A 67,902-nucleotide genomic window follows, 5' to 3' on the forward strand; every position below is an offset into this window, starting at 1 on the left:
ACAATTTGGTAATTTAAAATACATCATTCAATTAACATTTATTTATTGTTTATCATTTAATTAATCATCTTTTTTCATTGTTGTTTTAGCTATATTCGAAAATTTACTGGAATTTAGACCAGAGCTTTGTGTTGATGCTGGAAAACAGGGACTTTTACAGTGGTTATTGCGTAGATTGAAAGCTAAAATACCATTTGATGCTAATAAATTATATGCCAGTGAATTATTATCAATTTTACTACAACAAACACAAGAAAATAAACTACTTCTTGGTGATATTGATGGCATTGATGTTCTTCTTCAACAATTATCTGTAATATATTTTTTTAATTCTCATGATTTTCATATTTATTTTAATCTAATTCATGTTTATTTTTTTGTAGCATTACAAGAGACATGATCCACAATCAGCTGAAGAACAAGAAATGATGGAAAATCTTTTTAATGTATTGATATCAAGTTTAATTGTACCAGTTAACAGAGAAAAATTTTTAAAAGGAGAAGGCTTGCAGCTCATGAATTTAATGCTTCGTGAAAAAAAAATGTCTAGAAATGGATCACTAAAAGTAAATTAAAAAATAAATAATAAAAATCATTTTATCAAATGATTAATTAATAATATTTTGTTTATTTTATATTTTAGGTATTGGATCATGCTATGAATGGTCCAGATGGAAAAGACAATTGTATGAAATTTGTTGATATTCTTGGCTTGAGAACAATATTCCCTTTGTTCATGAAAACACCATCAAAAAATCGTAAAAAAGTATTTACAACTGATGAACATGAAGAGCATGTTGTGTCAATTGTTGCTAGTATGTTGAGAAATTGTAAAGGTCAACAACGTCAACGTTTATTGAGTAAATTTACTGAAAATGATTATGAAAAAGTTGATAGATTAATGGAGTTACATTTTAAATATCTTGAAAAAGTTGAACAAGTTGAAAGTAATACCAAGGTTTGTTTAAATATAAATGTAAATTGAATCAATGATTATTGTATATTATAATAAATGATTTTTTTTTAACTTTAGGAAGATGAAGAAGAAGAAGAATCATATTTAAAAAGACTTGATGGTGGATTATTTACATTACAATTGGTTGATTTTATTCTTCTTGAAGCTTGTGCTGGTTGTCCACCAGCTGTTAAACAGAGAGTCACCAGGATACTTTCACAAAGAAGAGCTTCATTAAAAACTATTCGTCATATTATGAGAGGTAATAGTCAGCAATAATCGTGTTCAATGATAATAAAATTTTTAACTTTATTTTAAAATTTATCTAAATTTTTTACAGAATACGCTGGTAATTTGGGAGATGCTGGTGATTCAGAATGGCGAGAGGCTGAACAACAACACATACTTCAATTAATTGATAAATTTTAATTAACGATATAGTTTTGAATTTACTTTTTATTTCTTTAAATTAATCATGATTAAATGTTAAATAAAAAATTTTTTTTTTCACACGAAGTGTTTAAAAAAATACATATTATTGACAAAATTATTAACAGCTTCAACAACAATATAATTATTAATAAAATTTAACAAAAAAAATAAAAAAAATTGAATTTTTAAATGAATTTTTTATGTTTTCCCCCTGCAATATTTGCGAACCAATGACAAACAATAGATGCGTTTTTTCATGATTTCTACTTCCACAATTTATCTTTTTTTCGAGTAATTATAACGAGTAAAGAGATTGTAAAAAGAAGATTGCGGAAGTAAGAATTCGACAGAAAATTCGGCAAGAGAAAAAACGCACCTATTATTTCATATAAATTGATATAAAAGTAAAGAAATTGAATAAAAAGGGGCAAATTGCGGAAGTAGGAATCCGAAAAATTATCAATTTTGCGACAAAAGTTATCGAATACCTAAAAATTCCAGTTGACCAAAATGACGAAAACGTTCACCAAAATGAAAGTTAAACCGTGGCTGCTCAGCTACAGTTGAGCTTGCCAACGTTAATTTCGGTGAGCAGTAAAATGAGCAGTACTGACGTCAGTATAGTGTGTGTATGTTAAAAGTGGATGCGATATTTAATCATAATGTCGTGTGAACAGTATTTAAATTTATGTAGATTTTGTTTTACTGGTGACAAAATAACCATCCGAAAAAGACAACGAAGAGGACTCGAAAAAGTTTATTTCCTGTATATTCAATGAAGGAAAATAAATGACAAAAAAATTTTTCGATTAAGGTATTTATTTCCACCTAGAGCTCTATACTGTTTGTCCTTTTTCTTACTTCTTTCCAAATAATACCATTAATTCCATTTATTTATTTTCCATTTTCTTTTGCAAAATTTAATAGATAGTTAGAGATGCCAATTCGTCGGAAATTCTATGCGATGAGTGCGTCACCAAATTAGAATCTTCGCATAGTTTTTACAAGATGGTCTCGGAGAAAAAAGGGCACAAGTGCCGATTTTGTCGTGCACCCGAAGGAGAAGTCGTCGAAGGAAAAACATTTGTTCTGACACCTATATTCAACAAAAAAAATGGAATCTACAACAAAAATCAATCAATTTTCCCAAAATATACATTTTAAAAAATTTTTGCTTTATAATAGTCATAGATAATTATAGTTACAATAAACTTATAGTCTTTTGGAAAAACAGAATGATTGAAAATCATTTCAGAAAAACATGTGTCAAAGAAAGAAGGACGGCAGGTATGTTGTTCACCAATTTACCCAAATTATAACAAAACCTTTGGTTGAAGACAAAAGTTCAATTGCCACTAAATTTGTATATAAACACAACTGTACCCACGCATCATGCCTTCAGCTATCGTCTGACATGGTCATTTTGCGTGGGAAGTTATCTGCTTATTGTCTTCCAAACAATAAAAAAACAAGCGAAACAACAGCTGATTTTATGCAATCAATATTTAGTGATACAGCTGCTTGTCAATTGCAAGGTGCAACTAAAATCACATCAAAAAATGTCTTGCTGATGTTACAATTGAGCTTTGAATTGGAAAAGGATGATATTACAAAAAAATGTCATGAATATATTATCAATTACTTTAACAACATGGAGCGTGAACTTTCCCTGGTAGATAAAATCTGCCAATTTACTTTTAAATCAATTCATAAAAAAAAAATGATTAAATTTCCATTTTCTTCAAATCGTCGATGCTTATAACGATAAAATAACTTTATTTCTTTTTTTTGCAATTGATACATTTATATGCGTACATGCTTGATAATTTCAAATAATTACGATTTATTTATTTATTTCATTTATTTATTTAATTTACAAAAATATGATACAATCATTTACCTTAAATGAAATTTGCACCAAATTTATTTACAATAATTGTGGACAAATTGGTCCACAATTACATTCTTTAATAAATTGGACTAACTGCATTGAGTTATGGGATCTTGCAAATAACAAAGCTGGAATAAAATTGCAAAGACCAAGTAAAAATGACTTCACAAATTTTGATATACCAAAAGGAGAAAGTCTTAAAAAAACATGTCTGAAAATTTGAATAGATCTTGAAATATAATTAAAATATCAAAGATTTAACTACAATTACTGGAAGTATTCTATCTAAGGAAGACATAACTTCAAGTGAAAGAAAATACTTGAGTGATTTCCTCGCGGCAAAGCGATATAGTTATGATGTAATTATTAATAATTTTTAATTATTTTTTATATTATGTTTTATATATTATTTTTTTCAAAAAAATCAGAGTTGCTGTAATTTAGGTGATGCTTATCTAAAAACAAGAACAGTCATACCAATTGGGTAATCTTGTATTTAAAAATGTTACTACATTACTTTTTATTTCTCTAAATAAATCATGATTAAATGTTAAATTGATATTATTTTTTTCATAACGATAAAATAACTAACTTTATTTGAATTTATTCTTTATTTCTTTAAATAAATCCTGATTAAATGTTGAATCAAAATCATTTTTTTGTCACATAAAGTGTTCAAAAAAATACATATTATTGAAAAATTTATTAATAGCTTCAACAACAATATAATAATTATTAATAAATTTAAAAAAAAAATGGAAAATAGTTAAAATTTTTAATAAATTTTTTATAATTTCCCGCTGAGATATTTAAACCAATGATCAGTCAGCTTTATAAAAACATGGTGGATCATTTGAACCAATAGCAAACCATCTCTCCACACCCAGAAAAAAACACAATTATAATATTTATTATTATTATCAACACACAAAAGAATGACAGTGTGTGTCGAAATAAGTCACATCCAGTGTTTTATCTGTTTCTCTGTCGATCGGTTTGTTTAATTATTATTTTTAATTTTAACGTCAAATATTTTATATTTTATTTTTTTATTAATTATAATTTATTATTCAACAAGCACATATTATTTTCGTCTTTTGTGTTGACAAATAATTTCGTGGAAATAGTTAAAAATTGATTAAATAATAAATGATATAACGAGAAAAGGAAAAAAAAAAAAAAAAACTAAACAAATATTGATCAAGACAAAAATGAGTGAATTGGTTTAATTTTTATAAATTTTTTATAGTGTAAATAATGGAGTGAATTGTTTAAAATAAATAAATAAATAAAGTGAATATATTAATAATTAATTTGAGCAAAAAATTAAAGTGAATATTTCAATGGAAAATAAAAAATATAAAAAATAAATTCTACTTGATGCTCGGTAAGACTTCAATTAACTTTGTAATTTATCATTTACACGCTCAATTAAATAACAACCACATTGCTCAGCCTTAAACATAATTAATTTAATATTTTTTATTATGAAATTTAATTCAATGTGGTTAAAATTAATATTAAATAATAATATTGTAACCAGAGTGGAGAGAGAAATATTTACGTCTCGTCTGTAGCATCGATTTTCTCTTTTTCTCTCTTTTTTTTTTTTTTCTCTTTTCTCTCATAGTTACCTCCATTTTTACAAAAAAAAAATAACAAATATCACCATCACCTGGATCATATTCTTCCCTTCAAATATCATTTATTATTTTTTTTAAATAATGTAATTTTGAAAGTTTATTTATTATTAATCTTGGTAAGAAAGTAGGAGAAATTTTTTTGCCGACATTTGGCCAAGGGATTTTGTAAATTCATGAGCTAAAAGATTTGGATATTTGCCAATGAGATAAAATGAATTTTCCAAGAAGAAATACCCGGAAAAACCAATTTTATTTTTTATCCAACTGCAACATGTTACTCCAAAATAAAAATTCTATAAAATAGTAAAAATAGTTTGATGAAAAAAAAAAGGCTCTATCTGATTTATTTTGTCTACGAAAAAAAGGTGAATTAAATTCTAAAAAATTTATTCAATGACAGTTTGATTGTTTATCAAATAAATAATGTATAAATAAAATAAATAGAGCTTATAATGATGATGATGATGATGATGATGATGATGATGACAATAAATAAAAATAGATAAAAATAAATAAAAAATAAAGAGAGCAGATATAATGGTCTCAATGACTATCGATCGATTGATGGATGAGAAGGTGGGTGCGACCCTCGACTTACATTTATTCTTCATCATCATCATTATCATCAAAAGATTTATTATCACGTGTTGAAATTTTTTATTTACAGTGGGCTTGTTTCGAGGTCAATTTTTAAATTTTTATTTCATCAATAATCATAAATTCATATTTGTAAATTAAAAAGTAATAGAAAAAAAATTTTTTTTCTATTTTATCTATTTTGTTGTTAATAGGTTTTTGTATTTTATTTTTAAATTTTTAAATCTTATCTTGATACAAGTGTTTTATTTTTTTTTTTTATCAATAGTATATTTTTTTTTACTTTTCTAGATAATTTTTTTGATTAAATTAATTTTGTTTTGTAGAAAAAAATTAAATTAAAAATGATGATTTATTTGTATTATATTTTTTTAATATTTTTCAAGTAGCTAAGAAAAAAATGAAAATTATAAATATAATATATAAATTCTATATTTAAAGCAGGAAGTTGAAAGAGAAATTTTTATTTTAAAAAAAAGTTGTCATTTCTCGAGAGTCATTATAATATTTTTGATGGGTTTGATGTCGGCAGCTGGGGTGAAGATGATGTGATCGATGATGAACTGAATGATGTTTTTTAAATTGAATGATAATTAATAGATTAATTAATTTATTTACTTTTTATGTGCCATCAGAAAAATTTAACAGCCTCGACCATTGCCAAATATGGCTGCTTGGTGTGTTTTATTCTTAGATCGACGACACGATGCGAGTATAAACGAATCACAGTCGAGGCTCAACCAGAGACGATTATATATTATTATGTATATCTTAATAAATAAAATTTAACACACAATAATATATATATTGTTGATATTCAAAATTTGATAACCAAAAGTACCATCAATGTCAGGAAGAAGAAAAAATTTCATCAAATCGAAACCCACTCACTCATTCACCTTGTTTGTTTTTCAACTAGATTTTTTATTTTTTTTTTCTAATCTAGAATATTAGATCTTGTTAAATTATTAACTAGTTTTTTTTTTTTTTTTTTTTTTTATATTTAAATTTTATTTTTAAATTTTTTTTTCTATTTTTTTTTTTCGTTTTTTTTTTTCAGCTGTATTCTAATTTCTATCATGTTTTTTTTTTTTTTTTTCGATTATAAATTTTGTTATTGATGTATTTACATTTTAATCGAGTTGATGAATTAATTTATAACGGTGAATAAATTTTTTTATTTATTTTATTACGTGCTGATTAGAAAATAAAAGTCACTTTTGATTTTATAAAAATTTTTTTTTTCTTATTTGTCTATTCTTGTAAATCTAGTTTTAATCTAGTTTTTTTTTCTTAAATTCAAGATATATTTTATTGATTTTTTATTATTATTAAATTATGGATTTATTAAACTTAATTAAATTTGTAGAAAAAAAAATATTTCTCTAGTAATTATTTAAAAATTAAAAATTAATTTCGATTTCAATTCTTTTTCGATTTTATAATTTTTTTCTATTAAATCATAACAATAGTCATTATTATTATAAACAATTAACCAATTTACTAAATTAAATTTTTTTCAACCTCAATTTACATTCACTTTCAATAATAAAAAAATTAAATTTCGATTTTTAAATTAACAAAAAATGATTTCTTTTTTTTACTACAAAAATTTTTTCTTCAATTTTAATTTCCATTATTATTTCTATGTCAATAAATTATCATCTGCTAAAATAAATTTATAAATCAATACATTTCCCATCTAATTAAAAAACTAAAATCTAATTTAAATTATTTTTTTTTCTTTTTAATTAAAAAAAAATCGAATATATGCGTAAAAAATTATTATATAAACAAATCATCAAATTAAATTTGTAAATAAATGTTTATTTATTTCATTAACCGTGTTGTTAAAAAGAATGAAATGAAAAAAAAAATAACCCACGTAGAAATAAGACACGTTTCGCAAAAATAAAAAAAAAACTTGTTGCGTTATGGAATTTCAATGAGGCATGTTTAACCATACCTTTTATGACACATTTTCTAGACATACGAGTATGCATACACCCGCCCCCACAATACCTGTCATTTTATTTTGATTTTTATAAATTATTATTTATTTTTTCATATGACCATTCAATAATCAAAGCCCAAACATTTTTCTTTTATTCAGCAAAAAAAAAAATAATTTCTTTTATGTCTTTTTAACATTTTATTCTTTTCTCAATTTTATTATATTTTTTTTATTCTAAATTATTATACAACTACTTTTTTACCTGTTATTTTATGACTTGGTTTAAATGAAAAAAAATAATTTTTTATTAGACCAAAAGACCTTGTATTTATTTCATTTGGCAAACTGTCGTAATTGACAATGATCATTGACATCATCACTGACCATGTTTAGCAATAAAAATAAACAATGACATACAATTCAAAAAAAGAATCAAAAAAATATAAATAAATAAACCTACATCAACATAAAACAACTTGTTTTTTTTTTTTACACACAAATGACAATTTTTAATTTGGCACTTTGTATAAGCTTATTAAAAAAAAAATATTTCCTTATTTTAAAACACACAAAATGACTATTTTTAAACAACTTGGCAAGTGTTTAAAATATTGTATAAACTTAAATGAACTTTTATTTAACAACCACAAAAATAATTAGCATCAAAAAAAAAAAATAAATAAATCCAACAATCAAAATTTTAAAAGTAATTATTTTTTTAAAATGAAAAATAAAAATACTCAATAGACAAGATTATTAATAAAATATTTGAATTTTATTTTTAGATAAAGATAAATATTTTTCTTTAACTTGTTTTTACACCATAACAATCTTCCTATAAATAAAATTTAAATAAAAAAAAATAAAAAAACACGTTTAAAACGACAACTCGTAATATTTTCAAGTAGTATAAAAATAACACAAAGTAATTTTTATTTTATCTCTTTCAGATCCTGCAATGCGGAAATGAAACGTGAATTTCACTGCGACATAGATGTCTAAGCATATAATAATAATAATATAAATAATAAATAATTTTAAAGAATGATTGTTGGATCATTATTACTGATAAAATCATCGAGTGACTGGCCGTGTCAGCCAGTTACTCGAAACCAGTCCAACTGATTTTTAATAACAACCCAAAAAAGCATCATTAAAAATAAATAAATTAAAAATCAAGATCAATGAAGAAATGGCAGCAACAGCAAAACATGAAATGCGTCAAAAATTTACTGATGATAACACGGGTGAGGAGGATATTGCTGCAATTGCTAAACAAATAAGTGATCATGCTGAGGCAATATATCAAACATGGAAAAGTCGTGGTTTAGCACCAACTGAAATATTAAATTGTCACAGTAATGATACAGCTGTTGATAAATTTGGTAGTGCATTAACACCAACAATTCAATTGACAAAACAACAACAACAACAAAATTTTAATAATAATAGCAATATTATTGAACCACTTGAATGTTTATTAAATAATAATAATAATGGTGATGAAGATGATGATGATGATGTAGATGAAAAAAATGATTTATTAAATGATGATAAAAATAAACTTGTAAAATTTGTTAATAATTTTGTTGTTGAAGATCGTGCTAGACAACAAAAATCATCATATTTAAATAAAAATTTACCCTCGTCAATTCAATTTGCCCTTGAAAAATTTGAAAAAAATACTGATATTATTAAATCACAAATTAAAATAAGACCAAAAATAAAAAAATCACAATCGACATTATCAAATTTGAGTGATAAAATTGATGATATATTTATTGACAAGCCAAAAAGGCCAATGAGTGTATTGGTTGGTTCACCAACCAAAATTATTACAGTGGATAATATAAATAATAATGGTGGTCAGTCCTCTGGACTAACAACATGGCCATTAAAAAATAAATTATTAAATGATACATCAACAACAACATCATCATCATCATTATCAATAACATCAGAAGCATCAAAATCAACAAGTCGTACAACACAAATAGCAGCATCATATTTAGATGAAGTTGCACGTGAAGAAGAAAGATTAATAAATGCATTAAAAACTGGTTCAATTATAAGTGAAGATACAACATTACCAATTGATAATATTATTATTAAAAAACAAAAACCAGAAATTAAAAAACAAAAACCAATATTAATTGGTACAAATGGTTTAATAAGTGAACAAGCTGTTAATTTTTTTAATAAAAAAAAACAACTTGAAGATAAAAAAAATAATCAAACAACAACAACAATTGATCAAGTTGATAATATACAAAAAATTGATACTACACAATTACCAACAACAACGACAACAACAAAATGGGGACCGAGAATTAATTCACCACGTACAAGATTAGAACAAGTACCACATCCTGAATTAACAAATCAACAAAAACAACATATTAGAGCTGCAGCAGCAGCAGCAGCTGCAAATGACACGACAAATTCATCATCAACAAATATTAATAATCCAGTAAGACCATTTTTAACACGTGGATCTGTTGCTGAAAGAGTACTTATATTTGAAAAATGTCCAAGTGATTTATTACTAGATAAACGTGGACCAAGACAATCATCAATTGGTACAAATAGATTAAATAATAATACTAATACAAATAATGATGTAAATAATACACAAAAATCACAGGTAAGTTATTTGGTTTAATTTATAATTAATTGATTAGTTTGATTGTTATTTATTTTATTTTTTGTAGTCTTATGTACGTGAGAGAATACTGCAGCAACAATCAAGAGCCCTGCCACCTCATACAACTCTTCAGAGACATGTTAAAGCCAATAAAAATGTTCGAATACCAAGGTAATAATAAAAAATATATAATAATAATAATAATTGATAAATAATAATTGTATTTAATTATTGTGTAGATTTTATTATCCGGGTGGTAAACCAACATCACTGTCACAACTTGAAGCAACAATATGTAAAATAACAAAAGCATTTGAAAGTTTACCAGGTTGTCGTTCAACAAAATCACAATTTAATATTATAACAAAAGCTTGTGATTTACCATTATACTGGAAGATACCATTATTTATGGCATGTGGTGGTGATAAAAATTCAACAATTGAATTAACAAATTTTTTGGATTATTGGAAAGAATTAAATAAAAATTCACATGATAAAGCTAGTAAATTTATAAATATAAATACACGTGGTAAAAGTGATAAATTATTACCAGAAGATCTTGTATGTTTAGTGCAAGATGTTGTTGAAACACATCCTGGTTTAACATTTTTAAAAGAAGCAACTGAATTTCATTCACGTTATGTACACACTGTTATTGCTAGAATTTTTTATTGTGTTAATCGTTGTTGGTCTGGTAAAATAAGTATAACTGAAATACGTAAATCAAATATACTTGATATTATTGATTTACTTGAACATGAAGAAGACATTAATCAAGTAACATCATACTTTAGTTATGAACATTTTTATGTTATTTATTGTAAATTTTGGGAACTTGATCGTGATCATGATTTATTAATTGATAAAATGGATTTAACACGTCATAATGATCATGCATTATCAACACGTTTAATTGAACGTGTATTTAGTGGTGCTGTAACACGTGGTGGTATTAATGGTGCACAACAACATTCAGATAAAATGAGTTATACTGAATTTGTATGGTTTTTATTATCTGAAGAAGATAAAAATCATCCAACAGCAATTGAATATTGGTTTAGATGTATGGATCTTGATGGTGATGGTTATTTATCAATGTATGAATTGGAATATTTTTATGAAGAGCAATTGGATCGTATGGAAGCAATTGGTATGGAAACATTACCATTTGAAGATTGTTTATGTCAAATGCTTGATATGATACATCCATCAATACCAAGAAAAATATCATTGAGTGATTTAAAAAAATGTAAAATGACATCAATATTTTTCGATACATTTTTTAATCTTGAAAAATATCTAGATCATGAACAAAGAGATCCATTTGCTTCAACAAGAGATCATGATGCTGATGGTCATGAGGTAATTAATTGAATGTAATTTATATTACTTAATTGTTTTTTTTATTCAAAATTTTATTTTGTTTATTTTTCATAGCTTTCTGATTGGGATCGTTTTGCTGCTGATGAGTATGAACTTCTAGTAGCTGAAGAAAGTGGAAATGATCAGAATGATCAAATGTATGTATTTATAAATTAAATTATTCTATTTATTTTTTATTTATAAATTTATTTTCTTATCTTGAAGGCTTTATGATCCCGGTATTGAAGATGATACATATCCACAAAATTTAGATGCCATTAAAAGTGACAAAGAAGCCAGCAAAACACGACAATGTTTTGCCAAAGATTATCCAGAAGATGGACGTCATGATAAATCACTAAACTTTGACAGTGGTGATAGTGATGATTACGCTGAAAGTGACAACTAATTTTCATTAAGATTAATAATCAACAAATAAGATATATCAACGTTAAACATTTAAAAAAATAATATTATTTTTTTTCTCATTTTGTTTATCCAAAGTATTAGTGTAGTGTAAATATATATATATATTTTCATTTTTTTCAATCAGTTTATTGGCATAATAAATGCCAAGTAAAAAAAAAGCTATTCTAAATTTGAAATTTTTCTCAAATCGTAACTATTAATTAAACAAAATTTAATTATTTATAACGAGTTAATTTGTTGGTTTTTTTTTTTTTTAAATTTATTTAGTTTTATGAATTTTTTATTACAACATTTTTTCTACATTTTTTCAATAATATCATACCTTTTTTTTTTCGTAATAAATAATATGTAAAACTCAATTCTAGTCCGGCAATAAATGCGCACGCTAAATCGACTTTTTTTTTTCTTTTTATATTGACGAAAAATAATAATAAGAAAAGAAAAAATTATCAGCGAGAAAATAAAATACGTGATTGTCGAATTAATAATGATATATTTAAAAAAATATATATATTTAATATAACATTAATAATTAATATAGAAAAAAGAAAAAAAAAAGAAAAAAAAAATTGAATATATTTGGAGGATCGTTGTGACAAACCACGGTAGCCGTAAATATATATCTATTATTAATTATAAATAATTATATTCGCAGTTTATTGTCTTTCCAAAGATGTAATTTTAATGGTAATTAATTATTATTACGTAATTAATTAATTATATAAACAAATGCTTGTTAATTAATTTGTTTTTTTAAGTAAACATGACAACGAGTTTAGTCTCTTTTGTTAATCAAAAATTAAAGTAATAATTTAATAATCACAATTATAGTAAAATAATTTATATAATTGTGATAATATTTTGTTGCATTTGATAATTTTTATTATTCATTAAAATTGTTATTTCATATTTATCAATTTATTATATATATTTCGATAGATTTATCAAATGTTCCCGAGTATCAATTTAAAAAAGGTGCTCAATATTTAATTTTTTTATTTCATTTCAATTTTAAAGTTTAAAAAAATTATATATCTATCAAAAGGCAATTAAACAGTTTAATATTTAACAAAAAAAAACATAAAATTCCTCCATAAATTTAAAAAAATAACAACATAATAAAAAAAGAAAATTTTTTATTTTTAAAATTTAAAATTTCTATCAAATTGAGGTTTAAATATTTCGAAAATTAAATGTTCAACTTTAAAATTTGTACTTTTTATTTAATTGTATATTTTTAGAATATACTTTAAACAATAATAATAATAATATTGATAAATTTCGAAGAGAAAAAAAAGAGTAAACACAAATAATTATTAAAAAAAATTCAGTGTATTTTGTTCGTACATAAAAAATTGTCAAATAATAATTTTGAAGGTCAAGTATGTATGTTTTTTTCATGCAAAACTGTGTTCGAACTAATTTAAGCTAGTCATACATAATATCTATGTCAGTGAAATTATTACAAACGATATATAATAATAATCTGAGAAAAAAAAAAAACCACATAATACGTTTCACGAATAAATTTGTTTAGATCATTCCTCGTCGTAAATTAACATGTTTTTCAAAAGAAAAAAAAAATATACAAATATATTATTAATTATAAAAAAGTACACTTAAAATTATGTGTCATTGACATTTGATATTTATAATAATTAATAAATATATTTAATAATAATTATTATAAAAACAATTTGAATACAATAGTAAACATTGGCTTTATTTTATCGTCGATTAATTTACCTTAATTAGCATTAATATTAATCAGAATTATTTTTTTAATATCAATCAACTATCAATACAATCATCTAGACAAAAAAAAAATTTCTCCTAAACATATCACTTTAATATTTATTTAATTATTTGAACAAAAAAATTATTCGAAAAAAAATTTCGATTTTTTTTCGAAATGATAATTTTTCATGCTTTTTTTTTTGAGAAAAAATTTAAAAAAATAAAATGATATTCAAGTTGTAAGGTGAATGATCTCTCTTTTGCAAAAGTTAACGGTTAATTTGAATTAAATGTATAAAATTAATTTAAAATTTTCGAAATGATAATTAAATTTTGCTAAAAAAATTTATTATTTTGATAATTATTCATTATTATCTAAGAATGATGGTTGATTTTTATAATGAAGATGATGACGATGAAGATGAAGATGATGGGTGTGGTCGAGAAAAAAAAAAACATCATCTTGGTTTTTATAATTCAGGTCCGGTTTGTAAATAAAACTAAACAGGGCAATATAAAATATCAGCAAAAAAATAAGTGGTGTTACCAGCTCTACCACATTTAAAAAAAAAAAAAAAGGAAATATTATTTATTCATATTTTCCACATCATTATAATATTCATTTTTTTTCATTTTTAAATTGTTATTTTGTTTTTTATAAATAAAATATCATCGTATTGCTTTGATACTTTTTTTTTTTTTTTTGTTCATTCATCGATCACTGATATTATCTTCACCGTTATTATTTATTCATGCTTGCTAACACAAATAATTTCGTGAGAAATTTGCCAGAAGAAATAATAGCATATTCTTTAGGTCAACAACCAGACATTTATCATTGATGAATGATGAGTTGATGACACAAAAAAGACGAGCATATTAATCATTTTTCTGAGTAAAAAAAATTATTAAAACACACACACAAAAAGTTCACTGGCTTGTTTGGAATGTTTTTAATTATTTAAAAAAATTATATCAACTAATTTTTGTTGTTTTTAATATTTATTATTGTTTAAATAATTTATTTTTTTAATTAATTTAGTTATTTTTTTAATTAATTTCATGAAAGATTTGGGACTAGGGGAGTTTCCGGTGAATTATTTGATGAGGGTGATGAATTTTTTGGTTTACAAACACAACCACTTTCAACTAGTACATAGTCTTGACCAGTTAGTGTTACTGGACCAAGTGGTATTACCAAAAATAAATAAGGCACATATGTTTGTGTACATTCACCACGTATCACATCACACGATTTGGATCTGCAAACAAATCAATTAAAAAAAAATTGTTAATTCAACTATTTTTAGGAAGAAATTATCTACAAAAAAAAACGAGACTTTGTGAATGATCATTTAAATAAATCCAGTTTGTTATTTTAATTTAAAGTTTGAAAATTATTTTTAAAAAAGAGAAGGTAAAATATTTAAAAGGTGGATTTTTCTTTTTTTTTCATTTTAAATTTCTACGTCAATTTTTTAAAGCTTTAAATAAATTAATATTTGCAACAAATGTTAAACAATTTAGGTAATTTATTGACTTAATTAATTTATCATTTTTTAAACTAAAAATTTTCAAAATATTTAATTTTAAAATTCAAGCTAAATGATAAAAATTTCTTTCAGCTAACAATGTCTATTCACCTTTTAAATTTCAACAAAATAATATAAAAATAATGTCAATTGATGCTATTAAATAATAATAAAAACAACAACATACTCGCAAACTTCAAAGACAACTTGTTGCAGTAGGTCAGGAAACTTTTGAACAATTGTTACTGGTTGTCCGCTAGTCAAGCTGACCCCATACATTGGTGCTGTTGTGTTGTAGCGGGTTTTGCAAAGTCGAGCTGGTGATCCGCATGTCTCCTTTGAACTGTAACTACGACCTAAAAAAAAAAATTAAAAAAAAATAATAAATAATAACATGTACTCAATGTCATTACTCATTAGTTATTCACTCAATGAGACAGCAACAGTTAGTTTTCAATTTTCAACATAATAAATTATAAATTTTTTAAAATATATTTAACAACTACTTCAACTTTAACAACAACTGTACCATTCAATTATTATTTATTATTTTTAAAACAATTATTGGCATGTGTATATTTTAAAATAATATCAATCTTTTCTTATTTATATTTTTTTTCATTTACAAATCAACAATACCGTTATAAAATGTATATATATATTTTTTATGTTCAAGTTGTTAGTGTAAGATAATAACTGTATTACTAGCTTCTATCATGGATCCAACAATTTAACAAGAATTTACAACAATATTTATTATTTGGCAATACCGTTATGTTTTTAAAATTTAATAATAATATATTATTTTTAAAATAATTATTACAATTTAAAACTTACTGTTTCTTGTATTTGATATTGTAACTTCGCCTTTTGATATTTGGTAGTTATGAAGAAGTGTTTTTCTCGTTGATTCTGGATCATTTATTCTTTGATTATTATGAGAACGTGCTGTTCTACTATTACCTCCCCATAAATTTTTAAAACTTCTCGTAATAGCTGCTCTAAAAAATTTAAAAACCATCAAACATTTATTAATTTTTTCAATGTATTTTTTAATTTATGCAAATGTGGTGGGTATTATTTAAACTTACGATGGATATTGCATGTTATTGGGTCCAATGCAATCAGGTGAATCTGTCATAGCATCACCCCATACATATTTAAGATCCAAACCATTACCCGCACATTTTTTACTACCAACTGTTGTTTGTGTTAATACAAAAATAATTATAATAATACCAAGAAGTATTGTTGTCGAATGACTCTGCATCTAGAAAAAAAAATAATTAAAAATATAGTTTTAATAAACATCCTGGGATAGTTGGAGTCTTGGAGATCATTGAAGATTAAAAATTATTTTAGATGATTACATTAACTGTTATGCTTGATTACAAAATACTGGCTTGATTTTTTTTTTTTTTTGAATAATTTATATGGGATTTAGCTTGGTGATGTCACGTGTGTATTAATCCATGTATATTATTTTATAAAAATATATGTAGGTTTTAAAGTAAAACGACTAACGGTACGACCTTCGGTTCGTCATCTTGACTCAAAGGCAACGGGTCATTCGTTTCCTCCTAACGGTATGTCGACAAAATTCATCATCAAAAATTCTTTTTAATATTTTTTAAATAAATTATAAATTGTATCAATTTTATTAATTGTTTAAAAATTTTTTTAAACTTTATTTTTAAATGATTATTATTAATATTATAAACTTGCAAAATTATAAGATCGAAATTTTTTTTTTTTTTCTATTTTAAATACTAGTCGAAAAAAAAAAATTAAATCGAAATTTATTTCATTTATATTTATTGCTTTTCGATATAGTAATTCAATTGCAAAAAAATTTTTTAAAAATACATTTTTTTTTGCTCATTTTAAGCATATAAATTTGTGGTGGAAAAAAAATTATTCAAATAATTTCGATCGAAATATTTTCGAAATGAAATTTAAATTTTCTTAAATTTCAAGAAAAAAAAATATAAAATTACATAAATTTTTATTTTCTAATATTTAAAAATTGAAATAGATATTTTTTTCTCAAAATTAATTATCAAATTATGGAAATTTCTAAGGGTTTTTTTCCTTTTTTGTTCGAATTATTATTATTGACAGAGGATGCAGGTGCAAAAGATGCGTTTGAAAAGATAAAATATATATTTTTCATTTCTCCATATAAAAAGGGTCCAGTGAGTTTATATTTTTTTTTTTTTAATCTTGAAACGTCTACCTATATTTCATTCATTGCCCCGCATTCCAAGAACCCCAAAATCATGTCTGCATCTCAAAAAATAGGGTTTTATATAAATCCTCTCAAATGAAAAAAAGCAAAATAAAAAAAAATCTAAATTACTAGTAAAATAAATTTCTAATTTTTTAAAATAAATTTGTAATAAATTACTTACCCTTTTTTGTTGCATTTTATTCATCTTGTTTGTAAAAATAAATACCAGATAAATTTAAAAATAAAAAAACCAGCTTTTTTTTTCTTTCTTAAATAAAATAAAAAGTTTTTACAATTACAAATTCAAAAATTAAACAATATAAATACTGTAGCAATAAATTAAAAATATTTAAAATAAAAAAAAAAAAAGTTTAATTAATTAAAATAATAAATAAATAAATAAAATAAATTCACAAAAGTGGGTACATGACACTGAGATGATATTAAATATTTGTTTGAGGTCGAGCACCTCCGTCCGCACAGATGGATGCTCAGAGGTTGACTACTGTGGAAACTTGGTGTGTTTGTAAGAAAGAGGGATACTACACTCTTTTTCTGGTTTCATTATTGTGGCTAACGAGGTGGAAACAGAGGACAGGATAGCAAGCAATCCAAACGAATAAAAATGGAATAAAACAGAGCAAATAAAATAAATAAAATACTCAAGAAAACAAGCTATAAAATTATTCCAACTCAACAAAAAACTATTTAAAATAAATAGACAATAAATAAACAAATTGTTATTATTTTGTAATAATTATATTTTTATTGTTATATTTCATTCATTCTTTTTTTTTTTTTTTTCTAAATCATTTTCGTGCAAAAAAAAATGCACCAGGATGTTCACAAATCATACTTATTACAATAGTCACAGTAATAATAATTATAAAAATTATTAATTCGTCAAATTTCTTTTTTGTTTTTTTTTTTTTTCAATTAAGGACAATTATTATTAATAGATAATTTACAAAATTAAAAATTAAAAAAAAAAAAAAAAACAAATTAACGTGTAAATCAAGTCAAAATTATATAATTTGTTTTTTTTTTTCTTTCTTTTCTCTCATACAATTGATTTTAGTTGTGATAAAATCAAACATGTAATTAGTTGTAAAACAAAAAAAAAAAAAAATGTTTTTTTTTGTTTTTTGTAAATGAGGTGTTGATTGGTAATGTACAGTTATAAATTAGTCGCAAAATTTAATAGAATTAACAGATACTGAATCAATTTGTCCACCTTTATAACTACCACGTTTTTTTTTAGTTTTTTCATGTCTAAATGATTTACCTCTGGTGTGTTTTAAATCCAAATTTGCTCTTTCACCCCAAGAACCTCTAGCTCCTCTCTGTATTATAATTAAACAATTAAAAAATATAATTATTATTAAATATATTTAAAATTATAACATTGAAATACTAATAGTGATGAAAATGTTGGTTTCAAATCCAGAGGTGTTTTTCTTATAGAGAAAGACATTTAACCAACAATTATTTATTTTCAAAAATGAACAAAAAAAAAAAAGAAAAAAAAAAAAGATCCTATGATTAATTAATTAATTAATTGATTGATAATTTTGTCTATTCGTCAAATGTAATTTTTTTGTTTTGTGGTGCTGCATCAATTGAGCCAATTGAATTTCTATTTCCATTGAATGAATTTCTGTTGTTAAAATTTCCACCTCCACGTTTGTCATTACCACCGAATGAACTTCTGTTATTATCAAATCCACCACGTCCACGTCCTCCACGTCCGCCACGGAAGCCACCACGATCACCACCACCACCACCACCATTGCGATCGCCAAAGCTTCCACGATCACCACCACCACCTCTACCACCAAATCCACCTCTTCCTCCACGTCCTCTACCACCAAAACCTCCACGATCACCACCTCCTCTACCACCAAAACCACCTCTTCCTCCACGTGAATTACCTCCACGTCCTCTCCTATTTCCACCATCATGTTTTTGAAAACAGTTTTCATCATCTTTAGCAGGCTGTAACAAAAATAACAGGTCAAAATACGCTTTAGTACAATCATGGAAGCTGATTATTATTTAACAATTATAAATAGGCAAAAGTATTTTTATTTATTATTAATTATTTGGTATTCATAACACCTTCAACAATATAATGCTATTATAAAAACAACATGGAATTAATATTTTCAACTTCCACTATGACCTGCGAATGACCTGCCATTTTTGAAACTGTAAATTTTAATTATTTATTTTTACCTTAGCTTCAAATGAATTATTACACAACTCAGCTTTTATTGGCTCGATCTCTTCATCCCTTACTCGTCGAAATGGCGAATTTTTTGGTGTTGACTATGAAAATATTTTTTTATGATTTTAATTTTGAATTTAAATAAATAAATACTTTTGCCTATTTTTTTTTTTTTTTCTTATAATTAAGGATTTGCCATAATTGATAAAAAAATAAAAAATGTTAAATAAAGATGGAGCATGATTTAGCTTACCTTGTCACCATTGAAGCCACCTTTTACAAAATTGTCATAATTATTTTTAGCAACTTTGTTTGGTGTTGCTTCAGCTGCAATTTCATCTGCATCCTCTTCACGTTTTCTTTTTTCAGCTGGTTTTGGTTTGGCTGGTTCTTCATCTTCATCGTCATCATCATCATCTGATGATGATGATTCTTCAGTTTTTTTAGCAACAGCAGCTTTAACTGGTGTTTTGGCTTTTGGTTTTTCTTCTTCATCACTATCATCAGATGAATCTTCACTTGATTCTTCTTTTTAGCTGCTACATTATTTGTTTTGCAACTGGTTTTTTAGCTGGTTTTTCTTCTTCATCAGATGAATCTTCACTTGATGATGAATCAGCTTTTTTAGCTGCTGGAGCAGCTGCTTTAGCTTTTTGTGGTGGTTTTGTAACATCTTCATCTTCTGAGTCACTTGAATCACTTGAGCTATCTTTTTTCTTGGCTGGTACAGCAGCTGGTTTTTTTTCTTCTTCATCAGATGAATCTTCACTTGATGATGATTCAGCTTTTTTAGCAACTGGTGCTTTTTTGGCTGGTGTAGCAGCTGGTTTTTTTGCTTCTTCTTCATCAGATGAATCTTCACTTGATGATTCAGCTTTTTTAGCAACTGGTGCTTTTTTAGCTGGTGTAGCAGCTGGTTTTTTAGCTTCTTCTTCATCAGATGAATCTTCACTTGATGATGATTCAGCTTTTTTAGCTGCTGGTGCAGCAGCAACTACTTTTTTAGCAGCTGGTTTTTTTTCTTCCTCTTCATCAGATGAATCTTCACTTGATGATGAATCTGCTTTTTTAGCAACAACTGCTGCTTTTTTAGCTGGTGCTGCAACTGCTTTTTGCTGCTGTGCAACTGGTTTTTTTTCTTCTTCTTCATCAGATGAATCTTCACTTGATGATTCAGCTTTTTTAGCAACAACTGGTGCTTTTTTGGCTGGAGCAGCAGCAACTACTTTTTTAGCAACTGGTTTTTTTGCTTCTTCTTCATCAGATGAATCGTCACTTGATGATGATTCAGCTTTTTTTGTTGGAACAACTTTAGCTGGTGTTGGTGCAGCTTTTGTTTTTTGTGCTGGTTTTTCATCTTCACTGCTATCATCAGAACTTGAATCTGACTTTTTACCATTTGCTTTAATTAATAACTTTTTTGGTGTTGTTTTTTGCCATTGTTGAAATATTTCTAATAATGTTGGTGAACCTTTTGGCAATGCTGGCTGTAATTAAAATAATCGAGCAATTAATTTTCAACTTGTTTAACAAAATAAAGTTTGGTTAGGATGACCACGAACACGTGAAGTATAAACAAAATTAAAATTAATTTTAATTAAATTATAAACATTATCAAACACATGATTTTATATTAATTAAATTGATAATTATTATTGTTGATAAAATTAACATGGTATTGCAGGTGTAAATGAGTATAAATGTAAATTATTAAACAATGAGTAAATATAATTTACACACGTGGGCAATGGCGATGCACCGGTGTTCATTTTTCATCGGTGATAATTTAATTAATTAAATATTGGTACTTACGGATTTTGTTTTAGTTTGAAATACTTTTGCTAATGAAGCATCAACTTTTAATAAACTATTGTGAATAAGTGCAGCAACTGTTAATTCGTCGGTGGATGCCATGATCAACGCGGGTAATTAAACTTATTTTTTTTTCTTTTTTTCACTTTTTTTTATTTTTGGAGCTCCGCGTGTGCTCGTGTGTGTGAATGGATGCTTGGTGATGTTTTTTTTTCTCTCTTTTTTTCTCCCTGCCGGGCGATGGTAGCGCACATAATTGTGAACCAAAATTGTCGGTAAAAAAGAATTCATTCTTGGTGATGACAAATGGCCGCTGTTTGAATTTGAATTTAATATTTTTTTACTTTTTCTTTGTGTGAATTAATTTATTTCTGTGTATATATATAGCTCCTGAGATTTTTTTATTCTAAATTGTTTAAAATTTTTTTCTTTATTACTGAGTAAATTTTCGAGACAATTTTTCTTTGCATTTATTAACTGAAAAAAAAAAAATTAAATTGAAATCGTGGAAATGACTATATATAGTGTTAATTGTCTTGTTAAATTTATAATTTTGGAAAAAAATATATTTCCCGTAATTTTGTGTGCGCAAATTATTGAGGAACTGTCCTTCTATTATCCTGTAAATTTTTAAATCAATTCTTCGAACTGTTTATTTTCTAGAAAATAAATAAGATTGGGATCGTGAAAATGACACAGTGCATACTTGGCTTATTAAATTTATATCTTCACAAAAAAAATATATTTCTCGAAACTTTTTATACCTAAATTATTTAAAATTTTTCTCTCTATTATCTTGTAAATTTTTAGAACAATTCTTCGAACCGTTTAATTACCAGAAAAAAAATAACATTGAAATCGAGAAAATATCATAATGCATAAAGTGGATTTGAATTGTTTAATTTTTAATTTTCAAAAAAATTATTCCACCCAGGATATTTTGTGCTTGAATTATTGAGAAACCTTCCCTCTATGATTTTGTAAATTTTTAAGACAATTCTTCGAACCGTTTAATTACTGGAAAAAAAATAACATCGAAATTCTTCGAAATAAATATCTAGCAAATGCGTCAGAAAAAAAACGAAAAAAAAAAAAATATGTCATGTTTTTAATTTAAATTCACCTTTCTAGATTAAATCGTAGAGCATAGAAATATTTTTTAGCATGAACTCTTATCTAAGAATATGATAATTAAATTATTTTTTTGTAGCTTATTGACATAATAATAAAAATATTATTTATTTTTCTGTTCAACAAGGGTACTCACTAGAATCATAGATCTATGTTTACAATTTGCAATATTTATTTTTTTTTACTGCTTCCAGGAATAATTTGGCTATTGATTTTATATATTTCAAGTGTACCACTGTTTTTATCGCTAGTCAAATCTAGAATCAATAGAAAAAATAATAAAACTATGTTAGCAATAAGTGCAGTTGCAATATTTTAAATAAATTAAATTAAATAATATATTCAATACTTATACGTATCTGCATGCAGGACAGAAACAAAGTCGTCACCAAGGATATTGTCAGTTGTCGGTCAAAGCTGAAAAAGAGAACATCTTGTGAAAATGAAATTAAAAGTTCGAATAAAATTATTTGTATTTATTATTTTTGTGTCATTGATTTCTGCAAATTTCATTAGTGATCATTTAAAAAATTTAACTAATGTAAATGGTCGAGTCGATGCAGCTATTGATACAATTAAATTTTGTTTTTCAAATGAGGCAAAACATGGAACAGTCTTTGTTGGTAGCGTTGAAAATTTTAACATTGATTTACTCATGAATTATGGACCAGTTATTATTTTTGACAATAAATCAATAACAGCTGATGATAAATTATTGAATAAAAATTACAAATTAAATATTTTCATTGTAACACTTGAGCCTGATTTTGAAATGAATATTCGACAATTGAAGAAATCACCATGGTGGAATCACGAAGGATTTTTTATCATCATTAACAATGGCTTATCTGCAAATACAACAAAGTGCAAGGGTGCTAGAAATATTTTACAAAAAGCTTGGAAAATGGATGTTTTACGAGGAATATTTATTTGTACTGGTGGTGAAAATAATCGTGTTAATTTTTACACATTTAATCCATTTACAAATAGAGCTGCACCTTTGTTTTGGAAAAAATCAAGATATGTTAAAAAAAAAAGTACAGAAGATGATTGGACTCTTTATCGCCGAGAATACAATCCAAGTAAGTAATAAATATAATTAATATATTTAATTGATAATTTTATACATACACTGTTTTTTTATTTTTAGAAATATTAAACTGCAAGTCTCTTGATTACGACAAAACTCGTCATTTGGATGGTTATCAAGGAATAAAAGCGGGTTTTCGTGGTATTTATGCACATGAAAAACACAAAGCATTAATTACATTTTTATATCAACAACTAAATGTAACATTATCATATATAAAAATGGACGATTTTTTAAATATCAATAGTCAAGGAATAGCAAACAGTGATATTGGAAATTTATTAGTCAACGGGTCAATTGATATGAGTTTTCGGATTCTACCAAGTGTCTACACGAGAGATTTTGTAATTTCCAGTATAATTTATTCGGCTGGTTATACTTTTATAAGTCAAGATCGAGGTAAAAAAAGTATGTTTGTTCAAATTTACGAATTATTTGGCTGGCGATTGATTTTGATTATGTTATTTTTTTCGGCTACAACTGTTTTTATGTTTAAAATTTGTATGAAAATGGATATTGATCTTGGAATTTTAGAAATAATTAGAATGTGGGGAAATGCAGGTTTTTTTAAACAACCAACTGATTCACCATCGAGAATTTATTTATTTGGTATTTTCCTTTTAGCTCTAATTTTATGTTCAGTTTTTCAAGGTAAAATTCTCGGTTTTCAATTAAATCCAAATTCAGAGAAAAATATTGATACCATGGACGATTTAATTGTACAATTTAAAAATTACAAAATTTATGGAATAAAAATCTCACTTAATTTTTTGGGATGAAAAGTTGACTGACCGATTTATATTAGTAAAAAATGTTGATTCTTGTGTTGAACACGTTATTAATGATTATCATCAAGTGTTTGTGTGTATGGAATGTTATTGTTGAGAGATAAAGCCTTACAATATCCACAATTGTATTTGACAAAAGAGCCATTTATTAAACTCTATGGAGTTTTGGCAATGCGAAAAAATTGGCCTCTCACAAAGCGTTTTAATAAAATTTTAAATAAAAATATTGAGCATGAAATAATGAAATATAAATTATTGCTCGTAAATAAAACACGAAATAATAATGGTACATCTGATGAACCAAGACCACTAAAACGTCAACATATATATTTTGCACTTAAATTTTTAGCAACAGGATTGACTGCTGGATTTTTTATTTTTATTGTTGAACTATTTTGGCATGACAGAACAAGATCAATCATTTCACAAATGTCAATTCGTCATTTTATTAGAAACATGAAAAGAAAGCTCAGAATTTATAAAGGCTCGCTTTAATTACTGTTTTGAATTATTATAATAAATATTATGAGTGACTTAATTAATATATTAATGCGTATTTAATTTTAGTGTGTATTAAAAAATTGTACATTCAATGTAATAATTAATTCACATATTAATTAATCATTTTGTTTATTAAAAGCACAAAAAAGAAAAAATAAATTGTGATTCTTTGTAGAATTGAATATCAGTAAAAAGTATTTTCATATAGTGATAACTTTTTTTCCTCTTGAAATATTTCTAATGAAAAAATTCACAATTCTTCTTTGTGTTCCTCTTCTAGAAAAAAAAATATAGGATTAAAATTGTAAAAATCACAAACCACAGCAACCTTTTGAGGGATAAAAAAAAAAAATATACCTATCATTTTTTCAATTAAAATTTATTTTTCACATTAAATCATAGACAGTAAATATTCCATTTTTTAGTATGATGTCTTATCTATTATAAGAAGATGATAATTAGATTTTTTTTTGTTTGTAAGTTATTGACATATAATAATAAAAATGATACTTATTTTTCTATTCAACAAGAGTTCTCACTAGAATCATAGATTTATGTTTATTATAAAGTAAAAATAATAAACAATTTGCAGTATTTATTTTTTTCCACTGGTTGTAGAAATAATTTCATTATTGATTTTATTTCAAGTGTTTTTATCACAAGTTGAATCTATGAAATAAATCTATGCTATAGCATAAGTATATAATAAAACTATTTCACTAAGTGCATTGGTAATTTTTTATATTAAAAATTAAATATTTAATAATTATACGTGTGCATGCAAGGCATAATGCAAATAAAGCCATTAGTAAAGACATTATTGTCAGTTGTCGGTCCAAGCTAAACATAAAAACACACAGTGAAAATGAAATTAAAAGTTCGAATAAAATTATTTGTATTTATTATTTTTGTGTCATTGATTTCTGCAAATTTCATTAGTGATCATTTAAAAAATTTAACTAATGTAAATGCTCGAGTTGATGCTGCAGCTATTGATACAATTAAATTTTGTTTTTCAAATGAGGCAAGATATGGAACAGTCTTTGTTGGTAGTGTTGAAAATTTTAACATTGATTTACTCATGAATTATGGACCAGTTATTGTTTTTGACAATGAATCAATGACAGCTGATAATGGATTATTGAATGAAAATTACAAATTAAATATTTTTATCGTGACACTTGAGCCTGATTTTGAAATTAATATTCGGCGATTGAAGAAATCAACATGGTGGAATCACGAAGGATTTTTTATCATCATTGACAATGGCCAGCTATCAAATACAACAAAGTGCAAGGATGCTGGAAATATTTTACAAAAAGCTTGGAAGGCGGATATTCTACGAGTAATATTTATTTGTACTGGTGGCGAAAATGATGGTGTTAATTTTTACACATTTAATCCATTCACAAATAGAGCTGCACCGTCTTTTTGGAATAAATCAAGATTATATGTACAAAATCAAACTGCAGAAGATCAATGGACTCTTTATCATCGACAATATAATCCAAGTGAGTTATTAATTATAATTAATTAATTAATTAATATATTTAATTGATAATTTTATACATATACACTGTTTTTTTATTTTTAGAATTATTAAACTGCAAGTCTCTTGATTACGACCGAACTCGTCATTTGGATGGTTATCGAGGAATAAGAGTGGGTTTTCGTGGCACTTATGATAATGAAGAACATAAAGCATTTATTGCATTTTTGTATGAAAAACTAAATGTAACAGTATCATATCTAAAAATGGACGAGCATTTAGATATCGATGGTCAAGGAGTAACAAACACCAAATTAGGAAATTTATTAGTCAACGGTTCAATTGATATAAGGCTACAATTACTACCAAGAGTTTACATGAGAGATATTGTAGCATCCGATATAATTTATTACACTGGTTTAAGTTTTATAAGTCAAGATCGAGGTAAAAAAAGTATGTTTGATCAAATTTACGAATTGTTTGGCTGGCGATTAATTTTGATTATGTTATTTTTTTCTGCAACAACTATTTTAATGTTTAAAATTTCTATGAAAATGAATGTTGATCTTGGAATGTTAGAAATTATTAGAATGTGGGGAAATGCAGGTTTTTTGAAACCTCCAACTGATTTACCATCTAGAATTTATTTATTTGGCATTTTTTTTCTAGCTCTAATTTTGTGCTCAGTTTTTCAAGGTAAAATTCTCGGTTTCCAATTAAATCCAAATTCAGAAAAAAATGTTGATACCATGGAAGATTTAATTGTAAAATTCAAGAATTACAAAATTTATGGAACAAAATTAATGCTCAATTTTTTGGATGAAAAATTGATTAACCGGTTTATACCGGTAAACAATTTTGACTCGTGTGTAGAACACGTTCTTAATGATTCATCATGTGTTTGTGTACATGCAATGTTAGTATTAAGATATAAAGCCTTACAATATCCACAATTGTATTTGGCAAAAGAGCCATTTGTTAAAATGTATGGAGTTTTAGCAATGCGAAAAAATTGGCCTCTAAAAAAGCGTGTTAATGATATTGTAAAAAAATATTTTGAGCATGAACTAATGAAATATAAATTATTGCTTGTGAATAAAATACGAAATAATAATGGTACATCTGATGAACCAAGACCACTAAAACGTGAACATATAAATTTTGCACTTAAATTTTTAGCAACAGGCTTGACTGTTGGATTTTTTATTTTTATTATTGAACTATTTTGGCATGACACAACAAGATCAATTATTTCACAAATGTCAATTCGTCATATTATCAAAAACATGAAAAGAAAGCTAAGAATATAAAAACATGCTTTATATGATATTAGCAATTATTATAATAAATATATACGCATGCGAGTGACTTAATCAATAGATCAATGCGTATTTAATTTTAGGGTGGATTTAAAATTGTATATTCAATGTAATAATTGATAAAAAGTATCACAGTAATAATTTTTTTTTTTTCTCTTTACATAAACTAATAAATGATATAAAAAATATTTATTTGTGTATTTGAAATCACTTATTTGTTTTTGCATGTTACTAAAAAAAATTAAATTATTTCATTCTGTTTTAAATATAAAATAGTTGCCAAGATATTTTGTCGTTGTATTTTCATTATTATTTATTTTATTATTATTAATGATTCATTAATTAAAAAATTGTAAATAGAAATTTGAAAAAAAAACAAACATCCCATTAAATAAACCAATTAGAATGTTTTAACAAATTTGTATATTTAAAAAATTTTTTTTATAATTATTATATTAAGTATGCTACATTTATTATTTACCCAAATAATTTTTTTTTTTTATTTTCATTCTTGTTGTTTGTTTGTTGGTTTTAATAATTACAAATTTCGTTGATCAGCATTATTTGAATTAGCATTATATCTTGTCCTTTATTTAATTCAGAAATACATGTCCATTGTCCTTCTGAATTTTCACGCCACAATGATACTTTATTATCACCACCACTAACTGCTAAAATTCCACCAGTCAATGACCAGCTTACATTCCATATAACATCATCAAATAATTGAAAATTTTTGAATAAAATAACACTTATCAAATTATTTCAAAAATGGTAATATAATAATTGTAAAAAAAAAAAAAAAAAAAAAGTATACCCAAATAATATTATATACTAAATAATTATTAATAATATTAATAATAAAAAAAAAAACATAACTTTATATTTAATAATATTTATAACTTCTTGAAGATCTCAAAATAAAATATAAGTATATAATAATTCTCTTTTTTTTTTTTTGTTCTTTTGGATGTATCTTCAGTTCTTCCATGGTGAAAATATTTCTCCGCGTTTTCTCCTGAATTTCTACGCAATTACTCCGCGATTACTCCGAATTTCTCCCAAATTGACCCATGCGGAGAAATGGGTGGAAAAATTGTCTCCTCATTGTTGATTTCGGAAGAATTTCTCTGCGATCAAATTATTTTTTAAATAATTAGCAAAAATCCAGCATTGATCTCATGTCAGAGTAATTTCTCCGGCATTGATCTTATACTCTTAGATTCCTATAAATATTGTTGATTCAGTTTATGAATATATAATGATGATCATGTTGAACCACTCATCACTGAGACAAATGACAATGAATCAGTAACACCATCAATTGATCCAAATAAACGTGTTGATCCAGATATTGATCAAGCTGAAGATTCGAATGATATTGATCGTCCAACTACAAATCCAACTAAAAAACCACCTCAAAAAAAAGAATTATTTGATAATGAATATTCATCAGCAAATGCTGACCGCAGGCTGAAAAAAACTACGCAACGTCAAAAAGAGTTGATACCAACAAAATTAAAATTGTAGATGATTGGAGAACTACAGCTGTTATAACAGTGTGTTATCTAAAAAATGCGCTTTAGATAATTCATAGCATGTATTGATATGCGGCATGCGACAAGAAAAATATTCAACTACAATGATGCTAAAGAGTTCCAATATACACTGGAAATATAAACAAATGATAACATCCCTGGTGAAAATAATTGTCCGAATAGATATGGTGAGATCCGTACAGATCTGCCGAGGTCTGAGAAATTTTGCTATAGTTCGGTTAGTACGCGTAGACCCAAAGAGACCTGTCTAGATACTTTTAGATCATGCAGTGTCGGGGATCTATAGCCTGATCTGGCAAAACAGATCAAACAAAATTTTTTCCGGGGGGACCTCGGTCCTTTTGGCCATAATCAGGTGGATCCATAAAATTAAAAATCTTCTCGGAATCCTAAAAGAACCATTCTCCTGTAAAATCTTTTTTCACATTTCTATGTATGTATTGTTATTGTTGTGGATGTGGTTGAGTTACGAAAAATATTTTGATGTGTTTTGAAGCATTAATTTGAAAAAATACAATTTTCAGGCTAAATAATTCATATAACAAAAATATACACTTACTATTTTAATTGACAATTTGTTTTGATGCCATTATTTTTTCTTTGTAATATGTTAATTATATTTTGGTGTTTACGTTTGTTTATGTTTGTTTACGTTTTTGTCACGTTTTTGTAATACATAGCAGTGCTGACATTACAATGAAATTCAATTCACTATGGTAAACCATACTATTTTTTGATAAACAATTGTAATTCTATTGAACGCACCCCAAATAGACCCCAAAAATTTTTTGTAAATTTATAGAATTTCTAAATGATTACTAAATTTATTAAAATTAACCCATAAAAATAAATTTAGTGGAAAAAATTTTCTAATAATAATTAATTGGAAAAATTTCTAAGAAGTAAAATTATTTTTTTCACATATGTGTTTTTCTCGCGGAAAAATATTTCCGAAAGTTCCTTAATCAATTGATTCGAGAAACGACAGAAAAATTTTCCTCGTGTTGATTTTATATATATATATAAAAACTCTGACACTTATTCTTAATTTTTATATCCAAAAGAAACTTATTTTTTTTCCTATTTAATAAACAAAATATGTGAAATAAAAAATATGAATAAAAAAAATTATGTGGTTATATCTTATGATAGTTTGTAAATTTGATTTTGTAATTTTGAAAGGTGGGTAGCATGTGCTAAGTTTTAAATTAAATTTATATACAATCAATGATGTACCATTTTGTCTTGATAAACAATTGAAATTTAAAATAAAAATAACTCACACGTATGAAAATAGGCTATCGTATTTTATTAGAAAACTTATAGCTTTTTTATCAGTGGCTATGTATACATATTTTATTCAAAGTGAATAGCGATTTGGCTCAATCGTGTATAGAATTCGTATAGAATTTGAGAGCTGTAACTTGCGCTAGTAGCAGTATGATCGCAGAGATGGCGCCATTGATAAATCTTGGTAGGAAAAAAAGGAAAAAATTTTTGGCCCTCTCCTTTTCAATAATATTAATTTTAAAATGAAAAAAAAAAAAAAAAGATTAAAAATTCATTCACAGAAAAAAAAGAGAGAGCGAGAAAGAGAGAAAAAAAAATTAGTTTAATTCCAATTTCAAACGCATTAGAAAAAATAAAAGAAATATGCGTCATTATGAAAACTGAAAACTAAAATTGATAGACATATAAAATCATATAAAATATAGGATATAATATAAAAATTGGATAATGGGATTGGTTGTGTTGGAAAGCATACTGTACAATTTATTCATCATTGAGTTGTTTTTTTTTAAAAAAAAATATTATTTTTTTTTCAAATTTATTTCACTAGCATAAATGAATTATGGAAATAATAATATAACTATTAAATAATTAAAAGTCAAAATGCAATAATTGGCCACACGCTCAAAGTCTAAAAAAAAAAAAACCCTTGCCTTTCTTGTGAAATTTCAATAGAAATTTTGATTGCTGATTATAAGAAAACAATATTATCGTATAAAGAATAAAAATATACCGACATTTTCTTGTATACTTTTTTTTTTAATTATCACGTTTTAATATATGAAAAATAAAAAACAAAATTTTCAAAGACATAATTTTTTTTTTTTTTTTTAATTGATGCCAGAAAAATCATTTTCAGAGAAAATACACAATCAACTTTTTTGAGACCGAGTGCGTGGCTAGTTATTGCATATAGATCGTTATTTTTTTGTTTGTACAAAAAAAAAATATAAATTTCACAAAATTGACCAAGATACTGAAATTGATTAACATTTTATACGTAATGCACAAAAATAAAAATATTTTTTTTTTTTTTAAATTAAAAATTTCGTTTTTGAAAATTATTAACAAACTTTCACGACTTTAAGCTCGTGACTATTCGAGACTGAATGATCCATGCACGCCGGAGACTAGAGTGGACTAAAGTTGTCTTACAGCACAGTGACTACTTTTTACCCCTCCCGCTGTCCAAAATGTATCTGTATAGACGACTGTGCATGTATTGAGAAAAAACAGGATCGTCCGACTAAAAAAAAAATGTAGGGTGCTACGTAGAATTTTATATAAATTTTTATCTGTGATGCAGGTGCCCCGGACGCATCCTCCTTGTATAAAATATTTGCCTGAACTCCCTTTAAGACTAAAGACAATAACCAAAAAAAAATTACTTCTGTTGATTAAATTATTGTTATAATTTATATATTCTAATCCTTACAACTTGACCCATTTAAAATTAATAATTATTACATTTACCTATAAAAATACAACAAGTGTTTTAAAAATAAAATCATAAAAATCATAGAATTTTTTTGATCTTTCTTATTTATCTTTTTAATCATATAAAAATTTTCATAATCAATTTATGCAATGAATAATTCACGAAAATACAGATATATATTTGCCAACAGAATTAATTTTTAATGGGGGAAAAATAAATTGTCTTAACAGCATGATATTTACAACCCCAGAGTACGAAAATCATATTTAACAAAAAATAAGAAAGTTGATGCTCATTGTTTGAAAATATTTTTCCCAAATTCAAGACAATTTGCACGCCTTCACTTTGACATGCAACTCAACTTTTCAATTTTATGGCTTTAAGAGTATTTGTTTTCCTCGAAAAAAATATACAAGGCTTCAACTTTACAGTCAAAAGCAAGCATATTGAAAAAATAAAAAAAAATAAAATAAATGCTGAGGTTCAAATGACCAAAGGACGATAGCAATAAAACTAAAATATATAGGCAACACTGTACAACAAAAAAAATTCAATGGAAAACATCTTAATTTTTGTTACAACATGTTTTCCATTTCGTTAGATGACCCTGGTATAACAAAAAAAATTGTTTAAAATATTTTTTTTTTTTTTTTTACTTTTGAAACACGTTTTGTACCGACCTGAAAATTTTAAATTTTATTTTATAATTTACTTCCAAGTAAATATTGCAAAATGAATATATTTTCAAGACTAAATAATAATATAATAAAAATTAATATAATAAAAAATTAAAAATTAATTGTTTAAAATAAATTATTATATTTCTAATATTTTGGTTTGAATGTTTTTACCTTACGTATTTTCGCCTCAGACATGGCAAAAGTACAAAGCCATAAGGTAACGGTAAAAAAGGCAGAGAATGGTCAAGAAAATCTTTGTAGCTGCAGCACTGTAGAGTGTATAGTTCTATTTGCCAATAGAATTAATTTTTAATGGGGGAAAAACATGTTGTTTTAACAGCAGGATATTTACAGCCTCAGAGTACAAAAAACATTTTGAAAAAAGATAAGACAGTCGATGCTCATTGTTTGAAAATATTTGTCGGTGGCTTAAGACAATTTGCACGCCTTCACTTCGGCATGCAACTCAACTTTTCAATTTTATGGCTTTAAGAGTATTTGTTATTCCTCGAAAAAAATATACAAGGCTTCAACTTTACAAGCATATTGAAAAAATAAAAAAAAATAAAATAAATGCTGAGGTTCAAATGACCAAAGGACGATAGCAATAAAACTAAAATATATAGGCAACACTGTACAACAAAAAAAAATTCAATGGAAAACATTTTAATTTTTGTTACAACATGTTTTCCATTTCGTTAGATGACCCTGGTATAACAAAAAAAATTGTTTAAAATATTTTCTTTTTTTTTTTTTACTTTTGAAACACGTTTTGTACCAACACGATAATTGTAAATTTTATTTTATAATTTACTTCCAAGTAAATATTGCAAAACGAAAATATTTTCAAGACTAAATAATAATTTAATAAATATTAATATAATAAAAAATTAAAAATTAATTGTTTAAAATAAATTATTATATTTTAAATATTTTAGTTTGAATGTTTTTACCTTACGTATTTTCACCTCAGACATGGCAAAAGTACCAATAGCCAAAAGGTAACGGTAAAAAAGGCAGAGAATGGTCAAGAAAATCTTTGTAGCTGCAGCACTGTAGAGTGTATTTGCCAACAGAATTAATTTTCAATAGGGGAAAAACTTGTTCTTTTAACAGCAGGATATTCACAAAAATCATATTGAAAAAAGATTAGACAGTCGATGCTCATTGTTTGAAAATATTTTTCCCAAATTTAAGACAATTTGCATGCCTTCACTTTGACATGCAACTCAACTTTTCAATTTTATGGCTTTCAGAGTATTTGTTATTCCTCGAAAAAAATATACAAGGATTCAACTTTACAAGCATATTGAAAAAATAAAAAAAATAAAATAAATGCTGAAGTTCAAATGACCAAAGGACGATAGCAATGAAACTAAAATATATAGGCAACACTGTACAACAAAAAAATTCAATGGAAAACATTTTAATTTTTGTTACAACATGTTTTCCATTTCGTTAGATGACCCTGGTATAACAAAAAAAATTGTTGAATTTTTTTTTTTTTTTCCCCTTTTGAAACACGTTTTGTACCAACACGATAATTGTAAATCTTATTTTATAATTTACTTCCAAGTAAATATCACAAAATGAAAATATTTTCAAGACTAAATAAAGAATAAAATATTAATATAACAAAAAATAAAAAAAAAATTATTTAAAATAAATTTTTATATTTTAAATATTTTAGTCCGAATTCTTGGTTGTGTACTTAGACGTTTTATTTTAAAATTACTTTTACATAAATTTGTGACTGTCTTTTTTATGATTACACTTGTTAAAATTTTAGTCTGCTTTTTAAATCGGTTTCTATACTTGCTATTAATTATTACAATAACGAGCTTTTTCCAGGAAAATTCATTTTTTCTTTAAATGTTTTTTTCTATTATTCTAATACCGTTGACAATACGTTGATAATAGTTTTTTTGGTGTCAGTGTATTTTATCTTTCTCTCATGTATAGACCTACACTGCAGTGTACAGCCGTGATTTTATATTCTCAGACTAGGATGAGAGAATACATAGAAGTGTACGATACAAAAGAGAAGGATACGATATTTACTAGACACTAAATCTCCGCTACCCCGAAATTTTTCATTCGCATTCGAGAGTCGACGTCGTTTTCACGTACGTGTTAGCAAAATAGAGCATTAATATTTGCGAGCTTAAATTCCATTTCATAAAATATGGATAATCGTGAGCGACCCTTAAATCGACTTGGTACGAGAAGACCACGAAGACCAAGAGGGCCAAGAGGACCATACAAAAAATATTTAGAACCTGGGAGTCAATTTTCTATTCCAAAATCTACTTTACGGAACTGGAAACTTAAACAAAATGCCTCTTACAGTGAAGACGACGAAGAACAGGATGAGGTAGGTTCTGAAATTAAATTTATTCGATTGACTTCTTTTAAATTCTCATATTTGATATATATATTCGAAATATATTAAAACTAATATAATATATTTGGGATGTACATATATATTTACGATTTATACAGTAGATAAAATAAATAATTAAATAATTATTAGATAATACTATTAAATAATAGATAAAATATATATATATATATATATGAATAAACTAGCAGAATGTGCTGAATAAATATTATTTTGATTGTAATTTTTAAGGTTGGAGAGAATCAACATACAATGGACTATTCTACATCCTGTTCTTCAAGTACAGAAAACTCTGATGAGTCTGAAAATGGGTTTATCAATGACAGAGATACAAATTGGGATATTGATGATATGTTTGCGTATGTAGAAAACGCTCCAATAGCTGATGTGAGAGACAATGTCAGCCTGCAGTCGGATGAAGAATTATCGAGTGAAGACGCTGCTAGTGTAGACGAAATCGATTTAGAGTCTGCAGAAGAAAACACCGACATTTACGGTGAAGACAGATTAGATGACGATGAATTCAATAATTCTGTAGATGAGGTAACAATGTAAAAATTATAATTTTTTTCAAACATCACTATATAATGTTTTTATTACAATTACTTATAATTATTATAATTTTTATCAAATGCTTTAGCCAGAATTTGTATATAATTTTCTTAGATTTATTTTAATTCCTATTGCTCAAATTATTCTTGGTGAGAAAAATATAAAACTTGAAAGGAAAAACGTTATATCTAAATATGATCATCAAAAAAAAATTTAGTTTTCTGGTCCACCGTGAGGCATTGAGTATTTTAATATTGTTTTAATTTTATTTCTTTCGGAGTGGATAATGTTTTCGAAAAACCATAAAGTTAAACATCGAAAAATAATAAATTTTATTATTTTTTATATTTTAAAGTAACCCAGAGAATAACGCAAGATATTTGAGATTTTTTAAATGTATATTATTTATATTTTGAGTACTAAATTTATACGTATACATATATTTTTTTTTTTTTCAAGTAACATATTGTCACCCAGTCAAAGTAATATAAACTAAACGCATAGTAAATTTTTATATTTTTTTTTGTAGTGATATATAGTCACTAATACAACGTAAGCTGAGTAGTTCGTTTCACACAAACAAAAACAAACTAACACAAGTGTAAACTGTGTGTCCTATTCTCATTTATTGTAGCAAATAGTTGAGTCCCCTTTTTGGCATTGAGTTACTCTCGACATGGTTAATTCTCAGTCATAAAATGTTTCTTAGAATTTTAGATTTAAAAAAATAAAAGACAAATAATAAAATAAATAACTCCATTATTTCTTATTTTTCATATCAAATACTTAATTAACTCGGTATAAAAATATTTTTTTAATTTTCAATTTTTTTACTATGCAACGAATTAATTATACTTTCAGGATCACTCGATATTTTTAAAGCTCGATAAACATCAGAGTGCCTGCTTTTTAATGGCATACGCTATGAGTTATCGACTTTCCGATTCTGCACTCGATGGGCTGATCGGACTACTAGATGGCCATTTTTCTACACCAATCTATGAATCAAAATATAAGTTTTTAAAAAATTTTCCAACACCCGAAATTGAAAAAATTTACTTTTGTTTACCCTGTGAATCTATTTTGGCATTTGGAGAAAATGAAAATATTATTTGTACTGGCAATAGTCCAGACTGTAAAAGAGAGTACGATAAAAAAACATTGAATGATAATGGATCGTATTTTGTGCACTTAAAACTTGAACCGCAGCTGAAAGAATTAATCCAAAGTCCTGATTACGAACACATGCGTTGGATAGCACTCGATGAATCTGATGTTATCAGTGGCTCTCATTACCGTTCGCTGCAAGACAGAAATATAATGAAAAAGCATGATATAAGCATTCAATTTAATACCGATGGAGTCTCGATTAGTAATACGTCAAAACGATCAATTTGGCCGATTCAAGTTCAAGTCAACGAGCTTCCGTATCACATACGACGAAAAAATATATTTTTATGTGGACTATGGTGTCACGAAAAGAAACCACCTATGAATATGTTTTTGCGTCTATTCGTAGATGAGTTAAACAAACTTGGAACAGTAGGACTTGATGCAACATTAAAAATATGTAATAAAAACGTATTGGTTAATATCAAAGTCCATACTATTCTGGCATCAGTGGACTCTGTTTGTCGTCCAACAATACAAAATATGAAGCAATATAACGGTAAATAAATTTTTTAAATATATTATTCACTACCACAGTAAAAAAATTCAGCAAAAAAATTTATTAAAATACAGTGATATACAAAATAGCGCGTACAATGACACTGGTCAGGACCTAGGTAAATTCAGATTCATGGCCTCCCATGGTTATCCCTATCAGTCACGTATTATTCTGTCAAGCTATATTATATAACGCGAATAATTTTTCTAATAATCAACGGTCTAATCTAACGTTCTAATAATCCTTGTATTATGAGCATACGATAGTTGATTTATTTTATAATATGACGAAAAAAAAATTTTTTAAATCGATGCATTTTTGAATGGTGGGGCTATTTGTTAAGATCCTTTTTTTTTAACAATTGCTTTTGTTGTTATTCCGAGCCGACCACGCGAGAATTGAGAGAAATGATTGAAATCGAATTTAAAAGTTCATGTCACCAATACTTTTACGGAGCGTGTAAATACAACAGCTGTGTGTGCGTGTGTGCGTCTACAGTCGGGTAGCGTTGGGTAACGTCGGGTCAAAATAAAACTATCTCTCTTTTTTATATATCTATCGCGGTTGCGCAGCAGAGTTTTGAGTGGGGACTCGTGAGAGGAAACGCGTTAATAAAAAAATATAAAACTTTAAAAACTAATTACGTGAAAACGGATGGTTAAAAAAAAAAAAATTATTAGACTTCCCCCCCCTAAAATAATATTCTCTACAACTTTTATATGGAACATTTTTATCTAATTCTAACAGGGATCGCAGAATCAATTATTTTATTTTTAATTAATTTTTTTTAACCCTTTTTCGGGGGGATAGAATTTTTTAAATATTTTTATCGAAATCGGGAGGTCGAAATACCCTTAAAATAATTTTGTCGTCAAAATCGGGTAAAATTTTTTAAAATGCCTATTTAAAACAGAAATGGCCTGGATCAAGACTATAAAATTGTATTTCAAATAAAATAAAAGAATTTCCAAGTTTGATGACTGACATTTTATTTTAAATAAATTTTGATATTTGAACTTATTTATACATTATATATACATTCATAGTTTACCATTTGATTGTTACTAATAATTATAAATATATTTTCTCTTTCATTAGGTAAATACGGATGTTCTCTATGTTTACATCCTGGAGAAATTGTAGAAGGCACAATAAATAATCGAATATATCCTGGAGGATTACGCGAATTAAGAAATCACTATTATCATTTGGCATGTGTAAAAGCCCTAACGAATTTAAGAGAAAAGATTATGAGAGGCGAAATAAATGATTTTCCAACTAATTCTCCGTTATCATTGAGAGGAGTTAAAGGACGTTCTATACTCATGGACCTGAAAAATTTTTCAATACCGGAAGACTGTCCACCTGATTACTTACATGCTGTTTTGGAAGGTGTAGTAAAACTAGTAGCTTTTCTTTGGTTTTGTCAAGAAAATTCTAGAGCAGCGTGGTATTTAGGACGTCATATCAAGGAAGTTAATAAGCGGTTGACATTAATACGACCGTGCTGCGAAATCCGTCGACACACAAGACCAATGAAAGAAAATTTAAAACATCTGACTGCTGCTGAATGGAAGTACTTTTTGTTGTATTATTCTTTACCGTGCGTTAAAGGGTTACTAATAGAAAAATATTATAAGCATTGGTTTTTGCTAGTCCTAAGCATCAATATTTTTTCTCTGAAGTATATATCTAATGAAAATTATGAGTTAGCCAGCAAAGCATTGGTTAAGTTTGTATTGGACTTCGAAGGTTTATACGGCAAAGAAAATATGCGGTACAATGTCCACCTTCTTCTACATTTACCAGCTAGTATAAAACGTCATGGAGCTGTTTGGAGTTGGAGTAATTTTCCTTATGAAACCTACAATGGTACTTTGGCTTCTTTATTTCATGGGACGCAAGCGATCCCTGATCAAATCGTAAAAATGTATTATAGATTACGATGCTTGAAGCGCAACGGTAATGTTTTTGCAAACTTTGATGGAAATGAAATGGCAAAAAAAAAATACTCTCAATTTTTAGAGCGTATCAATTATAAAGAAGATGACCTTTATGGAGAATGTTTAAAAGTTGATAAGCCTATCGAGAGATTTTTGACTGACACAGAAAAAAATATTTTAAACGATCTTTTTAGGGAGGATATCTTGAGTAGACGTATTAAATCGTATAAACGTTTCACTTATAAAAAAATATTATACCATGCATATGGATATCGCAGATCCATAAGAAGAATAAACTATATAGTACAGACAAAGCAAGGGTGTATTTTGAAAATTATGGATCTGTTATATATTCATGGTCAATATACTGTACTTGGAATCGAAATGCAGCGCTTGCAGAACGACCGTCTTTGCAAATATAATTCTTTGACATCTGATAAACTTTGCACTGTGGTAGTTGAAACAATGTTTCTAGCGAGGTGTTCGTTAGATGATATAATCCATAAATGCGTTTTAATCCCATACTTTCAAGATAACGATGAGAATAAATATTATGTTTTCCCATTGGTAAACCAAATTGAACGAGACTAAAAATATATAACAGCTCATATTTGACTATAAAAATTACTATTGTTTAGTGTCATCAAAATGTATGTATACACATTCAAAAATTAAACTAAAATACAGCTATTATTTTCTTTATAAAAGGACAATATATATCTATCTACATATAAATATATGTAGAGGAACTGCAAGCTGTAAAGCTGTAGCTGTCGAATATGTATATCTATATTTCTTTTTTTTGCTGTCCTTCGTAATTCAAACGAAACTCAATAATAATAACTAAAATAAAATTGTATTTAATTAAAATGAAACAATTTGCAAGTTTGAAAACTCTACTTTACTATACAATTGGAAAAAAAACGAAATTTTTTAATAATTACTAGACGATTATATTCAACTATAAATATATTGTTAAAATAATATTTTTAATATTCCAATGGGAAATTTTTTTTTTCATCAAATAAAATGTTGTCTAAAAAATAATATTTTTAAAAACTATATTTTTATTGCCACCAAAATATTGTAAAATATTAATTTGTTGAATTGAAGGATTTTCGTTTTTCCAAATAAATTTTTAAATATACTAAGATACGCATGCAGGGGTCTGGGGAAAGAGTATATGAACGTCCCGTATAATCTGTACGGGCAAGCGGGGGGGATGGTGGAAGAATACACGGACGAGCATTTACTTTTAAATGTACAAGTTTGTGAGAAAATTTTTTTCTTCTCTCCGATGATCACTTTCTGTTCTATTCCTAAACAAGGATAAGGATATAAAAGCAGTCAGACATAATATCACTTCGTAAGAGAGTGATGCCTATATTTTAGGCATTGTAGGACTATACATGAGAGAGAGAGATAAAATCTACTGGCACCAAAAAAAACTGCAATGTTCTCAGTATTTTGAATTTTATTTCCATATTTATTTAAATAAAAAAATAAAAATTTCAATTGTTGATAAATTAAAAACTTTGGATTTTCTTGAAAGTGGCATCTTTTTTTCAATCAATAATAAAGATTAAAAAAGTTTTTAAAAGTAGACTAGTATATTAGAAAATGGGTTCGTTTACCTTTTGCAGAGATCGATTTCTATTCGATTCATAAAGAAGGATAAGTATAATACGACACAGAATGGGATGGAAAGAGATAAAATTTTCCTTTTCTAAGAGTTTCCCCTATCCTTTTTTAATATATCATTGTACTTTGCAGTATACATATACGTGTCAGCTTCATGGTTCATTATAAGTATACGAGCAAGGATCTTTAGCCATACAATTGTAAAAGAGTACACAGTGAAAGTCTATAGGTGAGAAAATACACTTGCATCAGAAAATATTATGATCTACATGGCGCTGAAATTGGCGTCTAAGCTAGCGTCCAGAAATTTAAAGTACAGGGAACATAGGGGTTTTCTTGGGCCCAGCCCTTAACTTTTATAATAAATTATTAATAAAAATAGAGCTATCCTCGTCATTTTTTTTTAAATCATTTTTCTAGGATCTAAGGTAGTTTAGGAAAAAAAATGGGAATTTTTGAAATGGTCAAAAGGGGGTAGGGGGTGGATTTTAACTATTTTTAATTTTTTTAACTATGATAGAGTTGAGGTTGGGTCATTATTTTTTTTTTATTAAATTGTCTAGGATCTAAGCTAGTTTAGGAAAAAAAATGGGAATTTTTGAAATGGTCAAAAAGGGGTAGGGGGTGGATTCTAATTATTTTTATTTTTTTTAACTATGATAGAGTTGAGGTTGGGTCGTAATTTTTTTTTTATTAAATTGTCTAGGATCTAAGCTAGTCTAGGAAAAAAAAGTAACGACCCAACCTCAACTCTATCATAGTTAAAAAAAATAAAAACAATTGAAATCCACCCCCTACCCCCTTTTGACCGTTTCAAAAATTCCCATTTTTTTTTCTAAACTGGCTTAGATCCTAGACAATTCAATAAAAAAAAAATAACGGCCCAACCTCAACTCTATCATAGTTAAAAAAATTATTTAGCCAAAAACCCCTGAATTTGTTCTCTTTAAATACGATATAACTTATTCCAGAGGGTTGTTTTGTTATATTTGTGACTTCTTTGGGATATTTTAATACTTAATTAATAATTTCTAATTAATTTTATTAAATTTTATATCATTTTTAATGATTTATTCAAGTTGAGGCCTTGGAACCCGAATCATCCCTGGATCAGAAGATTCGAGATGCTAGCTTAGACGCCAATTTCAGCGCCATATGATCTACGTATTTTAAATTTTATTTTGACATTTTTTATTTGAAAAATAAACAAAAAAAAAATGAATTTACAGAAATAATAAATAAATTTTTATTAAAAGTATCATATTAAAAACGCGAATAAAAAAATAAAAAAAAAATTAATACTCACAGACGTTTATATTCTTTAACTCGACAAGATAGCATATTAATTACCATTTAAAAGAAATAGATTAAAATCGTAGCAGGTGAATTGGCATATGTCAAAAAAATATAAATATTTATATTATATATTCATCAATTTTCTTGTAGCTTTTTTAAAAAAATTTTTTTTTAATTTTTAATATTTACTTGTAAGCACATATTAATCATATATTAAGTTTTTTTAAATTAGATTTTTATTACAAATTAGAAGGAAAATAGTACGTTGACTCGATAGATTTGTCATCGGAGAATTATACTTTATATATATATATATAAATACATTGTAAAAAAAATAAAAAAACACTTCTCTTATTCACAACTGGTACTCGGTCTCTATTACTCGGGTTAACGCACTAGTCAATAATAATTTATTCAAATTGATGATTTTTTTTTCAAATAATCATTTGATAATTATTAACATTTGATGGCTTTTACTGTTTATAGATAAAAAAATATTTATTTACAAATATTTTATGGATTATTAAATATTTGTTTTAAAAAATTTTCAATTTTTATGCATTTTTTTTTCTTTTCACAATATCAAAAAAAATATAATTTTTTGTATTTTGTTATTAATTTAGTATAAAGTAAAATAATTTTTTTTAATTAAAAAAAAATTATATCAAAATTGGAAACGCATTTATTAGAATGAAAAAAAATTTCTAAGATAAAAAAAAAAATAATTGTTGTGATTGAAAATTTAAATACATACTCGTTAATTATATTTTCAACTAATCGGAAAATACTATTGTCATACATCGATTCATATTTTTCCCTTGTGTGTTCGATTTTGCCCCACTTTCCCCTATACTTTTAAATATACACATATACTTCCACACATATACCTTTGAAATTTTCTACAAAGGAAGGGCATGAAAATAGAAGAAAATTTATTGTATAAGAGAACCACTCATGGACACAGCTATTCAGTCTAAAGTGGTCTTCAGCGGTCTTCAGTCAAGAGCCTTAAGCAGTAATCCTCCGCTCTTTGTTGTGTTACTTTTTTTTTTAAAACAATTAAATAAATATTACTGAAATATAAGGAAATATTTGACATTTTTTGTGAAACTGTTTTTTTTATTAATTTGACAACATGAGTAAAGATGAAATAGTGTATGTCTTAGTCCAAGACTATGGTGAAGAAACAGTTACTGTAGTTGATAAAAGGTTGATTATCGGAAACCCATCAATAGAAACATGCAAAGAATTTATAGATAATCAAACCCAACAAGTATTACGTTGGCCGACGAGTGAAAGTGAAAAAGATTTGGCCCAACTTGCTATCAATTACTTAGAAGTTGATCATACAAAATGTTACGTAATATTGTTAGGTGTAGGTACTAAAAAAGAAATGATAAAAAAAGAACATAAATATCTAACGAGCGAAGTTTCAGATAAAAATGAAAGAAAAGAGGTTTGTAAAAAGAATTTTGATGGTGACGATAGTGATAATGAGTGTCTTGACAATGGAAGTAAAGGTAAGAAAAGAAAAGGAGATCATTTAAAAGTGAGTGATATTGCTGGTTTCGAAAATAATGATAATCCACCGAAGAAAAATACAAAAGAAAAATTAAAGAAATCCAAAATGACATTCGATGATGCTGTGAGTGATGATACTATGAGCAACATGGGATTGCAGGAACAGATGGAAAAAATTGCAGTTGCCGTTGAAAAAAATGCCGATTTACTTGAAAAAATCATGCAAAAATTAAACGATCAAGAAGTTGAAAAAAAATCCGTTTTACTTGAAAAAATCATGCAAAAATTAAACGACCTAGAAGTTTCCATTCAACCACTGAGATCGAATAAAAGCTGTAACAAAATTTTTCCTACCACTACGATACCAACAACAACTAAAAACATTCAACAACTGGGATCAACTGAAAGCTGCAGCGAAAGTTTATCTACTACTACGAAAGCAACAACGGTTGACAAGATAATTGAGCCTTCTGTCAAGAGGCGAAAATTTTCGGTAATCATTTTTATGTCATTTATTAATATGTAATGAAGTACATCACAAAAGTTATAAATTTCCATTATCATAGTTTTAATATATATTTTTAATGAATACGTCTATAACGAATATATTATATAATAAAAATCGAATGCTTTTCCCGATAGAGAACCAAAGACAGTAATTGACCCATGCGGTGTGTACGAGTTACAAAGTAAGTTGCTTCGTTTTTATTAACAATTATACGTAAGACCCAGGGCATGACCTTTATTTCTTTTGCTTTCAGCTTTCATGTTCTCTACTTATCCATTCGATAAAAATTTCGTGCTAAAAGAGTTTGAGAAAGGAATACAACAGGCTTGTTCAAATGCAAACAAGAAAAACGCACCGAGTGCTGTGAAAGAGCAAGACCCCAAAAATCCAGACGAGTGAAATTTTAATAACCTTGAAAAAATAAAAAATATTTTGTAAGTTCAAAATATTGAATTTCCTATAAATTTAGAAAAATAAAAAACCATTTTTTAACAATGAAATAAAATAGTGAGTAAAATATTTAAAATATAGTAAATTATTTGAAATTATTTATTATTTTTTTTTTTTTAATATTAATATTTATTTTTTATTTAGTCTTGATAATATTTTTATTTTTTGATATTTACTTGCAAGTAAATTATAAAATAAAATTTACAATTATCGTGTTGGTACAAAACGTGTTTCAAAAGTGAAAAAAAAAAAAAAAAATTCAACAATTTTTTTTGTTATACCAGGGTCATCTAACGAAATGGAAAACATGTTGTAACAAAAATTAAAATGTTTTCCATTGAATTTTTTTTTGTTGTACAGTGTTGCCTATATATTTTAGTTTTATTGCTATCGTCCTTTGGTCATTTGAACCTCAGCATTTATTTTATTTTTTTTTATTTTTTCAATATGCTTGTAAAGTTGAAGCCTTGTATATTTTTTTCGAGGAATAACAAATACTCTTAAAGCCATAAAATTGAAAAGTTGAGTTGCATGCCGAAGTGAAGGCGTGCAAATTGTCTTAAGCCACCGACAAATATTTTCAAACAATGAGCATCGACTGTCTTATCTTTTTTCAAAATGTTTTTTGTACTCTGAGGCTGTAAATATCCTGCTGTTAAAACAACATGTTTTTCCCCCATTAAAAATTAATTCTATTGGCAAATACACTCTACAGTGCTGCAGCTACAAAGATTTTTCTTGACCATTCTCTGCCTTTTTTACCGTTACCTTATGGCTTTGTACTTTTGCCATGTCTGAGGCGAAAATACGTAAGGTAAAAACATTCAAACTAAAATATTAGAAATATAATAATTTATTTTAAACAATTAATTTTTAATTTTTTATTATATTAATTTTTATTATATTATTATTTAGTCTTGAAAATATATTCATTTTGCAATATTTACTTGGAAGTAAATTATAAAATAAAATTTAAAATTTTCAGGTCGGTACAAAACGTGTTTCAAAAGTAAAAAAAAAAAAAAAAATATTTTAAACAATTTTTTTTGTTATACCAGGGTCATCTAACGAAATGGAAAACATGTTGTAACAAAAATTAAGATGTTTTCCATTGAATTTTTTTTGTTGTACAGTGTTGCCTATATATTTTAGTTTTATTGCTATCGTCCTTTGGTCATTTGAACCTCAGCATTTATTTTATTTTTTTTTATTTTTTCAATATGCTTGCTTTTGACTGTAAAGTTGAAGCCTTGTATATTTTTTTCGAGGAAAACAAATACTTTTAAAGCCATAAAATTGAAAAGTTGAGTTGCATGTCAAAGTGAAGGCGTGCAAATTGTCTTGAATTTGGGAAAAATATTTTCAAACAATGAGCATCAACTTTCTTATTTTTTGTTAAATATGATTTTCGTACTCTGGGGTTGTAAATATCATGCTGTTAAGACAATTTATTTTTCCCCCATTAAAAATTAATTCTGTTGGCAAATATATATCTGTATTTTCGTGAATTATTCATTGCATAAATTGATTATGAAAATTTTTATATGATTAAAAAGATAAATAAGAAAGATCAAAAAAATTCTATGATTTTTATGATTTTATTTTTAAAACACTTGTTGTATTTTTATAGGTAAATGTAATAATTATTAATTTTAAATGGGTCAAGTTGTAAGGATTAGAATATATAAATTATAACAATAATTTAATCAACAGAAGTAATTTTTTTTTGGTTATTGTCTTTAGTCTTAAAGGGAGTTCAGGCAAATATTTTATACAAGGAGGATGCGTCCGGGGCACCTGCATCACAGATAAAAATTTATATAAAATTCTACGTAGCACCCTACATTTTTTTTTTAGTCGGACGATCCTGTTTTTTCTCAATACATGCACAGTCGTCTATACAGATACATTTTGGACAGCGGGAGGGGTAAAAAGTAGTCCTTGTGCTGTAAGACAACTTTAGTCCACTCTAGTCTCCGGCGTGCATGGATCTTTCAGTCTCGAATAGTCACGAGCTTAAAGTCGTGAAAGTTTGTTAATAATTTTCAAAAACGAAATTTTTAATTTAAAAAAAAAAAAAATATTTTTATTTTTGTGCATTACGTATAAAATGTTAATCAATTTCAGTATCTTGGTCAATTTTGTGAAATTTATATTTTTTTTTTGTACAAACAAAAAACTAACGATCTAAATGCAATAACTAGCCACGCACTCGGTCTCAAAAAAGTTGATTGTGTATTTTCTCTGAAAATGATTTTTCTGGCATCAATTAAAAAAAAAAAAAAAAATTATGTCTTTGAAAATTTTGTTTTTTATTTTTCATATATTAAAACGTGATAATTAAAAAAAAAAGTATACAAGAAAATGTCGGTATATTTTTATTCTCTATACGATAATATTGTTTTCTTATAATCAGCAATCAAAATTTCTATTGATATTTCACAAGAAAGGCAAGGGTTTTTTTTTTTTTAGACTTTGAGCGTGTGGCCAATTATTGCATTTCGACTTTTAATTATTTAATAGTTATATTATTATTTCCATAATTCATTTATGCTAGTGAAATAAATTTGAAAAAAAAATAATATTTTTTTTTAAAAAAAAACAACTCAATGATGAATAAATTGTACAGTATGCTTTCCAACACAACCAATCCCATTATCCAATTTTTATATTATATCCTATATTTTATATGATTTTATATGTCTATCAATTTTAGTTTTCAGTTTTCATAATGACGCATATTTCTTTTATTTTTTCTAATGCGTTTGAAATTGGAATTAAACTAATTTTTTTTTCTCTCTTTCTCGCTCTCTCTTTTTTTTCTGTGCATGAATTTTTAATCTTTTTTTTTTTTTTTTCATTTTAAAATTAATATTATTGAAAAGGAGAGGGCCAAAAATTTTTTCCTTTTTTTCCTACCAAGATTTATCAATGGCGCCATCTCTGCGATCATACTGCTACTAGCGCAAGTTACAGCTCTCAAATTCTATACGAATTCTATACACGATTGAGCCAAATCGCTATTCACTTTGAATAAAATATGTATACATAGCCACTGATAAAAAAGCTATAAGTTTTCTAATAAAATACGATAGCCTATTTTCATACGTGGTACAGCAGGGAAAAAAATATTAATTTTATGAACTTTATGATCATTTACGTAAGCTCCTGTTGAAATGTTGCACCCGATTCTCAATGTATTCATTTTTAAAATAGTAATGGTGATTTTGATTTCTTAACCTTAAAATGTGCTATGCAACTCGTAATTGTTACTATATACAAAATGGTAGAAGTTATTAGGTCTGTAGTTAGTTTCACTATGCTAGCATGAAAGAAGAAGGGAATAAAAGAGAATAAATATATATAGACATTTTCGATTCTTCTACTGTTTTATACCTGAATGGCAATTTGGGTAAACGATCGGAGTTCAAATCCAGAAACCTGGGTTCGAATTCCGAGTTAGGTCAAGAAATAGCCAAGTTACGAAACATGTATAAGCATAATAATAATTATTATAAATAATTTAAAGTTATTTTTTAAATAAACAAATAATTCTGTTTTTTTTTATCGAAAATACAAATAGAATATAATGAAATGTACTATTGAACATCGTAAATCTTACCATGCAACATAGTAGATTTAACGAACGCTAGACTTGACTATGCAACATAGTACTTCTTAACAAGATACATCGTATCTTCTCCAATTGGAACATTGTAAACTATACTAGGATAAAAAATTTTACTATGTGCATAGTACATGTTATTATTTTTTTGAAAACGTCCCCGAGTACCAGAAAAAATAGTAAAAATAATTCTTTTTTTATAGTAAAACTAATTATTTTTTGATGTGTAAACATCTTTAGGCGCGGGTTGGGTATGGAGTAAAAAGAAAAAAATTGAGTTTAGACGTCAGATCCGGTAACGGATCTGGGCAGGACTCCATTCTCTGTCAGTCTACATTGCGCAATGCAGCGCCATCGGTCGGTAACCGTTACCATCAGGCGTTCTGTAGTATAGATGAATTTAAATGCGAGTATTTATATATTTATTTATTTATTGATATATATATTTCGTTGTTTATATTAATATACAAGTATTTTATTTGTTTATTGGTTATGCCCCATTTGTTAGGCGAAGTAAAGTTCATATTGTACATATATATGTATACATGCATATGCAAGTATTTTACATTTACATTAATTTACAAGATTAATATTGTAAGATTAGTATATTAATATACTATTGTTTATATAAAATAATATTTCCTAAACTTGAAACAAAATATTGAATTATTATGCAATAATGACTAATTTCATGTTTTAAAAAAACAGAAATAGACATTGATGTGTTAGTTTGAAAAAGAAAATTATTATTGTAATTGTATAATAATTTTACAATATAATTTATTTGTACTTTTTTAATCGGAGTAAAGAAAAAATTGTATACTTGATATATATATATATATATATTTATAATTATTAAGTTTATTATAGTGAATTAAAAAAAGGTACTTTTTAGTTTAAATATAATTTTTCATTTAAACTAAAAAGTACCTTTTGAAGTGAAACTTCTTTAGAATGGGTAGTTAAAAAAAAAAACAAAAGATGGGTGCAACGAAAGTAACGCAATGAAGGTAGTCACTTATAATTAATTTTATTATTTTATTATTTCCTTAACTACGATAGATTGAATTATCTGATTGAACATCAGACAAATATACAGGTAAGCAATACTTCTCTTTTAATGTCAATTATTTCAATTGAAACATTATAGATTCAATTAAAAATAATTATTCATCACAATTAATGAGAGATAAATTGAAACCATCAAAAAAAAATTAATCAATAAGTTAAATATAATGAGAAAACAATGTCCACAAACACAAGAATATACTGGACCATTTCCATCACCAATATCATTAGCAATACCAAAAAAACTAAATGCTTTACATCAAAAATATTGTGCAGCATTAGAAAAATACATTAGCTGGTTATTGACTATCAGATCCATATTGATCGCCAAGATTACGTGAATTGATTGAAAAACTTATGGGTTCATTTCGTGAACTAAGTTTACAATTTCTTGAGCTACAAAAAGTTATATTAACAATACCTAGTAGTATTCCAATATCAGTTGAAAAAAAATACGTAAATTATTAACACTTTATGAAAGAAAGTGTTCACAAAATAAAAATGAGCTAATATTACGTAGTATTAGACGTGTTACATTCACTGCATTACAAAAACGTCAATTTCGAAAATACTTTACATTTCGTCGAAAAAATGGTTTTATTGAGGATAAAATATATCGTCATTTAGAACCAGGCTGTGCATTTTAACCTAAATTAAATCGTATGAAAGGATATGATCTTGAAGCATTACCAACGTCTTGATGTATCTGAAAATGATATATGTATAGGGAAAATATCGACACTTTCATCCTGATAAAAATCTTGATGATCCTCAAGTGACTGAGAGGACACAATATTCTTTAAATATTTATCAAAGTTTATAGCAATATTTCTCAAATGGTAATTTTTTTTTTTTTAATAACAACAAATTAATAACAATTAATAACAAATTTTATAATATAAATGTTATATTGATTTTCGATATCAGTTGAAGAACAAAAACAGCAACAACAGCAGCAGCAATAACAATAACAACAACAACAACAATGACGACGACAATATCATGATTTATATGACCCATTATAGATGTTTGCGCCAGGATGTCGACTGTATAAAGGGATGAAATAAATGTGACAGGATAAATTGTGGTTAAATAACAGTGTTTATTTAATAGGAAAAAATATATACAAAAGGGTGATATTACTCAATAAATATACTCTGCAAAAGGTTGTATACCTTTTGCCCAACGTGAAAAACAACTCAAAAGTATTATACTCGGTGTGTATCACTGGGTAGAAATGGATGAAAAAATATGGTGTGTATTGTAGAATAACCAAAACGCAAGTGACTCCAGACCGCTGCTTGGAGGCTTGCTTGATGTTGAACTCGAAGTTGGCCGGAGATCCTCGATGATGAACGAGAGACTCGAATAGTTACGGCAACGTACGGTGTAAGCCGAGCGTTGTTGTGACGACATGAGAGTTTCTCTAGTGTGCGCTGATTGGCCAGTGAATAACAGAGATGCGCAGTGGTTACTGGTCATTTCTGTGACGACACACATTAGAGGAGCTCGCGTGAGCAATAGACGATGATTCCGATGTTAACATAACTTATGATACTTTTCATCAACAACGACAAGAACAATAACAACAGCAAAACCATGATTTGTATGATTCTTTCGAGTCTGATGTCGAAATTATTTATTATTCATTTCATTATCATAAACAACAACAATAAAAACGATGACAATTTAATATTAGAATTAATTCAAATTATTAGTTTTTTATGGTTATTCTCCATTTAATATTATATTTCCAAGTTATGTTAATGAAAAAACAGGTTGTGTTCAATTGAAAAAAAAAAAAATGGTCTATTACTATAATCATGTTTTGTTAATATAAATATTTACAAAAGAATATTATGCTGTTTCATTTATAATGTATTAATTAAACTTTTTTCCAGATATTTTTCAAAATGTTTTTACGTCAATAGTTTAATTGAAGTTAATCAAAAAATTCTAATTTTTTTTAGTCGATTGTTTTTTTATTTACCCTGGTTACGATGCAAAAATCGAAATAGTTTTCCAGATATTTTTCGAGATTCATAATTAATGAAGAATAAATAAACGAATTAGTTAACTCGAAAGGAAATCAAAAAAGATTGCTAGTTTAAAATATAATAATGCAACGAGGAATTCTTCAATCACTCTTTGTTGAAATTACTAAAGAAGTTTCACTTTCCTGTGCGTACAATAACACACACACACATTTTTTTTTTTTAATAAGTATAATATATTACGTATAAAAAAACACAGTGATATTTAAAGTTTCAATATCGATATTATGAGGATCTAACTATGTATTATATTTCATCTGTCGATATTTATTAATTTCCAATTATTCAAGTTCGTTTAACATACTAAATGTGAAATAGTGTTTGTAGAATATAATTTGGGAACTGAACTATCGAGGTGCTGTAATGTATAGGTACACGGCGTATAAAAGTGACGACGTATTAATATAAAAAAAAATCGAAAAATATTAATGAAACAAATACAAATCTATTAAATCGACACTTTCAGAGGATATTATCATATTCCAGACAACATGTTTTTTTATTCAGTTTTTATAAAAAATTAGAGAAAAATACGGAAAAAATTCCTACACATGCGCAAAGTCGTTAAAAATTGAGTTGAAGTATGTAAAGAAACGGTTATTTATCGGTTATACATCGTATAGTTATTAAAATAACGATTAATTATAAAATTTATTAATATCGATCAATAAAGCTCGTCAAGGAGAAAAAGATGTTTCGATAAAAATTTAGATAATAATTTATAAATTTCAATATATATATTTCTTTTGCAAATATAATAATGGCAGTCGATAAAACTCGTTGACTAAAAAAGAAAGTCACAATAAAAATTTCGATATATTAATTTTTTTTTTTTTTTTTAAACCGCTAGATTTTTAACTGAGCCACTAGATTTTTTACTTAGCCGCTAGACTTTTTACTTAGTCTCCGTTATAGCCAAATATATTTTTATCAGCTTAATTTTCCCCTCAGCTACATCTTTTCCTTAGCTAGATTTTTTACTTAGCCACTTAATCTTTTTTTTAGTCCCAATTATAACTAAACACACAATATTCACATAATTTTACCAGCTTAATTATACCCTTAGCTACATCTTTTCCTTAGCTAAATTTTCCCTTAGCTATATTTTTTACTTAGTCTCAATTACAGCCAAACAAACAATACCTACATATTTTTACCAGCCGTTCGGAATATATTAAAAAATTTTATTTGAACTTTTTTTTCTACTTCATGTACAATCAATCGTTATTATAAAATTAGGAACAAAAAATCGATATATCGAAATCCTAGAATCATTGATTATTGAAAATTACTGAACAACAATAATTGTATGAAAATGGAAAAAAATGAAATAAAAACAAACAATATTTTTATAAATGAATGAAAAAAATTTGTTTAAATGTGTACTTATTATTATTGTATTCAATTACAACAACACGCCGAAGATGTTTACACATAATAAACCCGCGAGTCTAGATGACTCACAAAATTTTTTTTTACAGTGTAGGCTTGTCGTAAGGCAATGTAGTGAGTGTGAGTCCACCTTCAGAAAAAATAATCCATATAGAGTCAATTATACCTACTGGGATATCTTTGGCTTTATCAATTGATGATTATAATTTTCCACAGCATCTAGACAAGATTAAAATATATTACTGTTAGTATGCACTCATGAAAGAATGGTAGTTAAGGAAAGGATGTGGCCGCATGTTAATTTATAAGAAATTAATTTAGCCAAATAAATTAACACGTAGGCAAAACCTTTTCCTAAGCTTATATTTTCCCTATAGCTTTTTATTAATTTAATAAAATAAAAAGCTATAGAAAAAAAAGTAGCTAAAGAAAGGATAAGGTTACAAGTTAATTTATAAAGAATTGTTTTCGCTAAATAAATTAACACGTAGGCAACATCTTTTTTTTAGCTGTTTTTTCCATAGTCTTTTAATTATTTTAATAGACAAAATGCTATGGGAAAAATAGTAGCTAAGGAAAGGATGTAGCCACATGTTAATTTTTCTAAGCATAATAAATTAACAAATTAATAATTAAAAAATAAAAGTAAAAAATTAAATTTTATTCTGATAATTTATTTTTTTATTTTAGTCATGATTATTTTTTTCCAAAACACCGGGTGACAGCAGAAAGACACTACAAACGAGGGACGTCGTCTCTCTTTTGTTCCGACTTTCTTACTTGTAACCCGCTGCTCCGGAAAAGAATAATCATAACTAAAATACTATTATAATATCATATCCAGTCCAATTTAAAGTTATATGTTTTTCGATGATTTTCGAATACTTTTTAATCTAGGTATTGTCAACTCTTTCAGTTTCCGTAACGTTCTTGTTCTTTACTCTATTTCTAGGTTCTATAAATTAATTATTAACGGTCAGACAAAATTCTTTTATTAATTCTGAAAAACCTTCAAGGAGCGAAATAACCTACAAAAATTGTTGAACAGAACCACAAAAAAGTAGCAAGATGTAAGTCCAATAAAATATGATGTGGACATTATCAAAATTTGTTTTACCAACTCCCAATTTTTGTGGTTCCTTGGACACAAAAATTACGGTTCTGTACAACAAAATCTATATTGGGCACGTAATAAAATCTATATAACTTCTTATAAAAATTCTGATAAAACAAACAAAATTTTTTTGAATAAAAATTGTTGTACAGTACTAATAAAACTTAGTTGATTTCAAATACAAATTCTTGTGAATCAAACATAATTACTTGTTTTTTTAATAAAATTTATCGTACAGTAACAATTAAATCTATTTAACTTTCAATGAAAATTTTTACGAAATAAACGAAATTTGTTTTATACCTATGTAATGTCCTGCGGTAAGCGCCGAACTTTTTTTATTTTGAGATAAATTGTATTTTATAAAATTATGTATTCAGGGTCCAATTAGATACCCCTAGCTCCATCTTATGAATTATAAGAGTAACTTAGTTCAATAATTAATGCACACACATTAATATCAAATTGATAGATTTAAATACGCAGGATTTATTGTCCTTTAATAACAATTAACGCGCATACATCAATAACAAATCAATGGTTTCAAATATTGGGAAATTATTTTAAATTTCTAGTAATTAGCACGCAGTCACTAATACTGAAAGACTTGGAATTTATTTAATTTCTTTACAGTAAAAATAAAAGCCATTAATTCAAACATCCAAATTTTTTTTACGTTGTCAAGTACGCATACATTAATGACAAATTATTTGGTTTAAATATTTAAGATTTAATTCCCTTATACAACGAATTTAACCATATATGGATAATAGCCAATCAAAATTAATCTTAAGAATTCATCCCCCCTTTTCAATAATTACTATACACACATTAACAATAAGTTAATTAATAAAAAAAAAAAAAAACAATTTATTCAACTTAAATATTTGAGGGATTAAAATTCCTTTGCGACAATAATTGTTATAAATAAATAATAATTTAATTTATTTAAATATTTGGGAATTAAAAGTCCTTTGTCAACAATAATTAGTACAAATTAATAATAATTTAATTAATTAAATATTTAGGGTAACGAAATAGACACAGGTAAAATTTAACCTTTTGAAATTTTAAATTATTTACAAAAAAAAAAACTTTTGTTTTTATTGGGATTCGAACCCACGTCTGAGTTGAAATTATTTCCTTTGCATTTAATAAGATACTTAAATCATCTATTGATACAAAATTAACATTGTTCTTACAAATTTTGAATTTAAATTTGATTAATTAAAATTTAACCTTTTGAAATTTTAAATTATTTAAAAAAAAAAAAAAAAAAAAAAAAAACTTTTGTTTTTATTGGGATTCGAACCCACGTCTGAGTTGAAATTATTTCCTTTGCATTTAATAAGATACTTAAATCATCTATTGATACAAAATTAATATTGTCCTTACAAATTTTAAATTTAAATTTGATTAATTAAAATTTAACCTTTTGAAATTTTGAATTATTTACAAAAAAAAAAAACTTTTGTTTTTAATGGGTTTCAAACCCACGTCTGAGTTGAAATTATTTCCTTTGCATTTAATAAGATCATCTATTGATACAAAATTAATATTGTTCTTACAAATTTTAAATTTAAATTTGATTAATTAAAATTTAACCTTTTGAAATTTTAAATTATTTACAAAAAAAAAAAAAAAACTTTTGTTTTTATTGGGATTCGAACCCACGTCTGAGTTGAAATTATTTCCTTTGCATTCAATAAGATACTTGAATCATCTATTGATACAAAATTAATATTGTCCTTACAAATTTTAAATTTAAATTTGATTAGTTAAAATTTAACCTTTTGAAATTTTAAATTATTTACAAAAAAAAAAACTTTTGTTTTTATTGGGATTCGAACCCACGTCTGAGTTGAAATTATTCCCTTTGCATTTGATAAGATCATCTATTGATACAAAATTAATATTGTTCTTACAAATTTTAAATTTAAATTTGATTAATTAAAATTTAACCTTTTGAAATTTTAAATTATTTACAAAAAAAAAAAAAACTTTTGTTTTTATTGGGATTCGAACCCACGTCTGAGTTGAAATTATTTCCTTTGCATTTAATAAGATCATCTATTGATACAAAATTAATATTGTTCTTACAAATTTTAAATTTAAATTTGATTAATTAAAATTTAACCTTTCAAAATTTTAAATTGTTTACAAAAAAAAAAAAAAAAAACTTTTGTTTTCATTGGGATTCGAACCCACGTCTGAGTCAAAATTATTTCCTTTGTATTTAATAAGATATTCAAATCGTCTATGGATACAGAATTAATATCATTCTTACAAATGTTTATTTTAAATTTAATTAATTAAAATTAAACCTTTTTGAATTTTTATTTATTTACAAAAAAAAAAATTTTTTTTTTGATTCTACTGAGATTCGAACTTACGCCTCAGTTGAAATTATTTCCTTTACAGTTAATAAGATATTCAAATCATCTATTGTTACAGAATGAATATTATTTCTTATAAATTTTAAATACAAACTTTAACCTTTTTAACTTTTTACCTATTTACAAAAGAATTTTTTTTCTTATTTTTGGATTTGAACATCCACATGAGGTTAATAATGTGAATTTGCCTCCTTTTGTATAAAAATTAATAAATTACCTATATCTTTCATGGACATAACATCAGTATTATTATTATAAACTATTGAAAATCAATTGTTCCAAATTTTGAATTCACTTACAAAGGAAAATAGATAAAGTTTTCCCTACTTGAATTTGAACGCTGGCATGCGTATAATAGTTTCAATATATCTACTTTTTATATAAAAAATTAATAAACTACTCATATCAGGCATTGATATAACATGAGTATTATTTTTATAAATCATTAAATTAAAATTTAACCTTTTCAAATGTTCTTTAAATGCATTTACAAAATTTTTTCTTTTCCCATACTTGATTTGAACGCTCGCACGCGTATAATAATTGAAATTGTTCCCTTTTTTATAAAATTTAATGAACTTCTCATTTTATTCATTGATATAAAATTAGTATTATTCCTATAAATTATTAAAGTGAAAGTTAACCTTTTCAAAAGTTTTCTAAATTTATTCACAAAAAAAAAAAGAAGTTTTCTTTTCCCATACTTTGATTTGATCGCAGGTACGCGTACAATAATTTGAATTTGTTTCCATTTCAATAAAATTTGACAGACTATTTTATATTAGTCTTTGATATAATATTAACATTATTTTGAATAAATTATTGAGTAAAATTTGTAATTTTTTTTTTTTTTACCAAAATTTTTTTTTCCCATACTTAGATTTGAGTCCACAAATGCATAAAATCAAATCGAACAAATTTATAATGTAACAATTAATTAAAATATGTATAAACAAAAAAGTTTTATTTAAAAAAATTAATTAAAAAAAAAAACTAAATTAAAAGAAGAAGCTCCTTGAGTAATTTAAATAAGAAATTTTGTTCTTTAAACTTATTTATATATATTTGGATTTAAACGTGCGACCGCACGAAAGGAAAATTAATTTAAACCGATAAATTGTAAAACGTGGAGATTCTTAACTTTCATTCTATAGTTGTGTTTTAAATATTGAAACATGACTGAAACTATTGTTTCACAAACGGCTTATATAGCTGATTTAGCCCATAAACTGTCAATTATTAATCAGGTAACTAGCCATATAAAAATATATACCGGAAACAATCATGAGTTTGATAGATTTCGGGGAGATTGCGAAGATGCACGTACTGCTATACCGGAAAGTTTGGAATCAGATTTAACGAAAGCTATTATGCGGAATAAAGTCGCTTGGAACGTCAAATCCCAATTTTTGCGTAGAAATTTCGACAAACTAGATGAACTCATCTTAGCTATTCAAAAGTTAAGCAAAATAACGAAAACAGAAGCTACCCTATTTGAAGAGCTACGTAATATGTGTCAGGGAAAGAACGAACCTGCTCAAAAGTTTATTAGAAGAATTGACTATAAAATCTCAGAAATAATTGACTCACATACTAGGCGAGAAGACAAGAATTTTAAACTTGAATGGTTTGTAAATGACGATATCAAGAGGATAACGTTAAAAGAAGGTTTAGCAGGTAGAATATCGGACTTTATCGATTGGAAACAAGACCTCGAATATATTAAGCGAGCAGTATTACTTAGGGAAGACGAACTCATGAGACGCGAGGTAACCCAAAAGTTTAACAATGATAATACCGAAAATGTTGATAGTAACAGAATTGTCCCAAAAAAAGAAGAAAAATTAAAACTCTTTTCACAAATTAAATCTCAATTCCGCCAATATACAGGGCATATAACAAAAAATTGTAATAAAAAACTTGAAGACAATTGGAGGTGGAAACAAAGGGATGAGTCCAACGAGTTTTGTCAAAACAAGTTTCATGAATCGGAAACCATTAATAAACAAATAAGTAAGAAAACCCTTGACGAAAGCGAAGAATTAAGTACGCTCACGAGGGCAAAAAGAGAAACAAGGTTTCATAAATTACTCAAAAATAACAAAACTTTAAATCATAGTATGTTTCAGGATAAATATTCCTCCATTACTTATGGACTAAATAAAGGTCATAAGGACGCTGATTATCCAAAACCTAACATCACTCCTACTTATGTGAATTTTTATAGACCAAATAAGGGTCACAAGGAGGCTGATTATTCGAAATCAGTTATCACTCCTACTTACCCAAATTATTATGGACCAAATAAGGGTCACAAGGATGTTGATTATTCAAGATCGGACCTTACTTCTAATTATTCAATTTTGAATAAAACGGAAAATGGCCACGACGATTTAGATGATCTGAAATCAGACATCATTAGTAATTATTTAAAATTTGATGTTCCACAAAACAGTCACACAAAATTTGACTATTTTAAACTGGACACCACAAATAATTATGCAAATTCGTATAAAAGTAGAAGTAATTTTATAAGAGTATAAACGTGTCGCTTGGCGTAAGGCTTTGCCTCCTTCAAGCTCACGCTTACTGTGGGGGGGAAGGTTTGCGATGATGGTCGATCTCAAAATTTATACTTCTTCTTACACTAGCCATCCAGTAGATAAAAGGTTATGATATTAATAATATTTTCTAATTTTTCAAGCGCTAATTATCCAGCATAAAGAAGCAGTAGTAAATCATGGAAAATTCCCAAGAACTGTAAGAATTCGAATGAGAATAACATTCTTAATAATCGTAAAGATACATATTAATAATTTGTAATATTTTAAATTGTTATAGAACAAATCCAGTTGAAAATAAGTTAAATTATATGATAAATTAAGAACGTGTACACGAAGGAATACAGCTGCAGTTAATAATAATCATAAATTTTTTTCTTTTATTATAGGGAAGGGACGTCCCAATAATCGAGCTCAATAATTACGAATGGAAATAAAACTATCATTGCATGAATAATCTATGAAATTAATAACATTTTCTTTTTCTCTCTCTCTTTTTCCAAAAAGAAAAAAGGTGGGCAAACTTACGCTTACTGTGGGGGTGAAAGATGAAGGGATAAAGTGTCTGACGAGACAACGGAGTCCTGGCTATCTTTAGAAAATATTTAAACAAGATGAAGGGATAAGACGTCTGACGAGACGACGAAATCCTGGCTATCTTGAGAGAATATTATGAAAAAAAAAAAAAAAAAAAAAAAAAACACGATGGCTGTTTACTATTAGAAATAATCTTTCTGATAAATTTTTTTTGTGGTCTCTCGAATAGTTGCTGCCTTCTTAGGAATGCAGTAACAACAAATATGAACGGTAATCAGGTTTGATAAACTCCCTGATCCTCGGGAAAAATTTTTTTTATATAAATAAATAAATAAGAAGTAGGTAAATAATAATGAAAATAGCCAAGAAAAAAATTGAACAATTAAAAAGAATAGTAGAATTACAAAGAAACTAAAACTTATTATTCGGAAATAATCGGACAGATAGGCAAAATATTAATATAAATTGATAACCGAATTAGAAACAAATAATACCAAATTGAAGAAATAAATAATCCCTGAATTATTTATCCCTTCAAGTGGGATAATATTACACAATAAAAAGCTTAAGCAAGTAGAAATAAGTATCGAGAAATCGTAATTCTAAAGACAAGAAATAGTCGATAAGTAGGACAATGGAATTCTTATATATGTTCAATGATAATCATCAGCATTAGCCTACAATTCATCAACCAACAAGAACGAGGTAACAACAAGATGACGTCAACAAAATACGTCAAGTGCTACCTTGTAACACAGGTACAATCGGTCGCAGACAACGATTTAACATATGCAGAGGGGAAGAATTTTCGAGTGAAAAAAAGATATCGTTAGGAAAAAAATACGATGTCATCCACAACCTAACTTGGTAGGCAAATAATCACGACAAGGTGGACATGCATTGTGTAAGCTATAAAAAGGTGGTGGCAAAATCTCACTGGGCAAATTTATGTATAAATTTGTGTATGAAAATAATGATTGGAGATTGGAATATAAGCCAAATCAAACATTAACTGTAGACTCTGTGGTGCTGATCATACTGCTAAATATGAACAACAGCTGCTAAATATAAAGCAAACCACAAATCAACCTAACAAAAAAAAAGTTACAAAAAGGTTATTACCCAGAGAGTAGGCCAACAACGTAGCAAATGCCTATCAATCCAATTTTGCTGGAACAGTTCAACTTGTAATCGTAAAATAGCCATCCAACAAGTCAAGGGCAAGAAAAAGTGGATCAACTCGTTACTATTCAACTGCCAAAGAATCACCAAGAAGAGCAATTCTAATCAATGTAAAATCTGCCCCATGGAATTCGTGACCTCTAACGAATTAATATAAAAAAAAAAAAAAAGAAAATAACTTCAAGAACGTCAAGAACTTCAAGATCTTCCAGAACTTCGAGAACTTCTAGATTCAACTATAGATACTAAGAAAAAATGTAACCTAGAATTAAGGTAAAATAGGGATGTAAATAATTACGGAATTGGGCGATAAGCCTTCCGTTTACGTACACTACGTTCCCTGAACGAAAGGTTTTACTGTGGGGGCGGTAAGCGCCGAACTTTTTTTATTTTGAGATGAATTGTATTTTATAAAATTATGTATTCAGGGTCCAATTAGATACCCCTAGCTCCATCTTATGAATTATAAGAGTAACATTTAAGGGAGCAAACGCATCCCCGAATACCCCCGACCTACCCTACGGTCAGCTTGTGCCATTGACCTAGGATATCGATCAGTTCACTGGGATCTCTGATCCTGTGACTACCAGCTCTAACTGCTTTAACTGCTCTAATAAGTGTTTTACAAAGTTTTAAAATAATTTTAAGAGTCACCAGCCGAAAACTGTAAGTTACATTTATCCAATATTTCATTGATTTATTTTGCTTAAATATTTTTAAGTATCTTTACGTAATATTTGGTTACGCAAATTATTAATTTAAACTCATTAAAATCATACTGGATATAACTGGTAATAAATTTAGACCGCATGGTCTAAGTTGTCTTGTTCTTTTAAATTAAATTCAAGTGCATACTTTTTGTGTTAAATTATTTAATCAAATAAATATTGAATAAAGTAAATTATAGTTGGCCGATTTAAGCAAGAATTCGCTTGTTAAAAATATTTAATTATTTTAAATATAACAATCAACGACCTCGTGGTCATGAATTTGGTCTTAACTACGACCTGTAAAGTATAGTAAAGCGTTTTATGTAATTATTAAACCAGACAAATGTAAAAGTGAACTTCGTTATAATTTTTATTGTAAATTTAGTGTTACACAAGTGCGTCAATTATCTCAAGGTCCACATCGGTCCAAATCTAAATATGTTATACTCGACATCGATACTATTGGTAAACTTGCGGTATTTTCATAATAAATTTACCATTTTATTTAACATTATATGTTTTGTGTTTGACTCAAGTTCTTATAAATTATTTGTGTTTAATTTGTGTACTACTCTCGCGTACTTTTCAGGTTCCTTTTTACCTCTCCCTACATTACGTAATTATTATCCCCTTCCTTTCTAATGTTCCTTCACTGGGCAGGATAAACAGGGTTAATTAAAATACATGTCTAGTTGGATTATTTTACAGGGCAATATTGATTGTCTAATAGATGATCCGGCTACGATATTTCACCTAAATAAAAATTAATAAACTCTTTTAATAAAAGAAAAGATTAATAATAATTAATTAACAAATAATACAATCTATGTGGCAAATCTTTTTCTTTATTTTTTTTATAAATCAAGTTTTACATTTTTTAGTTTTTAGCATAATACATTTGTTGTTATTTTTATTTCAACATACTTATTTTCGAATTACGTTCTACCACCAGTTTTTCATTATGAATCTATGCACTCTGAAAGCATGCACATTGTAGCTAATATTACAACCATATAATTGACAAAACAAAAAAAAATTTGTGTGTGTTAGCAGAACGCGCGAGGGAAGTGAAACTTCTTTCGCAGTTCGTCAAGATATTCGTAACGACTTTAATAATATTGACAATCAATCAATAAATGATGATATTATTGATGATATTAATAATAATGATAATGTTTGTAGTGTAGGGGTCTTTGATTTTCGGCGATTTTTTAAGTACTCGAGTACTGGATCGATTCATATCGAGTACAAGTATCCGATTCTTTTCAGAGCCGATTAATCGATTCACGATTCTTTTTCACCGAATATCGCCAAAAGAATCGGTCTTGTTTTTCTCCCTTACAAAGTGCATTGTTTTAGGTTTTATAAACCTGGGCCATCATTTGTATTTATTTTAAACTATTTTTTAATATAAAATAAGAAAAGAAAAAAAATTAGAAAGAAACAACAAAGTTCGTTGACACTTGATGATTGGGGATTGGCCTATGACAGTTCTCATATAAATAATAAATATTAATATTAAATAATAAATACTAATATAAATATGAATATCATTTAATATTTAATATTTAATGAATAATGATAATATTTAATTATTTATTATTAATATTTATAATATTCTCTTTTTTAACATCATATTTTTTATTCAATTTCATTCGTTTTTTTTTCTATTAATATTGTGTATACATAAAAAATAATGTATGATTAAAAAAATTAATAAAAAAATAATTATAAAAACACGATTTCTTAATCGATTCTTTATGAATCGAGTACTTTTTGTGGCGATATATCGGCTACCCGATTTTTACAAATTCGATTCTTGAAGATCGATTCCTTTTCTAAGAATCGAAGAACCCTATTATAGTATAAATGATGATATCAATATGATATTTATAATAACAATATCGATCATATTGCGATAATATCCAAACTATAAATATTGATAATATTATCAATATTATATCGTTATTGATAATATTATCAATATTATATCGTTATTGATATTATTATTATTATTAATACCATTGATATTATTAAAATTATTATCGTTATTATTATTATTATTTATACTATGAATATATATAAATGATAATAATAACAATAATTTCAATAATATAATCAATTATTAACAATCTTATTGATATTAGTAACAATATCTATAATAATAATATTTGAAATATAAATACTAATAATTACTAATATTTATATTTGAATATTATTAACAGTACTATTATTATTTTTATTATTATTATTAATATATATCGATATTAATAATATTAATATCAATGATTTTATTATTATCGATGATATATTATTGAAATTATTATTGTTATTATTATGCATACCATGAATCAATAAATATTAATAATATTATTAATAACAATTATTTCAATAATATTATACAGAATACAAATGTCAATAATAATTTTGATAACATTATAAATTAGGAATAGGAATTAGGAATTAGGAATGACTATAGTCATAATATAAATGATATTAATTATATTAATAATAACATTTATAATAATAATATTTGAAATATAAATACTAATAATTATCAATATTTATACTTGAATATTAATGTCAGTATTGATCTTATCATTATCAATATTCTATCGATATTATTATTATTATTAATATGATTCATACCATTGATATTATTACTAATATTATATTGATATTATTAATATCAATGATATTATTGAAATTATTGTTGTTATTTTTATTTATACTATCGTTATAGATATCAATAATATCATTATAAATAATAATAATTTCAATGATATTATAAAGAATAATAATATCAATTTAATAATAGTAATAATATCATTGGTATTCATTATATCCATAATAATAATATCGATATTAATAATAAAATTGTTATTGTATCTCTCGTAACATATTCATCTATGATGAATGTTTTTGGCTCATTTTGTTATTATGATACACACAGTTGACGCTGTCGCTCTTTATTAGAATCTTTAACGTGTGGAATATTTTTTTGCTGTAACTAAGTTCTCAACTCATTGACGTTTCAGCTTCAACTTGGGAGTTTTTCATACTTAAAATAAAATATTACATTTTTTTTCATAAATAATATTCTTTGATATACCTAAATATATATAGCAAGCCATGCAACAAGTGTTTTTTAAAAAAAAAACTCGACAGCATTGACTTTACACTTTTTTAAATAATTAATTTTATATTCATGACTAATTACTTCTAACTTTTTATCACATTGTACATGTAGATTCAAAAAGTTATAAATGAGATACATATTAAATAAAATAATTGTAACGAGATAGAGTTGGCATAACCCAAATTTGTGTTACTGCGTCTTTTGCTGCGCACATGGAGCCGATGACGCTCGAACTTATACGAGCGCCATCGGAGTAAATCTGAGAATCTACGGAAACACCAATGCTCCGTCTCTTCGGTCACTGGCCTCGGCACAAACCACTGGCAAAAGTTAATTGCAAAGAGAAATCAAGGTGATATTGAAATTTAGATATTAAAATTTCAAATATCATATTCATAACGTGCAAAATAGTACTTATTCAAGTAAGAATCATATTGTTAATAATACACACAAGCAAAGTGTTTCAATATAAAAAATCAATAATTAATATAATTCAAAGTTCTCCAATATCACCTGGTGCACATGGTGAAGCTATTGGTGAACAACATCATACATATTAATTATTAAACATCAATAAATTGTTAATCAATAATATTGAGAGCTAGAAAAATATCACCAACTGGTACTTATTGCTGATTGATCAACAGCAATAAGCAAATAATACAATCAATTGGCTTTTGGGAGTCGTGAAGGCAGCCTGGTAGCATCATCAACCTTGCATTACATCAGCCAACTCATATACGGCGTCACTTGGGGAATCACCATCAGCGTCATCAACAATATCAACTGGTATCTGTATGTGTGTGATTAGTGTGGAGGTATGAGTGTGAAACTGCGATATATCACCCTGGTAGAAATATTTTTTAGCGTTCGACATAGTTAAGTCGAATTCAAAGTCGACCCAATGTCGGCCGTATGTCGGTACAATGTCGAACTTGCCCGTTTGTCGTCGTTAAATCGAGGTTATGGTATTTGAAAAAAAAAAAATTCCTAGCATGGTTTTTATTAAAATGACATTATCGGCAGCGGTATTTTATTTATTATTGGATAAATGAACTACATGTACTTTATTTATTGAATAAATAAGTTGTATGTATTTTATTTATTTAAAAAATGAGATACATCAAAATTATTCTTTGAAAATGAAAATTTCCAAGAAAAGCTGCAGCTAAGGAAAAGATGTGGCTGAGGGAATACATTTGCCAAAAAAAATATATTTTCAAGCTACATTCATTCTTAGCCACATATCTTTTGGCTGCTGCTTTTCCTTGGACATTTTTATTTTTCAAAAATGAAAATTACATGTATTTTATTTATTTGATATAAATAAAAATCTCAAGGACAAGCAGTAGTAGGAAAAGATGTAGCTAAGGAATTACAGTTGCCAAAAAAATTATGTTTAAAGCTACATTATTTCCTTAGCCATATATTCTTAGCTACTGCTTTTCCTCTTGACATTTGTATTTAAAAAATAAATTCACATGTATTTTATTTATAAAATAAATAAAAATGTCCAAGGAATAGCAGTAGCTAAGCAAAAGATGTAGCTAAGGACTGAGGTTGCCAAAGAATTATGTTCTAATAAAATAATTCCTTAGTCACATTAATTCCTTAGCTTCATCTTTTCCTTAGCTACTGCTTTTACTTGGACATTTTTTATTTATTTTATAAATAAAATACATGTAAATTTATTTTTCAAAAATACAAATGTCCAAGAAAAAGCAGTAGCTAAGGAAAAGATGTAGCTAAGGAAAAGATGTAGCTAAGGAATTAATGTGACTAAGGAATTCTTTCCTTGAAACATAATTTTTTGGCAACATTAATTCCTTAGTTATTATAATTTATTACTGCTTTTCCTTGGACATATGTATTTTTAAAAAATAAATTCACATGTTTTTTTATATATAAAATAAATAAAAAATGTCCAAGGAAAAGCAGTAGCTAAGGAAAAGATGTAGCTAAGGAATTAATGTGACTAAGAAATTATTACCTTGAAACATAATTTTTTGGCAACATTAATTCCTTAGCTACTGCTTTTCCTTGGACATTTGTATTTTTAAAAAATAAATTCACATGTATTTTATTTATAAAATAAATAAAAAATGTCCAAGGAAAAGCAGTAGCTAAGGAAAAGATGTAGCTAAGGAATTAATGTGACTAAGAAATTATTACCTTGAAACATACTTATAATATTAATTTAGTTATTATATTACTTAGTTGTTGCTTTTCCTTGGACATTTTTTTATTTATTTTATATATAAAAACATGTGAATTTATTTTTAAAAAATACATATGTCCGGAAAGCAGTAGCTAAGGAATTAATGTGGTTATGAATTAATGTTGCCAAAAATATGTTTCAAGGAAAGAATTTCTAGTCACATTAATTCTTAGTTGTTATCTTCTTCTATTATATCTTTTTTCCTTAGCTACTGCTTTTCCTTGGACATTTGTATTTTTGAAAAATAAATTTACATGTATTTTATTTATAAAATAAATAAAAAATGTCCAAGTAAAAGCAGTAGCTAAGGAAAAGATGAAGCTAAGGAATTAATGTGACTAAGGAATTATTTCCTTAAAACATAATTCTTTGGCAACCTCAAATGTTTCTAAAAACTCTCTTCTGGATAATTGTGGACTAGCTGGTCTAACTGCACAGGTTACTAAAATAAAAATTTTTTTATAGAATTAATATTTTAAATTTGCAAATTTAGATACAATATTAAGATAATGAATAATTAAATAATATTTATAAAATCTACAATACTTTCAAAAATAACACTGGAAGCAATAATAACAAGCCATAAAATTGTTTTGTTAAATGCCATGTTACAAATTTATTTATTTAATATTCAGTAAAAAAAAAAATAAAATAGTTCAGTCTGAGAAAAATGTGACCACACTCGAGTAGAAAAAGATTAACACTGAAGAGGAAAATGGAGATTCAGGTTTTTTTCTTGTCCTTTTCGTCTGCAGTTTGATAGTTTTCTACAGTTCCATAAAAATTGAGAAGAAACCAGCTGATTTGGTAGGGATAGTTTTTATTTGGTTTTTTTTTTTTTTATTTTTAAAACATTATATTCGCTAAAATAGATAGTGTGCATTATGCACAAGCGTGATTTAGTAAATAATATTTAGCAATGATTGAATACAGGTGCAAAAAATAATAAACAAATAAATAAATACTCTTAAAAATATATTATTATAATAATGATTATACAAGTAAGAAAAATATGGAATAACAAATACACAAATTCGTCCACATTTTATGTAAATAAATAAAGAATGGCATGTATCAAAGGGTAATAACTACTATGTGTTTGTATGTGTTTTGATGATAATGAACCAACGCAATCAATATATATTATTCTTTTGTTTGTGTGTTTACATGAATTATATAAACATTTTGATTTTTA

General features: G+C 26.2%; 5 protein-coding genes and 1 long non-coding RNA gene across 6 annotated transcripts; 3 read left to right on the plus strand and 3 right to left on the minus strand.

Moving 5' to 3' along the window:
- Positions 1 to 89: 89 nt before the first annotated feature.
- LOC122859995 (beta-catenin-like protein 1) lies at positions 90 to 1,564 on the plus strand (the record flags this gene model as incomplete). The annotated part of the gene is made up of 5 exons (XM_044163634.1): positions 90 to 313; positions 384 to 566; positions 644 to 958; positions 1,034 to 1,217; positions 1,296 to 1,564. Coding segments are annotated over 5 exons (995 nt in total), but the record flags the coding sequence as incomplete, so codon positions are not given.
- A 2,654-nt stretch (positions 1,565 to 4,218) lies between these two features.
- On the plus strand, positions 4,219 to 14,528 carry LOC122859992. Its single transcript, XM_044163631.1, has 6 exons — positions 4,219 to 4,665; positions 8,423 to 10,116; positions 10,184 to 10,287; positions 10,356 to 11,478; positions 11,554 to 11,636; positions 11,704 to 14,528. Exons 2-6 carry the CDS (start codon positions 8,665 to 8,667, stop codon positions 11,885 to 11,887), a joined length of 2,946 nt encoding a protein of 981 aa, XP_044019566.1. The 5' UTR covers positions 4,219 to 4,665; positions 8,423 to 8,664; the 3' UTR covers positions 11,888 to 14,528.
- Positions 13,878 to 17,709, minus strand: LOC122859993. Its single transcript, XM_044163633.1, has 5 exons — positions 17,588 to 17,709; positions 16,268 to 16,446; positions 16,014 to 16,177; positions 15,364 to 15,532; positions 13,878 to 14,906 (listed from the first exon to the last, which is right to left on the minus strand). The coding sequence occupies exons 1-5, from the start codon at positions 17,609 to 17,611 to the stop codon at positions 14,705 to 14,707; spliced, it is 738 nt and encodes a 245-aa protein (XP_044019568.1). The 5' UTR covers positions 17,612 to 17,709; the 3' UTR covers positions 13,878 to 14,704.
- A 1,012-nt stretch (positions 17,710 to 18,721) lies between these two features.
- LOC122859994 lies at positions 18,722 to 20,178 on the minus strand. Its single transcript, XR_006374410.1, has 3 exons — positions 19,887 to 20,178; positions 19,642 to 19,734; positions 18,722 to 18,749 (listed from the first exon to the last, which is right to left on the minus strand). It is a non-coding gene; the product is annotated as an uncharacterized LOC122859994 (long non-coding RNA).
- A 3-nt stretch (positions 20,179 to 20,181) lies between these two features.
- LOC122859997 (nucleolar protein dao-5-like) lies at positions 20,182 to 21,629 on the minus strand (the record flags this gene model as incomplete). The annotated part of the gene is made up of 2 exons (XM_044163636.1): positions 21,446 to 21,629; positions 20,182 to 21,120 (listed from the first exon to the last, which is right to left on the minus strand). Coding segments are annotated over exons 1-2 (1,041 nt in total), but the record flags the coding sequence as incomplete, so codon positions are not given.
- Positions 21,630 to 43,226: 21,597 nt separating this feature from the next.
- On the plus strand, positions 43,227 to 44,646 carry LOC122859996. The gene is made up of 3 exons (XM_044163635.1): positions 43,227 to 44,246; positions 44,396 to 44,442; positions 44,515 to 44,646. Exons 1-2 carry the CDS (start codon positions 43,368 to 43,370, stop codon positions 44,414 to 44,416), a joined length of 900 nt encoding a protein of 299 aa, XP_044019570.1. The 5' UTR covers positions 43,227 to 43,367; the 3' UTR covers positions 44,417 to 44,442; positions 44,515 to 44,646.
- Positions 44,647 to 67,902: the final 23,256 nt, after the last annotated feature.

Source organism: Aphidius gifuensis, unplaced genomic scaffold (assembly GCF_014905175.1).
Source record: "Aphidius gifuensis isolate YNYX2018 unplaced genomic scaffold, ASM1490517v1 Contig10, whole genome shotgun sequence".
NCBI classification, from domain to species: Eukaryota; Metazoa; Arthropoda; class Insecta; order Hymenoptera; family Braconidae; genus Aphidius; species Aphidius gifuensis.

What these genes read in the sequence shown, in the direction of transcription:
- LOC122859996 (XM_044163635.1), top strand. Translation starts at nt 43,368, where the DNA reads ATGAGTAAAGATGAAATAGTGTATGTCTTAGTCCAAGACTATGGTGAA. An exon ending in TCAAGAGGCGAAAATTTTCG is followed by an intron (nt 44,247 to 44,395) that starts GTAATCATTTTT and finishes TTTTCCCGATAG; the next exon opens with AGAACCAAAGACAGTAATTG.
- LOC122859992 (XM_044163631.1), top strand. Translation starts at nt 8,665, where the DNA reads ATGGCAGCAACAGCAAAACATGAAATGCGTCAAAAATTTACTGATGAT. An exon ending in AAAAATGTTCGAATACCAAG is followed by an intron (nt 10,288 to 10,355) that starts GTAATAATAAAA and finishes ATTATTGTGTAG; the next exon opens with ATTTTATTATCCGGGTGGTA. An exon ending in ATGATGCTGATGGTCATGAG is followed by an intron (nt 11,479 to 11,553) that starts GTAATTAATTGA and finishes TATTTTTCATAG; the next exon opens with CTTTCTGATTGGGATCGTTT.
- LOC122859993 (XM_044163633.1), bottom strand. Translation starts at nt 17,611, where the DNA reads ATGAATAAAATGCAACAAAAAAGG. An exon ending in ATAAAATGCAACAAAAAAGG is followed by an intron (nt 16,447 to 17,587) that starts GTAAGTAATTTA and finishes TTTTTTTTCTAG; the next exon opens with ATGCAGAGTCATTCGACAAC. An exon ending in AATAACATGCAATATCCATC is followed by an intron (nt 16,178 to 16,267) that starts GTAAGTTTAAAT and finishes TAAATTTTTTAG; the next exon opens with AGCAGCTATTACGAGAAGTT.